Source organism: Falco rusticolus, chromosome 12 (genome assembly GCF_015220075.1).
Source record: "Falco rusticolus isolate bFalRus1 chromosome 12, bFalRus1.pri, whole genome shotgun sequence".
Lineage (NCBI taxonomy): Eukaryota > Metazoa > Chordata > Aves > Falconiformes > Falconidae > Falco > Falco rusticolus.
In genome coordinates this window covers 26,122,934-26,193,472 of record NC_051198.1, presented here as the reverse complement: position 1 = coordinate 26,193,472, position 70,539 = coordinate 26,122,934, and the positions used below count along the sequence as shown (strand labels likewise).

The window sequence follows — 70,539 nt, the reverse complement described above, 5'->3', positions numbered from 1 at the left end:
AAGCAAGTAACACTCCTGTATTCAAAAAAGGCAGGAAGGAAATGTGGGGAACTGCAGGCTGGTCAGCCATACCTCAGTCCCTGGGAAGGTGATGGAGATCTTCCTGGAAGGCATTTCCAAACACATGAATAACAAGTAAGTGATTGGGAGTTGTCAGTATGGGTTTACAAAGATGAAATCATGATTGAGCAACCATGTTGCCTTCTACAGCGAGATGACTAGCTTGGTGGACAAGAGGAAAGCAGTAAATGTATGGGGGTTTTCTTTATTGTGAGGGGAGTCAAACACTGGCACAGGTCGTCCAGAGGGGTTGTGAAGTCTCCATCCTTTGAGATACTCAAAACCCAACTGGACACGGTCTCAGGCAGCCTGCTGTAGCTGACCCTGCTTGAGCTGGGGCGTTGGACTAGATCATCTCAGGAGGTCTCTTTCAACCTAAACAATTCTGTGTGAATTTATACACCCTATGTAGATTTTGCTACTGAAGAACCTCTTAATCCATATTGCACCAGTCAGCAGCGACAACAAATTAAATAAAAAAGGTCATTTTCTAAAGCTTTGGTAGAAATTGCATTGAAGTCACTAAAAAGTCCCATTGATTTCAAAGGGCTTTGGCTTAGTCCCAATGCTCCTTATTTAAATAACTGTCTAAATGTCCTGATTTTCATGAATATAGGGAATGCAGCTGCTCCAGAGGGCTTCACTTGGCTTTGATCAGGCTCTAATTAGTTGTACTTGTTTAAAATGTTTCTAAAAAGTTTGAAAATTTTGTATTTTTTTCCCCCTCACAGTCAACAAACTCAGTAATTCCTGGAGGGGTATGGTTTAAACTTTCCCCAGAGCTCAACCTTTTATATAAAATAACTTTAGACAAAATATTGTTATAAAATACAACTCTGAGTATGAAAAATCAGCCGCATGGTAGAGAGATTGTTCTGTAATCACAGAAACTGGCCAAGAGGTTTGGTGTCTCTGGCTTGTAAGGGCAAAATTCTGCGGCAGAGTGTTGGAAGGTGTCATCCAGCAAACATGTACCAAGTCAGAAATCAGAGACAGGAATGACTGGAGATAGGGAGAGAAGCATTGGATCCCTCTTTCCTATAAGCAGCAGCTGTGTGGGACACAGTAATTCCAGTGATGGATGTTTTTGCCTTCTACTTAGTCAGTAGGTGCAGGTTGTGTGAATGATGATGTTTCTGAAAAAGACTGGTAATATAATATCCTAGGCTGCCTAGAGATTTGAGATTTGTTATTGAAAAACTCAAATGGGAATGCTGAAACTGTTTTCTGAACCCTGGAAAGCTAAGACGCCAGAGGGAAAGTGATAGCAGTGACATTCTGGTAAAATGTTCATCAGCTATTGTCATACTTTGTTAAAATCAATGAGTTAAATACCCTCAACAATTATGCCAGTTATTAACAGCTTAGGAATGTGTAAATCTAATTCGTAAAGAAGGTCATCTGGGCAGGGTTTCCTGTTCTGCTACCAAAAGGTGTGTAATTTCTGTATAAATTATTTGCCTTTTCTGCAACTGAAATTATCCATCAGTTAAATGATTATAATAAAAAACCCAGGCCTTTAGCTCACAGGGATAGATTGTTATTAGCCATACCTTGGTTCCTATTAAGAGCTCAACATTTTTCTTATGTAAGTACAAGATACTGTTACTTTTTTTTTTTTAATACTTCATAGACCTACATTCTGTTTCAAATTATTACCACATCTTAGGTTAATATAGCCAGAACACCTTGTGTGGTGTAGATTTCTTCCTTTGAAAGCACTGGTAAACATGGCTCCATCTATATTTCTTCCCTATCTGCTGCAAAAGCAAGAAAAAAGCTCTGATGGATGCATATGACTATGGGGAAAGACAAAGGAGAAATATCCAGCCTGGTTAAGTGCAAACAAGAATATCAAACCAGACAGCTAGCTAAGCAGACAGGCAGATCAGAAGGATAGGGATGACCACAGACAGACACTGAGAATTATACTTGTCCCTCCTGAGGATACCTGGATGTGTAAGAAGTGGCATGAGATAATGGATAGAAAGGTACACCTGCGCTCTGTCACCTGTTTTACTTTCCTAGTGAAAATTCAGGGTATAAAGATAACCTTAAAATAATACTTCTGAGTTTCTTTGTAACAGCAATAAATGGAAGTAATAACAAGTGCCAGAAGAGGAAATGTTGGTTCTTTAAATGGTCAAGCCAGACTCTGCTGTGATCAGAAGGGACCAGCCAGAAGGGTTGTGAGCGACACTGAATGCTTCCTTTCCCCACAGACCAGTTACTACAGAGCCGTGCCGTTAGCCCAGGGCAAATAAACTCGCCTGCAACCCACCCTGAAACCCATGCACAGCCGCACACTGAAACTTGGCGTAGTATGTTGGCACAGACTGAGAAACAACTTGTGAGCCTCCTCAAGTGAAAGCATATTATCCTGTGACACAATTCGTTCTGCTTGAATGAAAAAGACAAAATTCCAGCATTCATCATTTCCACCATTGTAAACTCCAACAAGGCTAGAGATGTTTCAAATTTACATTAATGTAAAAGAGGGAAAGATTCAGACCACGAACCTCACATTTTTGGCTCACAGACTCTAAGTTTGTTAAGAAGGCGCAGATGTAATGACTGATAAAACCAAAACCTACGCTTTCTTGCTTTGCTATGCAGGAGAGGAAGCGGTTTTTCATCTAAAATGCGATACCACAAAGAACTAACTTTTCCATGTCTGAGTTATACAATGTTCTTTGTAGCTAGATTCTTGGCACTCATCAAATATGACTAATAAAAAGACTGCGCTTGAAGAGATTGTACAGGATCCAGCTACTAAAATGAAGTCACCTTGATCTTAGTGTGGGCAATCCTTATCAGAGCGCTTCTGGGTTTCTTGATATGAAGTGTTATTCATCCTCTGTACCTGGCTTTTACTGCTGATGGGGTGCAGTAGCAAGATACTGCTACGTAAGGCAGCTGTCAGTACCTTCAGCTGCAATGAGGACCTGAATCCGTGGGGTACCTACCTGCTGCTGTAGGTGTTCATACTTCATTACACCCGTTCACTCCAGCGGAAGGGTTGGTTGTAACTGCTGGTCTGTCTTTTCACGAGCAATCGGGAAGTCTTGAGGGGTTAAGCTCTTGCATTTAAGCAGAAAGTGGATGCTGTACCAGATATTTCTGCTACGATCCTGTACCTGAAGATAGTAGCATACAGAGGAAAGTTTCCCAGGGAGGATGGACTCTGAGATGTGGGGCCAAGGCCTTCTTCTGCCCTTTGGCTTCAGGAAAGGGTTGGGGGTGCATATGATTTGGGGAAGGAAACCACAGAGCAGGACTGCTCAGGGGCTCTCTCCCAGCACCCAGAACTACTGTGTTTCACCTTGACTGCTTTTAGCAAGCCCCAGCTGCTGTGTATTCTTGCTTCTGATCCTCCTTGAGTGATGTCTTCTTGCCACGTACTGTGATAGACTGGAGGAATTGTGCTCTTTCAGCTTCTGGTCTGGCACAACCACTTCGAGGGGACTGCAAGCTAAGCCATGGGGCAGAGATGCTCTGCAGGTGGCCATGAACCTGGCTGGAGCATGCTGAAGCTGCCTTCTGGCCTACGTGACCGATTTTCTTTCACATACAAACTAGGCTGTTGAGAAAGGGAAGGAGAGAACGTCCTATACACCTGGGCCCCTTCTAGCGTGGAGGTGGGCCATGCATGGTCCTGCCAGCCCCCAGGTCCCACAGTTTAGATGAGGCCGAAGGGTAGCTAATATTTAAGTCTTTCATTTAGTTTTATTCAGTTACTGAAAACCGTTAGGCCTAGTTTTAATTGGAGTGAGGCCACGTTGCACTGATCTGAAGGGGTAAAGGTACCTCTTAATGGTATAAATTAGTTTCAATTTTAAAGCACTGCTTTAATTCGTTCTTCAGTGTGAAGAGTGAAGAATAATTGCATTGGCTTCTTGTTATCACTGCTTGATGTATTCAGACCATCGTGTGCACAGCTGGGTATCTTGGCAATGGCTGGAGAGCATTAATGCATGGGGCAGAGCTGGGGAGCCGACCTGAGGTTTACGGAGGGTACCAGAATTAGGGTTTTGTTTCTGAACATTGTCTAAATTATGTTTTAATTGATGTTTCAAAAGAGAAAGTTTTGAAATACGTGAATGGAAACTTCCTAAAAGCAGAAGTCCCTTGTTTCTCAGGTAGTTTCTTGCTCTTCACCAACCTGCTGAAACGGGCATTGTAAGAGCTCCCTCCCAGTTTCCCGTTGACTATCCCGCTCTTACAGGGGTCTGGTGAAATTGGTATTTCAGTGCGCTTTAAGATCCCTCATGAAAGGGTGCTGTATAATGCACCTTTTACACAGAAATAATACATCTGCTAGGGTTTGTGTGTGTATATAGAGAGATCTATCTTATTCCATGCCCGGGCTGCCCATCTAGGATGTAAAAAGATATATTTTGCCTCTGTGTCCTGGGCAAGGCTGGGAGAGTGGGTAGAGTCAAATTGCCACACCTACTTGTATGATGCAAAGAAGAAAAACCCTCTGTTAACAAACAGCACACAAACGCCCCCCCCTCTTCCAGGTGCAGGTTTGCGCAAATAGGGACTTCTCATGCTAGCGTCAGGTGAAAATGATGGATTGCTGGTGGCTGGATTGAAGCAGTCTGGTACCTGGCTATTCCTTAACGATGTGCTGGCGGTCTCCTTCAGCTTTTTCTTATGCTGGGGTGACTTTCCACCTTGAGTGGTGTCTCTCTGTGTCACCAGCTGGCACTGTAGCTGGTCTGCCATGTTATCAGGGGGCTCTTCCAGCTGTGCGGAATAAATATGTGGAAGTGCACATCTTCAAGACATACTGATGTACAAGATGTAGCTGAAAACAACTCAATGGAGCAACCGCTGCTGGCCACAGCCTGAGTGTGTGCATTAGCATTGGGCCTTCATGTGTCAGAGAATGGTCTTGAGGTGAGGGGAAAGGCAAAGCAGCAGGGGACAGGTTAATGTTTGGGTGCCTTTTTCAGTCCTGAGTTTTCTACAATCAAGAGACCTAAGGGTTCCTAAATGTCTGCTGGTACTTGGCTCTGAGGAAGTCGGGGTAGTGGGATGCAGAAACCGAGGGCTAGGTTCTTCCCATTGCTCTAGGGTGAGTGTGACCAGACGCCATGGAAAATGCATGCTCCGGGGCATAAGGGTGTAAAACACAGCTATTTACATGCAGGAGGTTTCCCATCAGACTGTTCTCTTCTGTCCCCCAGATTTCTGCTGACTATGTAGTAGATACGAGTGTAGGAAAGAAGCCATCAGATCTGGGTTATCTTCTTGCAGGAAAAGAGTGAGCACAGATTTAGGAGGCAGACTACACCCTGCCTACGATTAACCACATCAACGGCAAAAAGTCCACTTGCTTATATAACAGCTTAGCATCCTACTTGATAAAGCATGTTTCACTAACCATGTTTTCTGTTTCAGTCTTTACAAAGGACGCAGGGCCTTGAACGTGTTGCTAGAGAAGTCCCATCCTGCTGCTGCTGTAGTCCTTTGGCCCTTTCAAACTGGGATGGGAAGCACGGCATGGGTCTGAGTCTCCCAGGAGTGGGTCAGCTGCTGGATCACGGGTTCTCCAAAGTCCCTTGGCTTTGGGTGCTCTGATGATTTTGCTGTTTGCTAATTTTTGTGTCCTCAATCCTAAACCTAACAGCCTTTATAACATCTGGCATGTGTAATGTGCTGTACATAGAATGCAGGAATCATTTGCTTTTCTGCACTGGCAAGCAGCCTTCCCTTAGGATGAAGGGACTGTTATTTAACAGCCCATAGAAATACATACAGCAGCTGGAAAAGGAGTAAATAAGGAAACAGGAAGCAAAGCTTTTTCAAGAAGTGAAGAGGCAGGACTATTATTTAACACTGAGGGATGTTCTCTGTCCTTCAGGATGCTCCCATGGGGTCTTCTGAAACTGGGCTAGCTTTTCTGTTCATTTTAACAAAGGCTGGATGGGCTCCGGTGCAGTAAGTCCCCGAGAGAGCTGACAAAGGCTACCCAGGCTTGTCAAGGAGGACATTGCAAAATGGCATTTTTAGCTGTAGCTCCTGATTTCTTTCAAGCTGGCACCACACCTGTACGATGGAAAGAGAATCAGCCAGCAGCTAAACTTGTACTTCCTTCTGATATATCAATACATTTTGTTAGAAACAATCAGTCATTTATAATCCTTATACGACAGCTGCAGTTTCTCCTCTCAGACTCGCATACTGTGCCATTATAAATAGATTGTCATATTCCTTGCAGCACTAAATTGCTTTCTGCATTCCCAGTCCCTGGGCGGACTGATTGACTTGGGAAACCTGCCATTTTGGTAGCCCTCCAGAAAAAGTGATTACTTATTTTTGCATCTGTTGCCAAACCTGTGTAAGTGTGTTACCATTAAAAAGTCAGTATTTAACCACAATTACCATAAAGGGGTATTTGATATGACAGTTCTTTCCTGCTGTGTTATGTTTCTCTGTACACAAAGAGCAAACGGATGGTTTTAATTAGAGAAGGAGGGCCTTCCTAGCAATATCTGCACTGCTTCGAACACACAATGCATTCTTGTTTCTTTAACCAATACAGTGATTAAGGATTTAAAAGAGTAGCCCGCAAGAAAGAAAAAAAACCCAAAAAAACCAGGGAAGTATACCTGTTGTAGGGAGCCCACAAACACAGAGAAATATCAGGGTGTGCGGAATGACACCTCCTGCAAGTAAATGTTAAGCACCTAAGGGTGATGCTGGAAGAGGAGCAGCCGTGTGGCTGAGGGATACTTCACTGGAAGAATAACAATATTCATAGCATTCACCTGTCCTGTGGCCCAGTACAGTAATGTATGCATGGCAGTGTGCTGGGCACTCCAGAATCGGGGATCTGTCTCTGCACAGAACAGTATCGATTGCCACTATGACCTGATATAACCTTGGTGACTCAGTGGAAAACTCCCCATTGAGTGAATGGCTTTGGATCATACTGTAACCCTTTCAGAACCTTCCAAGACAAGACAAGGTGCCGCAAGCCTAGCCCTGAAACCCAGGGCACTTTGTGCCGTGGGGTTCTTAAGGAGGCAGTATCTGTTGCATGTTAATAGCATCCTCTTAGGCACTGGCCCAGATCAGAGCTCCTTCAGTGGCTTTTTATGCACTTAACATTGAGTGCTTGTCGATTAAAACCCAGTCACAACTTCTGAAGCAGGGACCAGTCCATCCTGACCAGGTCCCAGACTGATGTCCCCTCCACGCTCGTTCTCTCCCTCTTTCTGTCTAATCCCACAAACAATGCATTTTTTACTGCGTGGTGACAGAGCTCCAAGGGGAGAGGTGAAGAACTGCTCTCGTCCCTGTTCCCTTCTTCACCAGCTTTCTTCCTAATCTGGACTGCATACAGCAGTTAAATGCCCCATGAGAAGGTAGGAGAGGGGCTGAAAAAGGGTCTGAACCTCCCCTTCCCAGGCAGCTGCTGTAAAAATGCAGGTAATATACGAAGGCTCAGGGAGGAACTGACATCCTAAAGTTTTTGTTTGTGAGAGATGATGACCATAGAAGAAGGCCTGCTGGCTTCATGCCTTAAGGAGAGCAGAAGATGGAGGAAACATCTAGTTTATAGCTGAGGCTTAGGGTGGATATTATCAGGCACCCCTCGGGCAGCTGTCATCATGCAGACACTTTCTGAGGAACCTGATAAACTTGCAGTTCAACAGGGATCTCACGAACATATATATGTTCCTCCAGGTCTTGGTGGCAGGTAGAGACTCTTTCGGGGGCCATGGCTTTAAACTTGGATGCTTCTCCTCTGCTGAAATGCTTTATTAAAACGAAATCTAAACCCAGAGACCTCAAAGTGCTTTTTGGAAGGGGGTAAATATATTATTTCACAGCTTTGGATGAGGGCAGGATTTCTAAAGATAGCCATATGTCTAGCGTCAGGAAAGGAAGCCTGTGATATTCCCCCCCACCCTGCTCCCAGTAATTAAATGGGTAGGTGCTGAGGGTTTTCAGTGGAGATTAGCCTGAATCCCATTGAGTATTTATCTGTACCTTGAGGTATCCAAGTAATCTGAAAATACAGCTTTGGGGATTTGCCCAGAGCACAACAGAAGGCAGGTTTTGGATCTGATAACAGAATATGGCTTTCCTGATGTGCTGCTTGCTCCACAAGCACAGACTGGCTTCTGCTCTGCTGCTTCTCTTGTCCGCGCTTTCACGAGGGGTCCTGTTTGACATGTATTTTAGTATTGGATTATAAGCAACAGGCTTATACTTTGGGACTGAAGGTAGAGGAATAAGGGACAGAAATCATTCATAGTAGATACAAAAAGGTGTAGATATACAAAATTCTATTGCTTTGATATAAATAAGAACCTAAAGTTCCTTAATGGGCTGTCTAAGTACCATTTTACACCCGGCCTGTGTAGTGTTCTAGCAGACTCAGTCTATTTAGACTGAGCAGAGACTTACTGCATACTAATCAGAATACTTACTGATTTAGCACATTTAATGTTTTTCATCTAGCTAATAGGAATCTCTTTAGTTGTTCTTTTCCTCCAGAAATACTTTTCCTAACGTCCAGTGCTCTTTTTTAATATGCAGGTCCTCTCTCCTGCATCTGAAGAGCAAGATTAAATAGGATGCTTATGATACTGTGTATAAATAAATAGCTGTACACTATTAAAAGCAGCTGGCTAGTAAGTACTGTAAAATCAGCATCTTTTTGTACTTTCAACCTGAGCATAAATGAGCTTCATGGCTTGGCGTACCATCAAATCCAGGTCTTGGATAATGTAAGTGCACTGATCCTAGAGTTTGCTCCAAACCCAAGGAAAATAAGAGATCACAAACCATTACATATCTGCTGTATTTTTCCTGCACTACCTTACTGCTGAGCTGCAGTGCCTTATGAGCACTTCCTTCTGTCATTCCCTGTTGCCAGACACCTACAAAATGTCTGCAAAGCCTTCAACATGAAGTAGGAAATACGATGCCTGTCTCCAAGTTCTGAAGATTGTTTACAATCCAAATATTTGAAGATGTTGCTAGTTATATGGTAACTAGAACCTGTGTAACTCAGTGCTTTAATTAAAGGTTTCTGTTGACTGAAGCGTGGATGATAGCTGATTTGAAAGCTATTGCTGCAGCTCGGTTTTATCTATCTCTTAAAGCCAACACCAGAAAACATGTAATTCAGAGTAAATATAAATTTAAAAAAGCTAGTTGCTGGCTGGTTGCTGTGCAAATGCCATCAGCTATTGGTAGACTGGCATGACAGGAGGAATATCTCTGATGGAGAAAACTGCGCCCTCCAAGAAAACCCGCTTCTTGCATTTTCTTACGTTTTCTTTTATTTTGTGACTCTCGATGGTTTTCCCAGGACTCTCTGTCCACGAAAAATGCCATCTGACCAACTTTCTGTGGACTCTTCACAGCTTCTGACCTCCTCTGTGGTTTGGCCAACATTGTTGCTAGTGGCATTGGATTTGGAGACTTGATTATTTATGTTAGTGAGAATCAATGTGGGCAAGCAGGTAATGTAGGACTTGGGTTGGCAGTGCGAGGGAATGAGCTTGAGCCTTGCCGTCTTTCTTGCTCCAAATAAATGTGAGCAGAAATATTCTTTGAGGGGGATTTTACAAAGGCATCAGCTGCTCTGGAGATAATATCCAAACCTCTGGACCTTTTGAGGTTTGCCCATCACTTCTTACAATCAGGAAAGAAATGCATGACTCTGTGAGGAAGGTATTTTAAGCTTATTTTCTTTAATCTTCTGGGTTCTGTGGTTGTGACTCCCCTGAGGTCATACAGATATTTTTAAATGAATTCTCACTGCTTGAATAACAGGGAAATAATGTCTTGGTTTTCAACTTCTGTATTCTTCAGCTTCATAACTTTGGGCACTCCCCAAGTGAAGCTGAAGTCACTGGGCTGTTTCAAGAGTCCTTTTGTATTTACATTAATAACAAACCTTCCCCCTTGAAGAACATTTGCCATACTTCAAATGTTTATTGTTCAGCTGGGCTAGCTAACAGCTGTATTGAGCAAAGCCCCATGTGACAACCAGTGCATTCCTAGGTGATTATAGTATACTGCCAACGACTGTTTAATATGTACGTTGTGGTAGCATCTGCACGGTCTGGAGCACAGCTAAGGGGAAAAAAAAAGCGCCCTTGCAATCCGAGTATGAAATTGTCACATAGGGATATAAAAAGCAAGGAAGAGGTTGTTGCACCCCCGGTTAAATGTTTTCTGTCTCTCCTTGCACTGAATTTGTACCTGTTTTCTGACAGGCCAGTGCTCAGCCTGTGCTTGTGTGTACCTTGGCAAGGAGGCTTTGGAGCTGTTTTCCGCAAGAGATAGCTCAGAACTTTTCTCCGAACCACAGTTGCATCAGAAAATGGAGTTTGTCAAAATCGAAACATGTTATGGGAGCGCACCAGCACTCAGGGGGCGGCAGGAGGGGACACGTGGTCACTTTGACATCCTCGTTTTTTTCCAGTCGGTGCCAGACTGCGTTGGTTTGATGAGAGGGAAGCATTTTGTTTCAACCTGCAGCGATCCTATTACTTTTCACTTGGTGTGTTTACATTGAGGGGAATGTTAATATTAAAACTCATCAAAGGCAGCAGCGCTTTATATTGTCATATCGTTGTAGAAAATGGATCCAATTTATAGCCCTTTGTAGAATTTTTGTTGTAAGCCACACAGTGGAGCCCCCACAGAGGGTGCCGGGGCCTGCAAGAAGGAGGGGAGCATTTCCCCAGTACGGCAGAGCAGGAGCCTTCCACAGCCATCCTCATGCCCTGGGTGCTGCTGGCACCCCTGAGCAACACTGCACAACCACCTGCAGCTGGGGTCTCACTTTGGGCTTTTTAAAAAAATGCTTAGGTTTCTCCATATTTCTGCGTGCCCATTTCCCCTTCTTGCTCTCCCCCAGCGTGCAAGCAGAGGGGTGCAACGGCTGCATCTGAGCCCTGGGGAGGTACAGCCATACCTGGGTGCTTTTTGGACAGGACTGCTCCCACGGCAGGGCAAAGCTGGACAAGCCTAGGGGCTCAGCTGCGATCCCATAGCAGGCAGCAGAGGAGCATCAGCTGGGGTGGAGGAAAGTATGGTTTGTCTCCTCATTTCTTCCTCATTTGCCGCCTCTATCATGAAGATGAAGGCATCGAAGCAGACCAGGGTTTGGCTTTCCTAATAACGGAAATTCTTAAAATCATCCATAGTGGGATGGGATGGCAAGCACTGCCATGAGCGGGGTCTCACTAATGTCATCCTACAGGCAGACAGGGAAGAATGTATAACTGTGACTTGTTAATAAAAATAGTTTTTAGTGCTTGGAATTGTTTCAAACATGTTCCATTTGGATGGATTTTTGTGCTAAGAACAATGCTTCTTCCTTACCCCCAAAATCTTCCAAAATAAAAGAAAGGGCTGCGTAGCTATTGATTGTCTGTTAGCAGTTCCTGAATAAAGAAGGAAATTATATTCAGGCAGGCCTTTTAAATTGATGTGGAAATCTCATCTGGACTTGTCTTGCGTGAGAGCCCTCCGCTTTGCTAGCCCTCTGTGGCACACAAGCTGGCTGTTCTCTTCAGGTAGACAAATAATAATCTCAAACGTGAATTAAACTGACAGTCAGCTGCTTAAAAAAAAAAAAGCTTTTCTAAATCGCTGTGTAAGAATGAACATTTCCAGCAAGTCCGCAGAATGTTACAGGAAAATTGGATGAAATTAGCTCCTTCTGACTAACTTTCATGCAGCGGGCTATCACAGTGCCACCTAGATTCTTCCTGTTAATATGGTTTATTTAAGGGGGAGAATAATGATAGTCTTGCAAAATGCCTGCTTTTGCAAGATTTTCAGTGTAATTTTGATGACTCAGAATGATCAGATACGATTCTTTTTGAATTAAGCATGGTCAGTAACTGCTACCGTATCTTTGAAGGATATTAAAGATTTTAAACATTTTCATGGTAATGTTTTTGTTAGGAAATGGGAAATAAGACTTTTCAGGCTATCACACTGTGCAGAAGTTTGGTGCAGGTTTTGGTTTCCTTTTTCTCTGATGCTGCAAAACCAGAATACTCCTTAAAATAATGTTTTATTCATTTAACATTTTAAAAAGTTTCCATTTGGAGAGAATGATCTCTCCAAGGCCTAGATTACACCCTTCCTCATCAACTCAAAGAACTGTTTTTGTTTGGGGGCAGTTACCTCGGTAGGTTCTTTGGGACTTGTTTTCATGAGATGGAAAAAAATGGGAACCGAGCTCTTAACCACAATGCAGCCCAGCTCCCTGAACCCCAGGGGAAGAAAATAAATTCACTTTTTGTGTACAGTTCTTGGTCTCTGTCTGCTAGTACCTTGCTAAGAAAGGTCTCTGGATTTCTGGTTGCTACCTTGATGTAAGTGGAGGTCTGTTTGATGCCTCTCTACTTTTCTTCTTTACCTGTGGTGACTTTGGAGGACATCTTCTCTGGGACAGCGGAGAATGAGACAGTTTTCTCCTGAATTGCTTTCCTTTTCTGTTACTATCTAGGCTTAATTAGCCCAGCAGGATCAAAGGGAAGGCCATTTGTGTTTCCCAGTCGGGCAGGATGCAGCCCTTAATGGCAGGGACGTGGTTGCTGGTCTCACTGTGTTTCTGATGCAGGGCAGGGAGACAAGAGATGGAAACGGCCGTAAGCTGAAAATTAATGTATGAGCCCATTGAAAGCTTGGAAGAAAGACTTCAGGCCCTTTGCCGGCTGTGGGATGGTTTAGGTATAAGCAAATCCATCAGGCCTTTGGCTGAGTGAGAAAGTGCTGTTATTTGGAGAAAACACTCCATTGCAATGGACCCACGAGACTGTCGACCCTGGGGAAGGGAGCAGGGAGGCCTCTGCGAGTGCCTGATGCCCGCCGGGATGCCCCAGGCATCCTCCCGGAGGCTGCTGCAGGGGAGGCACAGCTGCGGCCAAGTCTCAGCTCGGTGCTGGACCTTGCCCCGCGGCTGCTGCAGCCTGTGTGTATTTTCTGTCTGTAATATTTAGGGGAAAGCGTGCATGCTGATGGAAGTGGCTAAAAATGAGCTGGCTAAATCTGCTTGGACCTGCAGTGTATTTCAACTCTGATCTTTGATAGCTCTTGCTGCCGCTATCTTGTGTCTTCCTTTATCAGAGACTTCCAGTCTCATGTCAATTTTAAGACGTGGGCTGTGGGCCTTGGGCAAATGTTCACTGGAGATTAGGAGGAGACTTTAATGAATGCAGCACAGCAGAAGCACTCGCACAACAGTGGCTTTTCAAAAACCTTTCCCAGGGCAGTTGCAGCAAATCTGGGGCACACCCTGATTTTGTTCACTTGAGATGCCAGCTGCAAGGCATGTTGTTCCATGTGAATTTTCTTTTGCATTTCTACCCGCTCAAAGTGTCTGCTCGGTGGCTGCTGGGGGCTTGAAATGAATTTGGGAAGGCATCCAAAAAATGGTGGGTGGGTGTGTTCTGTGGGTGAAGGCTAGTGGATGGAAATCCTTGTCAAATGAGGGGATACGAAGAAAAGATGATCCCAGAGCATACCCCGCAGGGCAGGGGGAGGGAGGGAGGATTTGTTTCCACGGGGTGCTTCAAGATGCTGACCCAGATTGATGCTGCGGTGGTGGGTGTTACACAGTGCCAACTGTGCATGCAGCAGCTCGGCAGAAAACAGCTTGTTCAGCACGAACGTTTCATCACATCCCTCTCAGGGTGGTGAACAGACTACCTGGAAGTCCCTGCAGCTTGACGGCTGGATTGGGAATTGCTTCCCACCTCTCACCCCTCTGTAATTACTAAAACTCTGTAGAAAAGCTGAGCAGGGGGGTCTGGCTCCAAGGTCAGCTGCATCTTTGAGGCAAGCCCTGCTGTGAGTGGGTGGCTGCACTGGGTAACCCCCAGAGATCCCACCTGAATCACTGAAATCAGGGGGGGTGCAGCGGTGTGAGGGTGGTGTCCGTGTCAGACCCCTGGGGACACACACATTAGTGCAGAGCTGGCTGCAGGTGTCTCCAACTGCCCATAAACTGCCTCCTTCAGAGTTTATCCCTTTTACCTGCATCCTAATCAGTTGCTAAACGACCCATAAATGATCTTAGTGTTTCCCCACCATCAGTCATGTAAAACTATTGATATTATTTCATGCCTGGTACGGTCCTTTAATGGAAATGATGCTGTTCAAGGACCCAGGTGATGCAGAATTTGGTCTGATCAAGAGCTTATTTAATAAAAGATTTGTCTGTCAAGCATTAGCTTCCTCTTTATGCTCAAGTTACAGGACCACAATGTCCTTTCAGTTTCGCATACCTTCAGAGATCCAAGCTCAGACCTGTGGGAAGCGCTGGAGAAAAGAGGAAGGCTGGACTTGGCTGCTAGGGCAAGCCTAAGGGCTAACTCAAGCCTGCTGAGACCCATTTCCACTGTCGTGGGCTTATGTTTCCCAGTTTTGTCCCCTTTTCTCTCTCTAGAAAGTGGGAACAATTGTACTGGCCTATCTTATCAAAGTATTAAATAGCTCAAGGATTTGAGGCTTAGAAGGAGCTTGGAGAGTGGCAAAGTACAAACTGTGACAGCATCCTGTAGTCCTCAAGGAGATTGCATTTGCTGTGTCACACAGCAAGGTCACCGGGAAGGTCACAGCAGTTTGGGTTTTTGCTCAGCTCTCCTCCCCAGGATTTGGGGGGAGACTCCCCGCCTGACCTCAGCAGTCTGCAAGCCCTTGGGTCTGTGGATGTAACTGCATGTGGCCATGAGGCTGCAATTCTTCAGCTATTTCAAGTTTTTTTAGGTTCTATTTCTGATGAGGTAGCACCAGAAGAGCCAGCGGTGTGGCTTCTTGCAGTGGACTGCAGAAGCATCACTGCTCCTCCAGTTTTGGCAAACGAGTCATGACAGATGTTGTCCTAAGTGAAAATTGCTTCTCCTTATGCCCCATTAGGAGCTGTGATGGAAAGCTTCCTGCGGATCCACTTCTGTGGCGACTTGGCCAAGGAGGAGTTGGGTCCCTTATGTGGGACAACTTCAGGCTGGCAGCAGTGACCAGGTTTTTGGCCCCATGCTGCCCCCCCCCCCCCCTCCATGCATGAGATCACATCACTTTAACCCTTTGTGAGGGGAGGGGGCAGCTCTCCTCGCTGCTGAAAGCCAACACATTAGTGCTGCGTAATGCCAGCCACGTGGCTGCCCTCAAACAGGCTCGTGGTGGCTGCCAGCATTGATTTCATTGAAGGGAAGCCCTCAGTTTATTGGGCCAAGCTCTTTTTTCTGCCAAGATCTGCTTGGCACAGGGGAGAGGGGCATTTGTCAGGGACTACAGCTATCTCTGAGGTTTGCTGGTAGTTTTTAAAGCTGCCACGGTCTGTGAATGGCCATGGCATTCACTTGGTGGTTGCAGCTACCAGGTCACCCAGGAGGGACTTGGTCACCCCAGGCCCTGGAGGGCAGCTGGGCTGCTCCTTCCAGCCAGCCCAGTGGGACGAGGGCATGATTCTGCCAGCACTGTGTAAGAGAGGCTGCCTCTCCACAGCGGGCACTTAGCGTGGTCCCCGTGGTCAGGATATATCCCCTTTGCCTGGCTCAGGCTGCAGAAGGGCTGGGAGCATGGAGAAGAGCTGCGTCTGATACATCATGCTTGCTGCCTCTTCAGTATGATCTTTCCCCTGCCCCTGGTAGGACAATAAATGCCGACCGAGGCACGTCTAATTCTTCCCTATCTTCATCACCCTGTACTTCTTTCCTTATCTGAGTGACCAGAAATAACCTCTGCCTCCCGTCCTTTCCAAACAGTGTTCATGCAAGACTGGCCTCGCGCTACCCACATAGAGTAAAGCGCACAGCTTGGATTTTGTCCATGGACAAAAGGGATTGAACTGCAGTGAGTGGGGGATTTCCAGAGGCAGGGTTCATCCGCAGCTACTGGGGATTTTCCGAGAAGGATGATCCAAAGCGGAAGCCTTGTGTAGACCTCATGGCATCTATTTGGGTAGGTTGCATTGCATGGCCCATGTATCACAAGGCGTTACAGGAAAAAGTTGGTGTTTTGGATTCAAGAGGGGTTTTTTTTCTTTTTTCTCTTCTTCAGTCGATTTCTTCCTTGTATTGCCTTCTTGTTTTGATGTGCTTCCTCATGTTTGCTAGATGCTGGCATGAAGAGGGTGACTGAAGCAATGGTGTAGAAATGCCCTGTGTGAAAACAGAGACCTTGATATGGATAAATAGAAAGGGGACAGATCCTCACTGGAAGATAAATGGGTGCAGAGCTTCTGCCTACAGATGCAGCCATCCCTGTTTATGGTGCTCTGAAGACCTGACTTGGAGAGAGTCAGCTGAGCTAGGGAGCTAACGTTCTTGCTAGGGAAAAGTGTGATGAGACATGCATTCGCATGTGCCTGCCACCTCCTACTTGCTTTCTTGACTAACTGGGCTGTTCTCCAGGGTGGAGGACATCTGATGGACTCAGAGGTTGTTCCCCTCCATAGGTGAACCTTCCCTGAGGTGACTGTTCAGGCCAGGGCGGCTCAGGCACGGGGTGTCCCATGACCATGAGCACATCAGGGAGGTGTTGCAGGAGTGGCAGGGGTTTTACGCCAGCCAGGGCTCTGGAATAGAAGGGAGGTGATGTGACAAGAGCCTGTGTGATGCAAGCTCCACAGATCTCCTGCACATCTGGTGTGTGAGGTATGAGGAAGCATGGGGAAAATTCTTGAGCTTTGTAGACAGCTTTATTCATATCTTCCAGATAAGGGTGGACTGTGGTGGTGGTTGCAGGTAAATCTCACTCCTCCAGGTGACTGGGAGTCCTTGTCACACCTTCTGATTCGCATTAGCTGTAGCTGAAAGCTTAGGTGGGACAGAGGTGCCACTTGGACCTTGCACTGGGTCTCTGCACAACAGGGAGTCTGATAAGTCTGCGTTGGCGTGCTGCGTGCAGGAGGTGGGGGGAGAATGTGAAATGAGTATTTGTCCAATTTGAGCTTTAAGCACTCAAGGAAACTTTGCAATTAAAAAAGAACTAAAGCCTCAGCCCTCCACCCTGTCAGTTTCTGTGCATCCGTATATTTATTGTATATAGAGATCTATTTTAGAAGGCGGTTCAGTCACCTCCCGTCCTCTATCTCATCCATTCAGTTGGGGGGTGCTTCTCTGGGCATACCGGTAAGTGGGAGAATGGTAATGCAGGCCACACCGTAGGGCTAACAAAAGCGTCACTTGAAAGTCAGGGTTATAGCCAGGCTTTTGACACAGTGATCTCCCAGCATGACACTTAGTAAAATTTTCTTTTTGCCTTGCTCCTGCATGATGTTCAGTTCTTCCATTCAGCTGGAGACCGGTGGAAAATCTGTGGTATCTTCACTAGGGCCAGCATGTTTATTTCACTGCCAGACCTGGAATACAGATTCTTGAATGCTGTGCACCACTAATGCACCATTGAATAATCCTTGTAATTATTTCCCAGGTCGTTTCTTCTCAGGATACACATAACCTGAACGTATATTAATGGCGCACGTAAGCTGGAGGCAATGGTTCTGTAATCAACTTCAGCAGGCAAGCCTGGATCAGCAGCTGGATAGACTGGTGCTGTTGTGCACATCACTGCTGGCTGCAGATCTGCCCCATCCGTGGCAGCTGGAGAGGGGGAAACTCTTCCCTAGGATCAGGGTCACCCGGCAAGCATCAGCACCTTGAGGGTAACAGGAGAGCTGAGCAATATTAGAGCTGGTCACTTGCTTCCCTGAGGCAACAAAATGTTAAATGTTTGGTCCATCAGAATGCTTGAGGCATGTGCTTATGTGGAGCAAAGCCTTCCATCGGTAGGTTGTTACTGCTGGCTCTGGTAGTAATGGCAACATACCTGCCCTTCTTTCGGATTAGTAAAGGGATTTCTTGAAGCTTCCACTATTTCTTTGTAATTAAGGGCATGACCCTCAAGTGGCATAAAAAGGCAAAACTCCGTTGGTGTCATTGGAGTTGTTCTGGCCAACGTGACAGGGACACTGGCCTCATTGTTACCGTTGGCCTCGGTTACTCAGTTTTTCAGGTTTCCACTCAGAATTACTCAGAGCAGTTTTTCAAATGGGATATGTGTGGTGACTAAGCTGGGTTAGATGAGTCTAACATAGTTCATTATATCTTATGCTAACATGAGTTGTTATTTTTAATGTACTGATTTATGAAAAATATATATAGGGGGAGGGTGAGTATTTCACTGTATATGGATATCTCTCCTTGTAATAGCACATCAACTTTCAGGCAACTGATGCTTACTATTTTGCATGCAGTTACATAGAATTGGATTTAGTGCTCTGCAGGGGTATGCAAAATGATGTGCCAAGGGAACTGGGAGGCAAAAAGGCTTTTTAATGCCCTGTAATATTTAGCTCCCAATGTCTGTGCAAAAAGGAGCAGTCTGAGATGTTTGGCAACACTTGCCCCCAGCCGTCCCAAGAAATACCGTCCCTGATCTTCCTCCTGTACGGTGGGTGTGCAGTACTGCATTACTGATGGGTTATTGCGCTCTGACTCTGCAGGACCTGGAATGCCAGTGCCTGGCTTTACACCCTTGGTGTAACTGCTCTCTGGTATCCATTCAATTCTGAGAGCCTGCAAACCTGGAAAAAAAAGTCCATTGGCATTAAAAAAAAGTGTACAAATCCTCTGTTTTTCTGCCAACAAAGAGGTATCTTCAGAGGAAAACAAAAATAAACCGGCTGATATGGTCTCAGATCTGAGCTGAAAAGTTGAGAGACCCGTATCCTGCCAGTGCTTTTATGTTTATGCATAGTGTGCGCTCAGATCCCTTCTCTAAGCAGTGGGCTCAAGGGGTACTGCACTGCACCAGGAAGGTGTTTGGCAGCCCAAGGAGTCTTGTCCTTTTAATGTCGCAAGTGCCAGGGGGGCCGCAGCGTCTGTATGCTATGGCCATGTCCTATAGCACATCCACCTGACTGCTGTTAAACTGTGGTACTGTGAAACCCTTGGGTACACGTTATATCCTCTCTTGGTGGCGGCATTTCAGCAAAACCTCTCTTCTCCCACCCAGCAAGGGTTACGTCCAATTCTCTTGGAAAAGAAAATCCTCCCTCTGCAGCCTGGCAGCGTGTGAGCAGCGTGCAGGTTGGACAGTAGTCACTGAAAGTATTCCCTTCTTTTTTAATATGCTGCACCACCTTTCCAGTGAATTGCCACCCCTGTGGCAGTTTTGATTTCTAAATGGTTAAAGCTCGTGAATCACCTTTTGTTTCCCTTTTCCATAGCTTGATAATGAATGTTTTTCCCTTAAAGTGTTTCCTGTACTGCAAATGTCTGACCGTGACTGATCAGCTCCAGTCATCACCACCCTGAATGACTGCAAATTGTGCAATATAGTCCCTTGATGAAGAAGACGAGTGAGGTCATCGTTTGGACCTCAATGTGACTGTTCTCACAGGCATTTTTTTCATTAGCAAGGGAAATAAAGTCATGGAGGAGTAGGAAGGCTCCAGTACTGGAAAGATCAAACCAAAAGACCAGGGAATGGCTCACTGAAACCACCTGAGTTTATCACTTTTTCAGTCAGCTAGCTAGCATGTGAACTGGGGAAGTTAGGTCGCCAAATGCTTGTGCTTCTTGCAGTGTGGGAGTGTCCCAGAAAAATTAGGAGACACCAAATGTGTGAGGAGTAATAACACTCTGGTTTATACAAGGCATAATTAACACATGGAAATTCCTTTCAGAGAGAGTCTCAAGGTCAAGAGGTAAACGGGATTAAGAGTGAATGGAACACTTAGAGGGCTAATGAGACTGCTCCTCACAATTCTGTTAGAAGGAATCAAAAGCACTAACGTGTCTTGCCTTCAGGATTTGCCAAGCCTTGGATACTGTAGCTGTTCCTTGGCTGTCCACTGAGGGGTTCATTCAATCTTTTGCTGAATCTTTTTGCTCTGAGAGGTTCAGTTTCAGAGTAGGTGGGTCACTGGCATTGCCTGCAATGCCAATTTGTATAGCACAGAGGGAATCACCAAAAGCATTTTGTGTCTGTGTCTGTGTGTGTAAATATACCTACACACGCTATGTAAATTGCAACTATTTAATATGCATTGTTGTTCAGACCTCACTAATTTTTATGACTGGAAAGTCTGTAGGCATGACATTGTCAAGGAGAAAACCTTCATTTTTCACCTTTTTGCTTGCAGTTTTATATACTGACCTCAGCAAAGGTAGCAAGGAAGACAGCAATATCAAGGAAAAAAATCAAAACAAAGCCTCCCAGCTGCTTACATATGCATGTTCCCAAATCCTGTACTGAGCTAACTTTGAATTTTGCAGAACCTTTTCTTTATAATGGGCTGAACAAGCAATCAGGGTAAAAACCCCTCCTTCTCCCTCCCTCTCCCTGCTCCCTCCCCAAATCTGCACTGTGTAAGATCCTCACACCAAAGTTTGCAGTTTAAACTAAAATTTCTGAGCTCTTCCTGATATCCATGATTCTTTGGAATACCTCAGTGGAATGTGCATGTCCCAGTCCTCTGAGTAGTGGCTCAAGGTCCCTGCCCTGGTGGGCAAGGCTGCAGGACGTTGATTCAGCCCAGATGACAGAATGCTTGGAAGCCCCCGTCACGCTCCTGAGCCCAAGCTGAAGTTCTATTTATGCAGAGTTTGCCAGAAAAAACATTAGTCATGAATGAAATATCCATAAAATCACACAACTGTCCTCCTAAGCTTTTATTTCATCTATTTTGAAAGTATCTGTAATGTTATTATACAACATATAATGCAGTCTTTTAAGAAATGTTGTGGATGAGAAACGACTTATATTTGCAGTGACAAATGGAACAGATGAAGAGACCTGTTGTTTGTTGTCCATAGCGGCAATTGCATACATCCTTCTCCCAAAGAAGCAATTCCTTCTTTGCATGTTGAGTGCTAATTGTCTGTGTTTTCTCTGTGTTTAACAGAAAGGACATCACTTACTCCCGTGGCATTTACAATTAGTGCTAATCGCAGGCAGTGTAGTCAGATGTAGGTGGTATCTAAATCAAAAGCCACAGGGGTGCTGATTTTGTTAAACCTATAGGTGGGAACATCACTTCCTTCCTTCACCAGGAGCAGCGTTTATCCCTGCCACAGGCGCCCTGCACTATCCCAGCCCCTCCTGGAAGTGAGAGTGTGATCCAAGTGTTGGAAGGGGGCCAGTCAGTGGACAGGACAAATAATAGGATGCCTGTGAGCTGTAGGACCCCTCTTCTTTTCTAGTCTTGATGTCCTGATGAGAGAGCAGTGGGAGGACAAGGGCAGAAAAGAAGCAGTGCTCAGGCTGTGCTTGGGATTAGAAATGTGTTCCCTGGCAGGGAAAGCTTTGGTGATTCATTATCAGAGCCTCCATGGGTCTGAAACAATTTTGCTGCACATTTCTCAATCCCTGTTCTGCTCGTCCTGCAGATAACTAGGCAACAGGCAAAGACTCTTCTGAGAAAAAAAAATAATGTTAGAAGTGAAACAGCATCACCGCAGCAGCTGGCAGAGCTGCTGCAGATAAGGGCTTGTGACGATTTCCATTACCCTGTTGTCTGAGTGCTTACGGTTCAGCCATTACAATTAGTTTGGAGCTAAAAACTGACGTTGAGTCGCTCATCTCTAACACTGAACACACACAAGGTATGTTTTATTTAGTGTAGGTTCCCCATTCCTGGCAAAATTTATAGTAAATAGATTTGCCCCCATCTGTTAGCTGCAGGCAGGCTTACACACGCAGTTTGCAGGTACGGGGCACAGAGGTACAGGGGAAATTACCCAGGTGTGGACCCAGAGCTTGTTCTCTGTCCTCAAAATGGGCACGCTTGCCTTATGGCCGGGCGTATAACACACCCCAGAGCTTCTCCATGTATGCCAGTGGCACACAAGCACACTGGCATGCTCAGCTGTGCTTACTGGTGCTTCTGGACAGGCAGCTGAGCTGAGTCGTGACATCTGCTGGCCCCTGTTTGGCTGTGATGCCAGAAAGAATTTTTATTCATTTATTTATTTTTTAAAGACAATGCAAACCGTAAGTTTCAACCCTTTACATTTTTAGTTTTTTAACCTGTTTAGTCAATGATCTGCGTCCTTAAAAAGGGTAATGAAACTCCAGTTCCCATCCCTTTCTGTCCTCCGACAGCCCCTTGGCAGTGCTGCTGCTGTTAATAGCTGCTGAATGGCGATGTGAGGCTGCCCATGTGGGCAGGGAAGTACATCTTCAGTAATGGAACGGGAAAAGTCCCTTTGGAGTGCTTATTTCTGAAGAGGTCATTCTGCACTGTAGGAAGTAAAGAAATAGAGAAGATAAATCTTCCTGAACGTGTGTTGTGCCTGTAGAGACACGCGGGGATCTGGTAGCCGCTTGTTGTTAACATGTATGTCTACTGCAATGCCTCTGGAAATACCTCTTGGAAAAATTATTCTTCCTTAGTGATTTTCTGTGGTGTTTCTGAAACACCGCGCTTGTCTGATCACTTGCCCTGGCCAAGCAGTGAAGCAGAGTGGGGCTGGGATGTGAAGGGGAACTGGGGTATCTTACACCAGATTCAGGGTGTAAGATACTTCTTTGGGAAGGGGAAGATCCAGAAGGGATCAGGGAGATGGTGGGAGAGAGTTTTCTTTTGCAGGAGTGCAGGGGTGGTAACTGCCCCTTGCTGAACATCGATCCCATCACGGCTGTAGGCTCAGCAGACCCACCTCTGTTGCCCCAGCTGAAGACCATAATCTCCTCACCACTCCCACTGTGTGACTTAACATTCATCAAGAAAGAATCTTTCACTTCATGATATCATCACTTTTTATTTTTACACTCCTTCAATTAAAACTGTGAGTAATTACTCGCACTGTTGACTTCGGCATCTCCTCTTCGATCTCGTGCGATAAGGAGTGGACAGGGGGGTGACTCAGAGCACTGGAGTGATCCGGGGGTGGTGTCTAATTTAAGCAGCAACAGCTGGGTGCCTCATCCGGGTGGTTTGGGTGCCTCGTCTGGATGGCATGGCTGCCTAGAAAGGAAGAGGACTAAAATCCTGAATGAAAGTCCCTTGACAAGATTCAGAGCGGACCCACATGATACCTGGAGTGACAGTGTTTACCACAGTATCGCTGCATCTGACAGGCAAAAAAAGCTGTTATTTATTTTCTTGCTAGCCAGATGGGATTAGTCATATTTGAAAACTACTTCAATCAGAGTAATAGTAAATGCACTCACTAGGACAGGAAAAATCCTTTTAATTTTTGAGGAAATCCACTTGATTTGCCTGGTGCAGCACAAATGATGGGCACAGCTCAGAAATATTTGCACAGTGCTCTGTCCTGGCCTACAGGTGACTGTTTTACTTGCCTTTGGTACTGAAACCATTCTCTTCTGCTAGCTTACAGCCACTTACACTGGCTTCTGCAGCATTTCAAGGCTGTGTCACCTCATAAATAACATACAAACTCATGCAAGTTTACTGTATCTTTATTATTAGATCTCTGTAATTAATGGCCTTATTTTGGAGAAGAGGGAGAGGAAGCAATGTTCTTTGAGTGTGTTTTAAAAGCAAAATTAGGCAAGGCTTTAGGAAGAACAGAATTTGGAACGAGTGGTGAGAAACACCCAGGCATTGTTTGTGCCATTGACCCATCTTAGTGTGTTGCTGCTGATGCAGGATTCACGTAGAGCTGAAATTCTGATGCGTGTCCTGGCATGCTCTTACTGCTTTTGTCTCAGAGCTGAGAGACGACCCTCGGGGTCTGCTCCTCACCCTTTTACGTCCTACACAGTCTGTTAAGTCACCTGGGATCTCCAAGCCACCAATGACCCCGCTTTGAATGGGATCTTATCTCTCTGGTTACTCTGGAGCCTGTAGGGCCATTTCTGGAGTATGGCACCATCTGACCGGTCCTCGTTTCCTCGTCTCATGTCGGCAGTGTGGAGGACTGGTCAACGTGTTGGCAATGCTCTGAGGACGTACAAGGTCCATTACTATGAGCTCACTCCAAACTGTTCCTCAATGCAGAAGAAGGAGGCTAACCTGGGGCTGGTGCAGTTGTTCTCATGTGGGTGGCGTGGGCAGAACTGACTCAGGTGTGGAGGACTGGCACTACCACCGTTTTCAGCTGTAGTGACTCAAAGGATGACCCATGAGTTACAGAGATCACCTACAAAAGGCCGTCATGCTGAACCCATGGAGCAGTATGCTGTTGCATGCTAATGATGCCTGTAGTAGGGACGGTCTGTCCCACACCTCCCTGAACACCACATGCACCAGGTGCTGCTTTGTGAAAGAGAAAGGGGCTGTGATTAAAGCTTGCCCGTATGGTTCCTAATATCTTCAGTTTGCTGCTGAACAGAGGAACAAGGGCTGAGCTGACCAAAACCACCAGCAGACGCTGAAGTGAAGCTACAGCTGCGCTCCTGCAGGGACGACCATAGGCAGGGCAGAGCTGCATAACCCAAAACTGTGGCATGACTGTCTTACTAAGAGATATCTTTCCAATACTTCGTACCTACTCCAGGGTGAAGTGCTTCAGGGATCTGGAACCAGGGCCACTGCTTGCTGGTAGGGATTTTATAGCCAGCTCAGGAGCAGCCATGTGGCTATCTAGTGAGAACGTGATACTCGTAAAGACGGAAGGAGCTCAATTAGAGGTTAGGAGAACTACAGGAATTGGACTGGAGTAAGAAAAAGGACTGGTCGGCTGTTGGCTGCATGCCGCGTTGCTTTCAGTGGGTGGCAGGGGGAAAAATTATTACTGGTCCAACAGACAAATTAATCTCTCAAAGAGGTATCTAAGTAGATGGTAGGTGTGGTGACAATCCTCAGTGGGCTGGGGAGGCAAGCCCGCAGCGTGTAATCTCCACTGCTGACATCTCTTGTGTGAGTCCCTGCACTGTGGTTTCACAATCCATCAGCTGCAGGATCATCAGCGTGGGAAAACAGAAGTCTTGAGAAATGCCTGGGACATTTATATTAACCCTAAATAAACTTGGGTTTATTTTTTCGTACCTTGCTATGTAAGAGAAGGGCACTGTGATTTCCTATTAGGAGCAGCCAGCCTAACCCGAGCGTGGGTAATCTACCTTCTAAGCAAGAACAGGCATTTTGCACAAGATCTATATTTACAGCCAAATCCCGCTTGCTGTACTCTCATAAGTGGGCACAAGGGAGCCAGCTTCCTCTTTTCTCTTGATTACATCACGTTGTTTTCCTTCTACCAAGAGTGGTAGAAGTCCCTTAGGAAGTCCCTCAATCTCATGAGTCAACTGAGCAGGATTTACCTTAAAATTTGTATCAGTTGCAAGCACTGATGATACTGATGAGCTGATTATACCATCCCACTGCTCTGTTACTGATTTAGGTGGGAAGAGTGTAGTCTGCCAGCTTAAATTAAGGTTGGCCTCAAGCATGAACCGCAGGCTCAGCTGGTAAGAGCCAAACTGATCTGTAGTTTTCTCCTACCATCTTTAACCCTCAGTGCCCTTCCCTCATCTCCTGGCGTCTATAATACATTAACCTCACAAAGGAAGAGGGGATGCCTTAACCATGGCAAGAGAATGTGCTGTTCCCCTTGGAACAACGTCCTCTGCAGAGGCGCAGCAAGGCCAGCACAGCGCGCTAAGCTGAAAGCTGTGGTGACCTCCCAGGGAAAGAACTGGGCACCAGCAACCTGCGAGCTGGTGTCCCCCATTGCCCTGCTCACCTGCAGGGCTTGGCAGGGGCTTGGCCTCCTGCACCCGCTCCGGGAAGTCCCAGCAGCCCCCGGCATCGTGGTCAGGCCGAAATTAAGGGGGATGCCAGGTGTGTTGCGGGACCCAGCTGGCAGCTGTGAAAGCAGAAGGAAGCAAGGAGTGGTTTTCTGGTGGAAGGGGGGCTCTGGAGGCAGGAGATGCTTTTAATTAAACTGTCATCCCTTTCAAAGGCAAAATCTCTTCAGTGAAGGGTACATAAACCCGCATGGGGCTCACTGGCCTTTGGTACAATAGACTGGCAAGAGAAGCACCCTCTGTACTTAAACTGGCTTGTTGTGTTAGTGTAAGGAAGATGGTGAGCGTAATTATTGCTCAGCGCCTCGGGGAAATGGAGGAGGAGAGAGGCAAGCTTGTCCTGTGACCCAGAGCACTTTGGTTGTTTACATGATGAAAATTTGGAGCCCATTAATACAAATTGCACTTTCCCCGTTGGCTGGCTTTGGCTGCACGGGGGTGACCACTGGTCGCCCGACCGTGGTGGGAGGCATGGGATCAGTGAACCAGGCGGAGGGTGCCCCGGAGCCTCTGCTATACCTGCTCGCCCCGCGCTGGTGGTAAAGCAAGCTGTGGCTTGCGCTGTGGTAATAGTCATAAGTAGAACAAGGTCAACTGCCTATTTCAGTCAACAAGACAGAAATAGAGTTGATCTCAGTAAGATCCCAGCTCTTTCTTCCTGTTAACTTCTCAGTTCCAATTTTAGGATTGCTGTAATCAAGCTGAGGAAGAGGCCATTTATCCCATGGAGGGGAAGTTGCTTGAAGTTCAGGCAGAAGGAGAGGAGCTGCCTGAAAATGTACGTTGAGAGATGAGTCTCTAGCCCATGGGGAGGGTCCGCGTAGTTCAGGAGTTGTTCCCATCCAGTCCTTGTTGTGGCCACACAGAAGGTACATGGGTCAGAGGAGGACCTGTTCTCCTTCCCTTCCGGAGGCAGCTGCACTGAGGGAGGAAGGTAGTTGGGCTGAACCATCTAGTCCGGCCGAGCAAAAGTTTCCAGGTTCACAGGTCTGCACATCCACTGAGCTGTTAAAACTCTGGCTTTGCGCAGAGCCTCCCCTGCCTGCTGCCAAGGAATATTGATGCTCATTTCATTGGAGGCGAGATGCTGACAGCTCTGTCTAATACAGACGGAAATGGGGTGGGGTGGAAGCTGGCACTGAATACTAATCTTAAATGAGCAGCAACTTACAATACAAAGCCTCCACTGTAAACAAATTAGTTAGGATGTTCTCTTAGGACAAGCATTCGGAGTGGTTTTATGATGGTTCAATTAGTTTCCTCCGAAACACCTGCGAATGCCAAAGCGCAGCGCTGCTGATGGCTGACTGATGCACTTCACTTGCAGCCTGTCTGTGCGCATCCTCTGTCCCCTCGTCTCCCCTGGGCTGGAGGGGGGGCTGGGAGCCTGGGGGCCTTCTCCCTGGTTAAGCAGGTGAGTGAGCAGTGTTGTTCATGCCCCTGAGGAAGGCTGGTGCAGGCTCAGGCAGTCTTCGAGTGAAGGAGCGGAGCCGGTGGTTTCCCTGCGTGGATGGTGCTTTGTCAGTGAAGCCCCTCTGCTCTGTGCCCCTGGGCAGGGGCAGGGGTGCCCAGCCCGGTGGCTGTTCACCGCGACCCCTCTGCTGTTTTGGCACAAGTGCTGGTGCAAACTCCAGAACTGATCTGGTGTGAGGAGAGGTGAAGGAAGGGGGATCTGTGCCTCTTCTGCTGGTTCCTATCTGCGTGGGATGAGCTCCCCACGCCACGTGTCGGCGCACGTGCAGGCCAGCACAGAGCAGGCAGCGAGGCAGGAGCAAGCAGCCGGAGGTGACACAGGCAGGCAATGCTGGGTTAAAAAGTTACTTATAAACCAGGACTGCTAGTGCCAGTTATCTGGGCTGTGATTTGACCCTGGTAGTCTGGTCACTCATGGTAGTGAGTGGGGCTGTAAGAGCTCAGATCTACTGTAGACAGACATCTGCTGTCTAGCAGGGTTCGTCTGGCCGTGCAGGGTTGCACTTTTTCACACCCCTGACCTTCAGAGCTGGGCTGGTGTTTGCAGCCAAGCAGAACCACAACTGCAGTCTCGGTGGAAGGTCTGATGTGGAAGCTTGCTCTGGAAGATGAGAACCTTCTCAAGTAAGACGGGAGCTGCCCTTCTTGAAGGCAGGCCGTACGGGGGCTGCTGCTGAAGCAGCTACAGCAGCAGTTGAAACAAGCATCTCTGAAGATGTGTTCTGGTACACTTCCAAGTATGGATAAGCCATAAAGGTCATACTCCCATCCTGCTTCCCCTTTTGTTTATGGGCGTGGAGGCAGAAATACGTAAAGACAGTATTCTCACTCTTGCGGCTCAGGACCGAGCAGCCTCATCAGCTGCGAAAGAAGAACCAGGAGGGAGAGCCCACAAGATCTGCCCCTTCAGGCGGCCAGGCAGCCATCCTCCCGAGCACAAGCAGGAAAGGGCTTGGCCTTACCCAGCTTTGCAGAGGGGCACCAAGGCTCAGGTTTGCCTGGAAGCATGTCTACAGCATCTCAGCTGGGGACCTGGCAGGACCCTCCAAAGGCCCTTGTCCTGTGGTGCCAGTTGCAGCGTGCCCTCGCCTGCCTGGTGCACGTCTGTCTGCAGTTCCCAGCCTGCTAGGACAGGACAATCGGATATTTGCCTCAGGGAAGGAGACCTTGTGCCAGTGCACTGAAAGGCAGCGTTCACTCCTGCTGAATCAATAGGTGGTTTGGGTGCGATGGAGAGCAGTGTTTGGCCCAGCAGCTGTCAATAGCACCGCAGCTTTCTCAGCTCACAGTTATTGTCAGGGCAGCAACTATTCATGCACTTATTTTCCGATGGAGCTGATTTGAATAATTCACCTTCTCTGATCTCTTTTTGAAGCCAGGAGAGACTAACCTTTATGACCCTGAGATGCTGAACAGAGCTGTAGGAGTGACTCCAGCTGGACTTTCTCCAGTCCTCTTGCTCTGCTCCCCATCACCCGTCTTTCTTTCTTTCTTTTTGGCTCTCTGAAGGAGAGACAGAGTGAGGGATCTCACCCAATCTCTAAGAAAAGGAAGTAAGACCATGTCCGGCCTGAATGCAGTTTATAAATAAAGATCTTCAGAAAGCAGTTCCCTTTTTCTTTTCATACTCTCTTACTCCTTCCCTCCCTGGTGCTCATGTCCCCTCCTGTGTGGCACAGATGTGCCGCCGGTCCCTTCCTGTTGCCGTGCTCCTGGCATTGCTTTGAGCTGGTGCTGTGTGGCTCCAGGAGCACCTGAACCCTTCTAGTGACTGGTGTCTGCTCTGCTCCCTATGGTACATGTACCCTGGGGAGGTCAGGAACTGTGTGCTGACCCAAACAGCCACTGCTGATAAAAGGACTGTGAAAAAAATAATCATCTTTGTCTGTCCTGCTGGGGTTCCTGGCCAGGCTGAAGCCAAAGATGGTTGGAGAAGCTTAAAGACAAATGGGCAAATTGGATCCAGGCAAGTTTGAAAAACTAGCTGACTTTACTGAAGCAAACTCCTATTTAATCATTCCTGTGTTGCTTCAAAGGTGGTATATACTGCCGGGCAAGTGGAAATATGTTTGTTTTGAAGCCTTGGGTAAATGTCCTGTAGGGGAATTAAAATGTCAATCTGTAGCTGCATTTGTTTAATGAAATTGTGTAAACAAGGTTGTGAGCACAGATCATCTTCTCACCCGAGCACCAGGTCTTGAAGGTGTTGAACCACTTCCCGCTCCTCCCAGCCCACAGCTGTCCCCACGCTTTACTGGCAGAAGGTTCACAGGGGTGCTCATGGGGCTCCTGGAGGCAAATTTGCCCAGGTTAGCTTGTCCCCTACATTAGCTGCTGTTCAACCTAACCCATCCCACCTGCACCCCACCTCAAGGCGGTTACAGGGTGGTCTCAGGCCGAGATCTGTCACCAAGCTCCAGGGAAGGCGAGGATGTCTGCAAGGGCTGCAGGGCGAGCGTCTGAGCACAGCCCCACAGTGGAGGCCAAAAGCTGAACTGGAGCAAGCATGGAGTTCAGCAGGTATGAGTTGACTTTGCCTGTCTGACCGCTTGCATTGTTGCTTTGTTTAAGCAACGCTGCTCACTCCTGTGCCCTCCTTGCCCAAACACTCCCGTGGCATGCCCTGGGGAAGGGACACGTGGCATCACCCGTGGCTTACCAAACCCATGCAGGCTGCTTACTGTGCAGCATAAGCATCCACGTGGAGTTACAATGCCATAGGTACTGCATTTTAATTTCTCACCTAGGTCATGTTATAGCAGCTTCCACAAGAGGGATAAACCATAAAAAGCAACCCGGAGTACAAGGATATGTCTTTGTGTTTACTACTGGCTCTCATTTTCCTTATAAATTGATTTTGTGCACAGTTTTAAAACCAACCCCTTCCTTGGAAGACAAACTGTTTGAAAAGGGTTATGTTTCGTCTCCTACTAGTTAATAGGGAAGTTTGTGTTTTACTGAGAAAGGTGCTTTTAAACAGACTTAAAAAACAACCAATCAATGAAACCTAAAAAGAAAGAGGGGGTATCCTTTTCTTGCAAAAGGCTAACAAAAACTAAATCAAGTGGTTTCTTAGCTTTGCCTGTGTGATGAACTGACATTTCTAATGAGGACAGACAAAGGCGATGCCACGGGGTACAATAAAACCCATCAAGAATCCAAGAGTGCTTAAAAAGTCAAATGGGCAAACTTAAGTAGTGAACAGATAGAAGTTCGGTCTGGCCCCAGGGGGATCTGCTTTTAGCAGTTCATGTGATACCCCTGAAGTGCAAGATCCTGGTTTGCAATTTAAATACTGCGCTGGTTAGCACCTTTGCTTTCCCCAGGTTACCCAGTTTTCTGCTCCACAGTGTAAGCTGTTGTGTAGCTTTGGGCAAGTCATTCAGCCTCTTGCTTGCCATTTCTGCTGGTAAAATTGGCAACTTTCTCTGCTCTGTTTAAATCCTAGTCTCGGGAGGGACAGACAACTGTCCTCTATTGTCTTTACACAGCCTGTTGTCGTGAACACCTAACTTTGGTTGTTACTCTCTTCCTAAAACTGACGTAATGCTACTACTGAGAGGGCAGCGCTGACAGCAGCGGGCACAGGGGTGCCCAGTCCTGCAGTCGTACGGACCGTGGAGTGTGCAGTGGTCGTGGCAAAGGCACGCACCGTCTCGTACATCAGGTCAAATCCTTTCTTCACACATCGCTTTGGAGGAGATTTGAATGTTCAGGGGGGGTCAGAACAGCAGACTTGTCTCCCTGCTTGGACAGCAGGGTGGGTGCTGTACATGGCTGTGTTGGCAAAGGTAATTGTATATATTTTTTAAATCCTAAACAAAAGAGAAAAGGTCCCTGATTGTGGAGTGGAAGATAAAAAAGGTTGATGTGGAAGAAATCTTTCAACAGCAAGGGACTCTTTAGTTTGAGAGCTCTTAAGGGATGCCTGTGTTATTGGTGAGAATCTTGATGGCTTCTTTTTCATATCTGTTAAATATTCAGTGTGTGTTTTTAGCAATCTTTACCCTTTTTGTGTGGTTGAACAGGTTTGATAGGATTTTATGCAGTTAGTATACTGTGAGAGTTTGTGAGGACTTGCTTCAATTCTGAAATGATTTCTCTTCGTCTGCTTGTGGTTTTCTACAAATATCTGAGCAAGTGCACTATGATGGCAAAAGCATTTGAGGAAAATTAATGTCAAAATCCCATGTGCTGCTACTGCTGGAAGTGGGAATTTAACTAAGATCTGCCAGCTTTCATAGTAAGGATTCTTGTGTGCTTTTCAGAAAATAGAAGTTTAGTTATTAGGGGGTAGATAAGTTGTGTCTCTTAAGGGCGTTAAATTACAGAAAGCAAAAGCATTTAGAAAGCTGTTCATTGAATACGCTCAGAAAAAAAGTCAGAGTGGGTTGTGGTTGCTGAGAGCCGGAAAAGGGCCAATCTTATGTCATGGGCTAATAAAAAGTATTAAGAGTGAAGTCAGTAAAAGTTCTGTAGGAAATCCTTCTAAAACTGGGAAGCATAGGAACTTATAGTCAGCATTCTTAGAAAAATACAAATTTAAGTCAAATATGAGACAAAATTACATTTGGCCTCCCTTTGTATTGTAAGAAAACTTGGCAAAGGCTGAGTATTGTTCAGAAGGGAGCACTGCTTGCCGTGGGTAAGCTCCGCATGGCTCTTCTGCGAGGTGAGCTCCTCCACAAACAAGTCACGAAGCATTTCCTTGGCGCACGTTGTTGGTACTGAGAAATTTGGTCAGAAAGTAAAAGATAGCTAAATCAATGATTCCAAGTGTTTTCCAGCAAATGTTTGCTTTAGGACACGACTAGCTTTGGGAGGACGCCCAAGCACAGAAACAGGGTTTCCAGCTCCCCTGGGTGGAAGGACCATTTCAGGCAGTGAATTGAACATAAGCCCGTGGAGAGCTCCTTCTCCAAGCCCCAGTGTGGCTTGAGAGGGCAGTTTTGAGGGAAGCATGAGCTAACCCTCCTCTCTGCAGCGAGCCCAGTGCCAACCTCAGTGAGCCACGGACAAAGAGGAATAGAGAGCTTGAAAACACTACAGTGGTGTCTCACACTGGCACCTCCGGGGAACTGAACCATGTTTGTGGAGAGAGTCCAAGACCGGTGCATTTCTCCATTCATCTGTTTGCTGTCTTGCTGGGGAGGGCGACTGTTAACGCAGCAATTGCATGCCGCTGTTAGAAGCCTGATTTGCCTTTGTGCTGGGCATCATAGTGACTTACAGTTTGTAAGCCTTCAGAAGGCACTGCCTCCAGAGTGTGGTCTTTGCCGGTGTGAAGATGAAGCCACTCCATGACTTCCTTGCTCAAAGTCTTTGCCCCCACGTTTGCTCTCAGTGGGAGCAGATCGCTGGAGCTGAAGCTGTTGCATGCGGGAGCCATCCCCTGGCTCCCCTTTCCTCTCCGGCGCGCAGGAGAGCTGGTGCCCACTGTGGCATCACAACACTGGAAGCCCAAAGCCTGAATTTGTGTTGGATGAGTCACTGTCCTGTGAGAAACATTTAGGGGAAAGCTGATTAAAGGATGGTTATGAGGAGAACTCGACTTGCTGTTTAGGTTAGAACTATTCATTAAAAAAAAGTAATTCAGTGCTGCTGAAATCTTGCTGCCTGTTTTCATGAGATTTTTTTTACTCTGAATTGCTGAATGCTGATATTGCAGCATTTGACACTATTTTTTGTAACAGTCCCAGTTGGATTGGTAGTCACAGCTTGAAAATCCCAGTCAAAAAATGGATTCACCACGTATACTCCAGAACCAAAATCTTTGGGGGCTGATTTAGATGCAATGTTATTGTACTGATGACATCGTATCTGCTCTAACTTCTCCCTTCCTCCTCCAGCTCCAAAGTTTGCATTCCTGGCTGTAGATGAAACGCTCCAGCACTCCCACCATCAGGGAGGACATGGTGGGGTGCGTTGTTCTGGCAATGCCACTTTCCCTGTCTCTGACTGGGTGGATTGATAGGTGATGAGGTGGGGCTGCTGAACGAGGAAATGCTACGGTGGGGAAGCAAGGGGTGCAAACATCTCGTGCTGCTGCCAGGTACCCTCCTGGTGTTTGATAAGCTGACCCATATGGCTCAAAAATCAGTTTGCACCTTTTTGCCTCGTAGCACACCCATAGCAAGGGTGAAAGCTCATTATTTCACCCATGTCGAGGCCTGACAGAAAGGGTGAAAGGGATTTACACTTGCCCTCTTCACTGGTCCCTAAAACCTTGTCCTCACACCTGTATTGTTTTCCTTTTCACACTGGGAGAGTCCAGGCTAATCCGAACGCTGACGATCTTTGCCGGACAAGGATGGACGGGCAGTATGCCAGAAGCTGGATTTGATCTCAATTTGCATAACGCCGAGCAACTGGATCCATCTTTAACATGGAGCTCAGGCAGGCGGAGACCCACTGAGCCTGGCCAGCCCCGAGCAGCATGCAGGGGGACATCTGCCCTCCCCGTGACTGATAGCTGCTGTGCACGGAAGTTACGGGTTTTCTACTCAAAGTATTATACTACTAAGTGGGCTTACTTTTGTTAGAGGAGGGTTGCTGGGAAAAGCAGCTGAAAAGCAGCCTTCCGTGTTTCGATGCTGCTTGGACATCATCAAACGGCTTGTGGCAGGGGCTGGGGAGGACACGCAGGACTGCCCCGCTGCCTCCCCGGGAGTGGGGGGCTTTGCTCCTCGGTGGCCTCACCGGCCCTTTCCCGTGGGCTGTACAAACAGCCCTGCACGTGGAAGTGATGTGCGGGGCTACGGGCGCCAGTGCTCGCTGTCAGCTTGCTTTGGCAGGCAGTCTGGGGGTGCTGCTGGCGGGGGGCGGCGCGGCCCCCCGGCGTGCAGCTCCCTGGCGCGGTGCTGTGGCCCCGGAGGCGGCGGGCCCGGGGCCACCGGGACGTGTGTGGCTTTGTCCGAGGAAGGGGCTGCTCTGGGGACGTTTAGCACGTTTTGTCGGGTTTGGGGTTTTTCTGTGTGTGCGGCTTTCCTCCGCGGGTGCGCAGGTGGGCAGCAGCGGCCAGCCCAGCCCCTGGCCCCGCAGGTGCACACCCCGTCCTGCAGGGGGCGCTGCCGTGGGGGGCGCGCGGCCCGGCCGCCTCCGCCTGTCAACGGGGAGCAGCTGCTGCCCCGGGGCGCGGGCCGGCGCCGCGCCCTCCCCATTGGCTGCCGATGACATCACCGCCCCGGCGCCCGGCGGGCCGACCCCGCCTTCGGCCCCGCCCCGCCGCCGGCCGCCGCGCGGTCATTGGCCAACGGGGCCGCCCGTCACCGCCTGCCCCGCCCCCGGCGAGCCGTACATTTACGCGGTAGCAAAAGAGAAAGTAACGAGGATGGTGCGGACGGCGCGCGGAGCGCGGGGCTGGTGGCGCGCGGGGCAGCGGGCGCGAGGCGCGACGGCGGCCGCCACCAGCAGCAGCACCAACAGGGGCAGCAACACCAACACCAACAGCGGCAGCAACAGCACGCACCGCGGGGCACCGGGCCGGAGCGCACCGCGCCGGTGAGTGCGGGGAAGTGGGACGCGGCGGCTGCGGGAGCCCGGGCACGGCTGCCGCGGCGGGGAGCACCGGCCCGGCCCGCTGCGCGGGGGGCGGCCGTCCCGGGTCCCCGCGCTCCGGGGCGCAGCTGGAGGTTCCGCTTCTCCTGCGCTTCGCTCCGTGTCCCCGCCGCAGCCCGGGGCAGCCGGCCGCGCTCCCCCGTTATTCAATGGATTTTAGGCGCGTTGGGCGAAGGCGCACGGGGCTCGTTTGTCCTTTTCCCGAGCAGCGGGGAGGGGTGGGGGGGTGGCGCTTGGGAGGGCGAGGACAGCTGGGACGCCCCCCCGTCCCCCCTCGCCGGCCGGGACCTCCGCCTGCACCGGTGCGCTGCACTCCGCCGCTGCCCGCGGGTTTGCTCCGTGCAGCAGCGGCTGCCGGGTGCTGGCAGCGCCTCCCGGGCGGGGGTCTGCGCTCCTCGGGCTGGGGCATCCCCGCACCCCTTCCCGACGGGCCCGGTGCGGGGCTGGGTGGGGAGGCGAGCCGGTGGCACGGGCAGCCGCCCGCCCCGGGGCAGCCGCTGGAGTTGGTGAAGTCGCTGCTGGGATGCGCTCCCCGGCGAGAGCCGAGCCGCCCCCCGAGAGGCGGGGGAGGGGGCGGCGTGGCCGGGCTGCCTCCGGCCGCTTCGCTCTCGGTGGCTCCTTCCCCCGCTAGTGGAGCGGGGGGTCGCGGATCCCGTGCGCTGCCCCTTCGCCAGCGGCAGGGCCAGGGCTGGGCGGGCACTGACCTTGGCTGGGGCGAGGGGCCCCCCCTTTCTAGAAGCTGTGAAGTGTGCTGGGCAGGGGGGAGCCCGCTGCCTCCGGGACTGCGGGGGGACAGCAGCCCTCCCGGGGCTGGGGCTGGAGTCACCTCCCTAACCGGGTGATGGAAGTGCAGGGTGCGTGCTTGCTTTTCGTGAAGTTCTCCAGAACCTCATTTTCCTGTTTTCTCCCAGGTTTTTTGTTTGTTTTTTTTTAATTTAGCTTTTTGTGTTCAAGTTTGTAACCTCTCAGAGAATTTACTCACAAGCTAATTTTGTTCCAGCTTGCTGGAAAAGTTGCACATCACCACTGACACATTCAGCTCTTGTACATTCCTCCCAGTAGTAGAGTCAGCCCGGTAGTTGCTTCCCTTGCAGTAAGTGATGGGAACAAGAGAACGTGCCTCTCTGTCATTATCAGTTGCGTGCCTTGCAGCCTGGGGTTTCAGAATAGCTCAGCACCATCTGCATGTAGACAAATGCCTCCTCCTGGGTGTAGCTGCACAGTCCAGGCTAGTCGTGTGTATTCTGCGTGCCATGTGCACACGTGCAGATAGCTGAAGTATTTGCTGTGGGATTGGAAAAGGTTTTTTGGCAGCTACTGTCAGAAGGGGTTGTTGGGTTGTTACCCGTGGGTACTGGATGTTGGCAAAGTAAGTTGCTCTTTCTACGAGCTTATGTGATTTCATGATCTGTTCTCATCATCTTTTTCTTCTTCCCGTTCCCCCCCCCTTTTTGTTTTTTTGTTTGTTTGTTGTTGTTTTTTTGCAGGGTGATCTTGAGTTCTTCTTAACTTGCTAGTGCTCAGCCTCCTCATGCCTCCATCTCCTTTAGACGACAGGGTAGTAGTGGCACTTTCAAGGCCAGTGAGACCTCAGGATCTCAACCTTTGTTTAGACTCTAGCTATCTTGAATCTGCCTCTTCTGCCGGTGAGAGCCACTCCAGTCTGCTCGGCACAGCTGTCGTGTCCCTAAAGACTGCTAATCTCACGTATATGCCCTCATCTAACGGCTCTGCACGCTCCCTGAGTTGTGGATGCAGCAGTGCCAGTTGCTGCACTGTGGCAACGTACGACAAAGACACTCAGGCCCAAACTCAAGCGAGCACCAGCGGCGCCGGAGCCTCCACCACCTGCCCTGCCAACCAAATGGTCAACAGCAATGAGAACGCTGGCAGCTTGAGCCCACTGGGTGGGGTGGGGAGCCCAGTCTCGGGCACCACCAAGCAACTCACTAGCATCAAAATCATTTACCCCAATGATCTGGCGAAGAAGATGACCAAATGCAGCAAGAGCCACCAACAGAACCAAGGGCCTGTCATCATTGACTGCAGGCCGTTCATGGAGTATAATAAGAGCCACATTCAAGGGGCTGTCCACATTAACTGTTCTGACAAGATCAGCCGGAGAAGGCTCCAGCAGGGCAAGATCACAGTCTTGGACTTGATCTCCTGTCGGGAAGGCAAGGACTCCTTCAAGAGGATCTTTTCCAAAGAAATCATAGTTTATGATGAGAATACCAATGAGCCAAGCAGAGTAATGCCTTCCCAGCCACTCCACATAGTGCTGGAGTCACTCAAGCGAGAGGGCAAGGAACCCCTAGTCCTAAAAGGTAATTCTCCTCTCTGCCCACGCCTAGTCTCATGGTTTGCTTTGCCGCGCGAGTACTCTGGCGTCAGCCTTGCTGATGGTTGAACTGTGAAAGTGTCTGCTTATCTCTGGGAAGGCCTGTGTGCTTCGAGTGACCGGTGGCAAAGCACATGCCTTCCATGGACAAGTCATGGAGCTGGTAGCAGGGAGATGCTTGCTTTTCTCTGACTGTTGTCCTTGAGTAGCAGAGGGGGTGGGAACTGGAAGGAGGAGAAAACGTGCTTCCTGGTGTCTGTCTGTGCAGACAAAGAATTTCCCCCAGTGCTTGCTCTGTGTATTTATAACCCAAGGGGCGGAGGTCCAGGAGGGTGTACTTCTCTCTTAGCTTGTTAGACTGACCTTTACTTAGCAGCCTTATTTTAGTCTGTATAGAACTGAACTCATGGGTGCTGGAGATGAGCAGTGGGTGAGTAGAAGGGAGGAAGAAAGACGAGGGAGGCCGCTTGGCCTGAGGCGTTGCATCATGGACCAGTGAGCAGACCCTGAGGAGCGATCAAGCCTTGTTATGGTGGTATGGGGTCAGAATAATGGACAGAGGGAGCTACTTTGTCTAAAAAGTGATCTGAAATTTGTTGTGTTTACATGTATGCATGCTTGTATATATATATATGGTTTTCTGTTAAAGGCTCCTGGTTTAATGTGGTGTTTGGCCTATCCCTTAATGCTTAGGGGTAGACGAGCCCCACCAATTAAGGCAGCATCCAAGGACACTTCCCTTTCTTCACTTTATTCTGCACCTCCTATTTATAACAATGCTGCCCTCTAGATTGAGTCTCCTTTCCCCTGGGTGTTCACGCCAGTCAGAGGCATGGCTGGCAGAGACTGGCTGTGGCCCTGGGGAGCTGTGGAAGGATTTGTTGCTTAGCTTATACTTACTGTATGTCTATAATTCACTTAATTTTTCTGTACAGCTTACTACTTCCAGCCTGCACAATGTGGACTGGGCAGCTAGTTTATCCCCTTCTGTTAGTTTCATAGCTTTAGAGGAGTTAAGGGTCCTGTGAGATACTCCTCTGTGGGTATATCATGTGGAAGCTTAAAATTGCACTGAACTTTCTCCTTGCTCCCAGCAAGTGTATGGTCATTTTGGGCTTGCTTTGATACTTGCTGCAGGTTTCCAGTATGCTTTTATTGAGTCTCTCTGGTCATGATGGTGCTCTTCATCTGTAAAAGAGGGAGAGGAGGTGCTTGGCAGAGTGAGGTTACTACTTAAGTCCTGCTTTTCTGGTGGTAATCATACTGTTGTACAGCCTTTGCAATGAGATACATGGTTGTAGTCTGCAAATCTTCGTATCCTTGGGAAAGTGGGATGCTGAAGGCGGTTTTCCACTGTGTTACTCTGAAAACATTGAAGCTCCTCTGGGCCTCAAACTGGCAGTTTTTCAGTACCTGTAGCAGGATCCTGGCTGGGACAGAGCTGCAGAGCCATAGTTGGGCAGCAGTGAGCTGTCGGGCCCCGTGGGCAGTACCTGTTCTCATCTTCCAATGCTGGTAGCTGCCCCTGGGCACGGTGCTGGGTTTAACAGAGTGCTTGTGGGATTGCTTGGGCTGTTTTTTGTTTTCAACTACTGACAAATATCAGCATCTGCCTGGAAGACCTGCTTAGCAGAAATCCCCTCCCCAGACTGTTCTTCCAACATACCTGGAAGCATGCTAGAAGACATCCTTTGCTTTTGGGGCTTTTGGGAAATGTGTAGCAAAGAGCATCCCCCGTCATCTTAACTCTCCTCCCCCCTCTTTGAAGTGGAGCTCAAACTGGGGCCGATTGGAGTCAAGCATAGGATAAAGCAGCGTTTAGGAAGGCTGTGGTTAAGTTTCCCGGCCGGAGGAGTGGTGCTGGAAGGGCTCGTTATTTAGTTCCACTTGTCAGATAGTGGTTTTTCCATCATGCTTCAGCAGCCCTGGAGCTGGCGTGTGTGCATCCCTGGGTTCAGGCACTGAAATGAAATGGGGGTTAGCTGGGGAGCCCTCTTTGCCTCCATCTATTTCCAGTAATTTCTTTTGCTCACTGCAATCCGGTCCTAATTTATTGCCAGCCCATCTGATCCCCGGTGTTGTGTTTGCAAACACTGGTTGCTAGCCTGGCTGTCCAAGTTCATGTCCCCCTGATCCGGTGCCACCTTCTCCATGTTTGGTGCTGCCTGTCAGCCGGCGGCCCCGTTGCCATTTTCGTGGCGTGGTGTCGCGTTGTGGGGCGAATCCGATCGGCAGCGCTGAGGGTTGAGTTACAGCTCTGGCTTACAGTGTGCTGGGGTAGCAACGTGGCCCTGCCTGCATTTTGGTTTTAGGTGCCCGAGTCTTTTTAAGCAGCAGAGAAACTCTGCTGTTTCCAAAGGCCAGGCCATGCTCTGTTGGATAAATGTATGTATGGGGCACCTTTTTAGGCTCAAGTTAAAAAGAGGTGGTCTGATTTATTTTTAATGTAGCAGACCAATATATAAACTAGCACTGTGGCGAGGGTGTTGGGGTCTTATGTATGCCGTGGTATGGGGGGATTTGAAGACCGCTGTTCCTATCCAAGCCTCTCTTTGCTGCTTCCTTTAACACAGCCTTCCTTTTTGTCATAAATAGAACATTTGCATAATTTTGATTTAAGCTCTTTAGAAGCAAAGATTTGCTTATTTCTTTGTTCGCAAGGCGCAACAGCAATTGAGACAGGCATAAACCCTGTATTTAAAAAAAATAAAATAAAAATCATGTACTTCACAGTGCTGCTACATGGGCTCTAGGCAGCCGAAGCTGTCAGGGCTGAAGCTGCTGCTTGGTCTGTTTTGTATACAAAATAGGAAGAAGTCACGTTTTCCCCTGCACCCACACACCTTTGTACTAGACCATGGTATTGCATGCTTACTGAAACCTAAAGGCCTTTCTTTTTGTGTGTGTTTGTTTTTTTTTTTCCTTTTGCTTAGCAATGGGAAGGAGAGGAGGAAAACCCAGTGTCAGTTCTGCTTGAGGCCAATGGCAAAGCTTTTGCTGAATTTGGGGAGGAAGAGCGTGGTTAGTGTGGCCCCATGCTGGCTCGGTAGCTGCAGTCTTCCTTGGCAGGGTTGTGCCCCTTTCTACCCTGCAAACCCAACGGTGAGGCATCTCTGCCTTCCCTGAGCACCTCCGCTCATAGCAAAAGTGACCTGGAGCCTTGGGGGGTTTGTGTGCTTGAGTTTGCTACTGGGACCTAAAATTAGGAAGTGGGAAATTCATTTGCATTCAGATGGAAAGTATTATTTTACACAGAATGAAATGTTTTAAGTTTGCAGTTGAGCGTCTCTTCTTCCAAGTTAAATTAAATCTATACATGAAAAATTGAAATATTTGTGCCAACACATTTCAACAGCTTTTAGCGTAAGAGGAGCTGCCTCTGTCTCCCTGGCTGGTGCCTGGTAGAATTGTCTTCATCCTGCCCTTCCTTCTCTGCCTTTGAGCCTCAATAGCAGGAGTTTTGTGAACCTGCTGAAGTCTTGTGTTCCGTTTTTTTTTAAAAGGCTTCTGTGTTTGACTGCAGGTAAACACCAAACTCGAAAGCAGAGGTGAAAAATTTGGCAAATAATCAGGGTTTTTTTTTTCCCCCATGTGCTATGAACTGGTGGCTGGACTGCAGCAAGGAGGATGGGGAGGAACCGGCTGGTGGTGATAACAGCTGGTTGCTTCTCTGTTCTTGTTCCTGGTCTGAGGAGCTTATTTATGCTCTGGCTTTCAGTCGTCTTGTTGCTCATCTAACAGGGAAATAAATGAAGTGACTTGCTGTCATTGTAGTGGGGAGTGTAAGACCTGCCAGCAAACCACTTCGTGCTTTCTGCCACAGTCTAAGAATAGCTTCGGTTCTCTTGCCACGCTGAAGTCACTGATCAGCAAAGTTGAAACAACTACAGAGGATAGAGACACCTATAAAGGGAATAAGTACCTGTTTTATGCTGTCCCATGTTCATGTAAAGCACTATGATCAGCTGCCTTTGGAATACTTGACCTGGTCATAATCTGTTGCAAATACATTATTTATTATTATTAATAGCATAATTTAACAGTGTTGGTGTTACTTTAAACCCTAATTGGATTACACTGCACAAGTGTGAGAGTAAAACTTGACGTGATCTTCAACAACTCCAGCTGACCGACAAAACACGTGCCTGGCACTCACTTCCACCAGAGATCTGCACTGAATAATTATTAAGTCATGGTTGTAATAGGGAAATGTGTATTTTTAAGTGTGAAGTACTGTGTGTGAAGTGTCCAGTGTGTTTAAAACTGAAAGCATGTTCCTGCTGCGCTGCTGAGGAAATCTGACCCTATCAGTCACGCGGGGGGGAAAACTTCGGCTGGCTCTGGTGGGGCTGAGATTTCACCTTCAGTTTTCAGACTGATTGCTGGAGCTTAAAAGCATCTCCTCCTCCACTGGAATGAATAATCTTACTGGCCACAACACCTGAAAACTGGTTGTGTGTGTCTATACCTTTTGCATATAGATAATAGGGGCAATAGTGTGGTTGGAGGCCAGTCTTTTCTGGACTTTGAGGAGATGCAGCTGCAGGAGTGTGCCTCTAAATTTTGATTGTCCAGCAGTGATGGAAAGTGTAGCACCCCCTCCCAGACGATGGCATCTGAGAGTTCCAAGTGTTGGCTCGCACAGTGCCTGTCACATTTTAACTGGCCTTGAAGGGGAAGAGGGCAGCGACACTGCCTTGGAAAGAGGGGAACAAGAAGGGGATTTTTTTTTTCCTGTTTGTGTTTTTTTTTTAAGCTCTCCAGCTTTGCTTCTTGACTCTTGGTTTGGCTTCCAAGGGTATGCAAACTGTTACATTAGGCAAATGCCTCTGCTTGTAAAGAAGAATGTGGCTCCAGTTCTCTTTAAACTGGGGGCGACATCCCTTGCAGCGTTGCTGGTAGGCAGGAGGCACTGGGTTATAATTAGCTGAGTGCCTCGTGTGCTGCCCTTACCCTGCTGGAGGTGAGACATGACTAGTAGAACCTTTATAGAGTTCCTTGCTGGTGTCTTCTGGCTTCTCATCCTTAAGGTGAGCACAGCCTTTTTGAGAGGTGGAAGAGTAGCTCTCTTTGAGGTTTCAGTGGTCTTAACTGATAAAGGTGGACCTTCTGGGGTTTTGGGTTTGTGTGTGTTTTTTGGTTGTTTTTCTTCTTCAAAGCTATACGTGGGTTGTTTGCCTTCCAAAGCAGCAGCCAATGTTTTTCCTAGGCTTAGGAGCACAAAAGTTTTCAGTGAGATCACCTTGTCTTTACAAAACATCTGAAGTGGGGGATCAGCCGCTTGTCTTGAGGCTATGATTCTTTCTTTACTTGGTAAAAAGCCATATTATAATTAATTCTTTTTATTTATGAAAGTAACTCTGAAGTGAAGAAATGCCATAAATAGGAGCAGCAGGCACACAGTCTTAACATTTGTCTGTTTTGCATGTTTACTGGCCAACCAGGAGGGAAGTGTTATTTTTCAAATATTCAGCATGGGCTTGCAGGGCTATAGAATTCATGCAGTTTAAAGAAATAACTTATGGTAATCTGTGAAGATGACCTAATGCGTTATCCTTTTGCACAAAAGATAAGAATATGTGTGGTGCTTTGGCTTTGTCTGGGAAGTCTGTGGTGGGCTTGGGAGAGTCCTGGCTACAGGAATTGCAAGGCTGACCTGAATTACCACAAGCTGTTTTCTACCCGGAGCTCTGTTTCTAGGCAGTCACCTGAATCTGTCTTCAGCAGTTTTTAAACACCTCTGCTGTAAAAGTTAAACTTTTTTGAGGTTCTTGGTACCATGAAGGTGTTTGGTAAACTGGGGCTTGAAGAAGAGCAGTTGATGTCATGGATGTCACCTTTCCCCACCTTACCTGAAAGTCAGAGCTGGAAGAGTCCCATTGAGAGGAGGCTGGATAAGGTGCTGTCCTGGGCGCTGCGCTTGCTGTGGCTGGCTGGCCTCTCCTCTGGCCTTGGTCCCGTGGATGCTGACGGCTGTGGTGGTGAAGCTCACATGTGCACCAGTGCCTTCGGGTTTGGCCAGCAGTCCTGGCTGTGCCCCTCAGCGGGGGGGGGGTGTGGTGGGGGTGGTCAGCGGGGTTATTTCTGCAGCTGGGAAGTCCTGGGGTGCTTGTGGTCTCTGTGCAGGGTGGCTGATCAATGCCCCACGCTTTAGTGAAGCTGTGGGGGCTTGTTGCGGTTTGGTTTTTTTAATGCTCTGTGAGGTTTTTAGTACAGGAAACTCTTTGCTTCAGTTACTGTCTCTGATTAAGGCAGCCTCATGTCCCGAAACAACCGGAGGTTGGATGTGGTGTGTCCTCACCATCTCTGAAAGGTGCTGGTTCCCCAGGAGCACGTGTCCCTCCAGAAGGTGGTCTCTGACCTGCTTCTGGAACTGTTAAGCAGCATTTTGGGGCTTGAAGGAGGCGAGGGGAGATGGGAGAAGTAAGCCTCTCTCCCGTGGGCTGCAGGAGGGGAGTAACCTGGCCAGAGGTATCTGTACCGTGCCTAGGTAGCAGGGCAGTCTCGGGGCCTGGGAGCTCTGGCTAAGGCTGTGCAATAGTTATTCTCTTGCTCTGTGACTAAGCACACACAGCAGACTCGCTGCGAGGCCTTGGATAAGTCATTTTAATCTGCCTGGGTTTTCTTTTTCTATCCTTTGCGCGGTTTCTAACACTAGGCTCCTCTCGCTGCCGTCAGTGCCAAGCATGGCCGACCCAGGTTCATCCACCGTCACGGCGGTGCCCTGGGACAACGCAGCTGCCTGCTGCAGAAAGTGGGAGACAGACTTGGCAGCACCCCCTTCCCCTCTTCCCTTAACAGCGCGTTTTAGCTGAAGTGATAAACTGTAGGCTCTGATTTGCCTCTAGGTGGTTTTTGTTCTTTTAGAAATTCAAGGTTTGTTTTCATGTCTTTCTCCGCTTGGCTGAGCAGGTTACCTCCTTTGGAAAGGAAAGGTCCATTCCCAGTGAAGAGACCAAGGTCCAGGGGGGGTGCAAGCTTCTGATCTCCTGGCACTTTATTATTTTTTTTTTAGTGGTGCCCCTAAGAACATGTCTCTGCACACACACCCCTGGGACACCTGAACCAGCAAGTCTGCGCGGAGCAACTGGGACCCTGTAGGTCTGGGTGCCACCAAGTCCCTCTTGTCCTGAAGGAATGAGCCTCCAATTCCCGCTGCCTGGGGCAACGCTAGCCTTGTCTAGCTCCCTTGGCTGGGGTCCAGCCAGCCCATGTGTCCCCCGCCTGGGGCTGTCCCCACTGGAGGGCTCTGGGGTTAGTGCAGTCCGAGTGGCTGTAAATCTGTCATCACCTGCTGCGGGGGACACACAGCATGAATGCGGTCAGTGGGTGGGAGGGCTTGGGAGCCGCTGCTCCCACTACGGTTAGATGCTGCTTTGCACATATGCATCACTCTGTTTCCAAGATAATGGCTTTGAAGGAGGAAATTGGAAAAAATAAATTAAGAGAATAGTAATAATACAGTGATTTGAACACATTAGTTCCAACTCATTTACTATGCTCTAGTTTTAAAAAGTCTACGGCACGCCTGGGTTAATTCCCACTAGATTTGCTGCAACAGAGAAGAACTGCTTCTAATTAAAGGTAATAAAAAAAAAAGAACAAATGTTATTCCTTGTCCACACATGAATTACCATATTTATTTTTTTACAATGGCTGAAAGAGATTTGGAAAATAGAAGATAACTTGCAGGCTTCTGTCATCAGCTGAATTGGTTGTCTCCAGTTTATTACGCCAAAGCATGATATTAAGCCTTACATAAGTGCTATGCCAGTAGTGTTTTACATATAGTGTTACATATGCCAATAGTCTTTTAAAGCAAAAGATGTTGTTAGAGCAGTTGGCCTGTACCCTGTCAGTGGTAGGCTCTAATTCTTCTTGGTCTCTGCTAATATAATGGGAGTCTGTTCAGCTGATGGAAAGAGTAAACATTTTGCTGCTGCTTAGAACTTGCAGGCCTATTTTAGGTGCAAACCCACTTAATGTGATGGTTTATCTTAGGTTCATAGGTGTTTGTGTTAGTCCTGCAAGGCAGCATGACATCTCTGTTAATGGGATAACACAATACTTATGATTCCTGGGAAACGTTAGTGTTAACTCACCTGTGGAGACAAGGAGACACAGGTTAGTTTTGACCTGGCTGAAGAGATTTCTTGTTTGATTGCTATTTAGCTCTGGATTCTGTAAATATGCCTCTCCCCCACCTTTTTTTTTTTCCCCCTTCCCCTTGACTGTGGAGTATGTAGATGCAAACTGGGTCAATTTTCTCTCGCCTTTTGGGGTTTTTTAGGGACCAGCCTTGCCTCCCTGATCATGAGGAATGGGATTTAAGTGCTGCCAGGGCTGGCCCTGAAGTTCGTGTCAGAGTGGAGGCTGGCTTGCACCCTGATAGTTTCAGTAATTTGTTGCTTTTATTTTTGGACAGTGTGGGACTAGGATATGTTGAGACAGCACCCTTTATTTTCTCTGGGTTTTCTTCATGTGCTTTGAAATAACTTGCTGGAAAGCGTCAAATCAGAGCCAGATGTTGCTATTATTTCTAGCCAAAAACTCTAGAACTCTGAGTTTAGATCCAACAGGAACGGATGGCACTCCCAGATGCTGGCGTGGTGTATCAGCACCCTGTTTTCATTGCATATTAATGCAAATAGTGCTGCTGTTCGTGATGGGGAGGAACAGTAGCTTGGGCTGGAAAAGAGCGCCTGTGTTCATCCTCAGGAGAAAGAAAGCAGCCTGTTCTGTCGTTGGAAAGAAGCTGTCCTGAAGAGGTTGCCCTTAAAAGGGTAAAGTGAATAAATGGATGGCTGAACCATGAAAATGTCAGTGTTCTCTAAAACATGCAAATTAAACAGAAACGTCCACTCCTATGCATCCAGGATTACAGATGTCCGACACAGTGTCGGGACCCCTCTCCCTTTTCAGATACACTGAGTCAAAGCCCCTCTTCATTGTGCTCGTGTGCTATCACACCGGCCGCTGGCCATCTCCTGGGCAAACGGGCCACTTGCTTGAGGGATGCATGTGGTGATTGATGGGCAGGGGGAGAATTGGTGGTAGGTTAGAAACCAAAACAAAATAAACCTAGTGGTTTGGACAAATCTGGTCTTTTCTACCTCTGTCTGTGAAAACAAACTCCTAGCTTTTTGTCAATATAAAACCATTTGTGGTATCTTTACTGCATTAAAATAGTTTCTGTTCCCTCCCCCCTCGCTTCCCCTGCCTCCTTTGTACATAGCTTCAGCGTTTCTTGATGACCTTTTTGTTAATACGATTTCCAGTGGGAGCATTTCACAGTAGAAGTATGTATTCCTTCAGGGTTTATGCCGACATTTCCAGTGATTATTTAATTGGACTTTATGTTAGCCTGCATCCCCATGGGAATGCATACTTTTGCTATGAGAAGTTGTAATGTGTCTAATTTTGAGTTTCTGCTATAAATGCTTGCCCTCCAGGGAGGGTAAGTCCAATCTTTGTGGCTGCGGAATCGTCACCATAGTCTGTTTGGGACGTAGGGTTTCTTGTCTTGTTCCTATTTACATTCTTGTATAGCTTAATCCTTGTACCAGTCACTTTCCTGACTGCTCCCCAAGGATGATGCAGCGCTTTGAAGGATGCTGTCCTGTGAATGCTCCTTCCCTTGCCCCTCGGTCTCCCCCTTTCTTTGAAAGGGGCAGATGCGGTACTCGCTCAGCAAAGGGAGATTTCCAGTTACAAGCTGGAACCGGTGTCTTGAAATGAGAGATGTGGTACAGAGGTATTCACAGCAGCTTCTGGACAGGCTGCTGAGGAGTCCAGAAGTTAATGGCATCTCTTGGAAAAGCTGGTGAGTTGGGTAGGGAAGGGACATGTGGGATTTGTGTGGGTGTCCTGGGCCAAAAACTTAGGGTCCAAGGAAAAACAAAGTTGAAGGAAGAGAAAATTTAAAAATCTCAAACTGAAATACCCAGAAAGTTTCCCTAGTGTGGCAGGTTAAAAAACAAATAATAAGTTATTGATTGTTTCTAATCGGAACTAATTTGGATGACGTAGTGGTCCTCAGAAGAAGAAAAGCGAAGGCGTGAGAGTTGATGGTGACAAGCAGCAAGGCGTGTGTTAAGTGTGGCAGTGTGGCTGAGAGCAGGTGGTGGTGGGACAGGAGGAGCTGGGAGTGGAGCTGGGCAGAGCCGGCATCGCTGGCACAGCGCGGAAGGGGCTTTCCAAGACCTCTCCCTGCTTCCCTGGATGTGTCCCTCGGACAGAGCCGGCTGTGCTGTGCCTGGTGTCAAAGTACAAAATAAAAGCAGATGAGGCCGGGGACCGCAAAGGCCAGCAGGAGAGGATGTGCCGTGGCAAGGGGTGTGAGCTGTAGTGAGATGGAATTAGAAGGAATGTGTAAACGTGCGCACATGTGCCTTGGTGCTGAGACCTTTCCTCCTTATCCAGCATCACGCTCGTGACTTCTAAAGGGACCTCAAAGCAGTTGTCAAGGATGTGCTTGTAACTCTTCTAGGCCAGAATCTGTGTACAAACTGACCTCTCAGGGTAGTTCCCACATGGAAAAAACCTGACCTTGCAAGTTATCCGGAATGCAGGAGGTTGTTTTGGTTTTTTTTTTAAGTGCTGTTGGCAGCTTGATTAGAGGGAGTGACTAGATTAGACTGAGTGTATCTAGGTGGAAGCTGTTCTTTTGTGAATTATGTTTACTTTTACTTTTTATGTTTGCTTAAAGCTTAATCTTTTGCAGCAAGGCTGATGCTCTGTGGACAACAGGGAAAGAAACCCTATGATGGGTCTTCTGAACCTCCTGCAGACAGGTGAGAAATACACTCGCAGGACCGGGAAGTTAGACCTATTCTGCTTGCTGGTAGCAAGAGAAATAGAAAAACTTTCAGTTATGCCTTTGATTTTGGAAGCCAAGGCAGCATGGGTTGTTGAGGACAATATGGATACTTACATTGTAAAAAGGATGGAATTTTAATTTTTTTAAAATTTCTCCTCCCCTTTCTTTAACAGCTGGAATGGTAATGTGTAAAGCAGTCCTGGTGTCACTGTGGTCTCCTTGTACTGCAGGAGGATGGGCTGTGCTCTCTTGGGGGCTTGACCTCACATAAATCTCCTTCCAGTGTTATAGACACAACCAACCAACCCCCCTGCCCAATTTCCTTGAAATCAAAGGAGCAACTCCTACCATCACCTGGGTGAGTGTGGTCTGATCAGTCCCCACCCCTTTTGACAGAAGGGAGTTGCCCTTCTCATCTCAGCTTCCCACGGTATGGTCAAGTACAGTATTTTCAACCACGTTGAGCTTTCTGCAGTGGTAAGGGCAAGCCCTGAGCATTGCTCAGCAGCAGCAGCTGTGGTGAGAAGGACATCTGTCTTGGAGAGTAGGAGTGCTCCTACAATGACCTGCTTGGATTAGCCCTCTTACTCTAGAAGAGGTGTGGGAAGGACAGTTCTTCACCACAGTGAGTGGAGCCCTGCTTGGACAAGGAGAGTGGCTGTCTTGTGTTCAGGAAATTTGAGCATCCCTTCTTTGTGGTCCCCAGTATTCACCACAAACCATCTTTGCTATGGTTAAAACGGTGCCAGCAAACAGCTGTGGGACAGTGTGGTGGCTAGCTCTTCCGCTGCAAGGTGGGCTTAGCTCTCGTGCTCTGGGGGTGCAGCCGCAGTGCCTCCACGCCCTCCCTGCTGGTGCCTTTGGTTTGCAGTAGACCTACCCCTTCTCAAGGCTAAGGGAGTGCTGCAGAAGAAATATGGAGAGTTAGGTGCTTTTCTCCTGCTTTTACTCTTTCCATGTCATCTGGTGGTATTGGAGATAAGGTAGTGAGCCTTTGGTTTGGTTATGGCCCAGATATAAGATCCTTTGTGTACAGCCATAAACTTCTGCAGACGTGGCTGTGTTCGTTGGTGGTATGAAGAGGTGGCCTGGGCAGTTGTCCACATCCTGGGAGTGGATTTGGCTTATACTGGCTGAATTCTGCTTCAGACTGTACAGTTCTTTTTTTCCTTGGTGGAAGGAAGCAAGCTGTAGTGGATTTGCTACTAAAAACGTACCTGTGTCGGAGGGGAGCGATGTCGCATGGGGTGTCCCTGCGCTGCTGGCTCACGTGGCGTGGGAAGGCACTTCTACCAGAGACGTGTGATCTGGGGACAAGAGGTTGCCTCCAAGTGAGCTCCGCCAGCCTCAGCCCTCTGTAAACCTGTCATGTGAAGGTCAGCACAAGGAAAGCAAAACTACCTGCTGAAGCCTGAGCCAAAGGTGAGGAATATGTGACAGTAAGGAAAAAACAAAACCAGAAGCATAGTGCTCAAAGGTGAGTGCATCTCACTCAAGTATGGTGCTACAGTCCATAGTTTCCTGCCCGTGCTATGGGACCAGCCGGAATGCTGGCACTAAAGTGGGGGTGGCTTAGCACCAGTGTGCCACCCTGCAGCAGGACCTCTGGGCACTGACGGGGCCTGGAGCCTCCTGCCAAGCTGAGGAAAGGCGCAGCACCAGGTGTGGAAGTGGCTGGGTAGTACCTGGCCTCTGTTTTTACATGCTGGAGTCATGTTTGCTTAACCTTGAGGCATCCTGCACTTTGAATCAACTTGACACAAAGTCATCTGTTCATTAATAACACAGGAGCAGTTTAATTGTTGTCTTAGTGGAAAAATACATGAGACTGTCATCAGCTGTTGCTTCTGGCAGTGCTTTTCTGCAGTAATGTAAATAAATGAGGTCACAGGTTTAAAGGAACAGGCTGTACTTGCACAAATTCAAAGCGTCATCTTAAACAGATATGCACCAATTGTCTGAATATCTGTCTCAAACGCTGGCTGTAACACTGACCTTAAACACACTCAAACGCAGCTGCAGGGGCTCAGTGTGGTGTGTCGGTCCTGATGGGGCACATGCTGAGTGTGGGTGTTCTAAAACTTGGAGTTGTTCCTGAGGGAGTGAAGCCTTTGGTGGCCAGAACCCCAGTATTGTGGAATTCTTTGCTGCTCCCCCTGCAAAAGCCCAGCAGTTCGAGGGGAGGGGAAGTTACAGACCAAATGTATTTTCTGCTGATACTTCACAGCATCCTGGGATCTGTGTTCTTATTGCGTGTGTGTTGGTTTTATTTTATTTTTTTTTTTTTGAGATGGCTTTGTGGTATTGTAATCGAGGATGAGCAGATCCAGAAATTTGCCTGGACAGCTTTGAAAGCTGTATAAAAGGTCTATTTGTCTCCCAGGACCACGTGTTCTGTCTAAATGCGGATCCTGCATGGGCAGTCTGTCATGTATAAAAATGTTCCTGTTTGTAATTGTAGTGGGAACACCCAGTACCTGCCATGCTCAGAACAAAGTATGGCCACGCCAGTGAGGTAATGCAAGGTATGGCTTTATGGCGAGGGTATTTCATGGTAACTGCCTCTCTGTAAGCCCTCACTGGAGGGAACAAGGTCACTTCACTCCCTTTACTGTGGGGTAAGAGCCTGTTTCCAGATCGGAAACATATTGCAAATCAACCAAAACGTATTGTAAACCCACATCCTAGTTTGCATATAGTCACACAGCACAGAGCAGCAGCGATGGTTGAAAGAGGTGCCAAAGAAGACACAGAAAAGGAGGGCAGGTGTTGCTGTACTCCTTGTGCTTTAATTTTCAATCTTAAAAAAAAAAAAAAAATAATAAAAAAAAACCCACACACCAAAAAACCAACCACAACAACAAAGCAGTTGTATGAAACGTGTGCCGGTAAGGTCTGGTTTTGTCCTTGCTTGCTTTGAAGATGGTCACTTCTAGTGCAAGGTCACGGTCTCTTGTATGGCAGGCACTGAGCAACCTGCTTTTACCTTTGTGCCTGCCTTGCCTTCTATTTGCCATCTTCTGGTGGCACATGACAGACACCATGATTGGCACGATTCTTATGAAAGCACCATGCTGCTTGTGGGTGGTGTTGGTTGTGTTTTTTTTTTTATTATTTGTTCAGAGGTGCTTTGGCTCCCATCCAGCTGCTCACCTGGCCTCATAGTGCTGGTGCAAGCCCTGGGCTCCTGGGGGGCTTCTGTGCTGGGCAATCTGGGTGCAGCTGCTGCCTGGGGCCTGCTTGGTGGGGGACTTTGAGCAGCATTGAGATATTTACGGTTAGATGGCTCCAAAGAACTTGAGCAAACAAATGTGAATAGCTGGAGCATGTTACAGTGCTGACTTGAAACTTCCTAAAAGTTTTGAGGTCTTGGACAATCCAAAGTCTGTTGTGTCTCAGTAATTGTTACGGCAGGGCAGGACGCTGGAAGATGTGATGCAGTAATAAGTGCAAAAATATCTGGCTCTTGCATCAATGGCAGGCAAGAGCCCTTGGTCTTTTACCCTGTTCCACTAGATAGCAGGCAAGGCCATCTGCCACAAAGCGTCCTGCTTTATTGATTCTTTTCCTTATGGAAGAAATACCTTGGGCTCCCCAGTGTGCTGGGCATCCTTCATGTCCATCTCCGTGTAGACTCGGGTAGGTTCAGCCCCTGTGAAAGCTTGCCTGGCCGCCGTTTCGGAGCACTGTGTGCACAAAAGCGCTTGGCATGTTCTCTGCATCCACGTGTGGGCAGCGTCAGACTGGCTGGGTGGTTCAGGCTTTTCTGCTGTACTTCGGTTATTAAAGCAATGTGTTAATGTTTAAAGCAAGAAGAGACAGGTTACAGGCATGACATTCTGGGGAAGTGAAGATCGAAGATTTGCTTATCAGGCTGCTGGTGTCTTGGTGTGTCACCAAAGGTGGCTGCACAGCTGAGTCTAGGCTCCGTGGCTGTTCAAACAGCACTGCTGTGCGTGCTGGTGGTCTTTCCTGGGGGCTATATTATATTGCCTCTCTGCTTAGGCTGCCTGTAAACAGCGAATGTATGTATGTATACAATGACTATGCTTTTTGCATATTGCAAATAGCAGCTGAAAAACTGCTTTTAAAATGCATCTTACTTTTGTGCTAGGGAGAGGCTTCGGCCAGGTTATGCTGCTCTTCCATACTCCCTGTTTCTGCCCTCTGTCACACTTCCTTCGTGCCCCAGGTTTGGGAAGGCTTGATCAGCTTCTGTTACACCATGAGTGGAGTCTGCATCCATGCCTTGAGCTTTCTTGTGGGCTGGTGTTGCTGTTAGTAGCAGTGATACATCTTGGTCCTTGTGGAATTTTGTGATCAACTCTTAGATGACCAGGCTTGTAGTAGCTATGTGTTGGCCCCTTCTCTGGGTATGGCCTCTTCTCTCCCACCTCCTCTCCCACTGCATGAAGGCTTTAAATCAGGGGTCCTCAAACTATGGCCTGTGGGCCAGATACGCGCCCTCCCCCCCCGCCCCCCCCCGGGTCCTCAGTCCAGCCCCTGGTATTTACAGACACACACACACCCTGCCGGGGGTTGGGGAGGGAAACCAAGCAGCCGCAGATGACCTCCTGCCACTTCATCTGCGTGCCGGCCCCCTGGTTAAAAAGTTTGAGGACCCCTGCTTTAAGTGCTGAAATAGCAGTTGCTTGACAAAGGGATACAGATGTAAATACAATGCACAGGGTGTTCAAGCACCTTCATGTGGAAAGTCTGTCCCTCTGATTCTTTCTGTTCGTAATGAATGGCTGGACCTTTTTTGGGAAGTAGTCTCAAAATTTCAGAAAAACCTGAGCGTTGTGCATGCATGAGCTCCATTTAAATTACACTAGTGCCTCATAAATCAGCTAGGAGCAAGGATTGTGTGTGGTGAGCATGCTGAGACTGGATTAAGGGAACAGCACTCATGAGGTGTCTGGATCCTGTTCTGGGACCTGCATGACTCGTATGGCAGTGCAGATCCAAGTGAAGCTCCTGCAGTTGGCTTTAGAGTTCAGTTTCCTTCTGTGACTGCATCGTGCTGCATTCTTTCTGGGTACCTGTCCAGTCCCCCCCTTGCTCACATGTCTCGGCCAGTTCAGGTTAGTAATCCTCTCCCCAGGAACGTGTTGTTTCGGGGATGTTTGCTCTGAGAGTTGCTTGGGGTATGGTACTTTAAACATTGCTTGAACTGACATTTTAACTCCCTCCTCATATGAGGGAGAACAAGGGGGGGGGGATGTGGGCTGACATTAGGAAAGGTGACATCTTCACTGGCAGACGTCAGGAGAAAAATTGTTGGTGGAGTTATTGTGTGTTTGGCTGCTCCGCTCGTTCAGCATCTTCCACGTGGCACACCTGGGGTTGCCTTCCCATCCTTTAGCGTGATGCTCCTGCTGGAGTGGTGGTGATTGCCCTGTACCTCTTGATGTCTCCTGGGTACAGTAATAACACTGAGCTCTGCACAGTGTTATGGTCTCTTGTCCTCTCCTCCCTGTTCTCATCTGCTGGACTAAAGCTCACGCTGAGGAGGAGTTGGTAGCAGGAGTAATAGTGTCTCTTGGCTAGCAGGGCAGGCAGAGGCCCCAAAAGGAGAACACAGGTGGTGAAAAATCTTGCTTCTAGACTCTCTAGCTGTATCTTACAAGGTGGCTGGTGATGCAGGATGGTGTCTGACACACCATCTATGTGTCCACACCTGAGTGACGAAGCAATGGGATCCTACCTCTGCCTATGGCCACTTACTCCCAGAAGGCTGCGGGAGAGATGGAAAATGAGTGTGAGATCTGGAGTCACTGAAGCCACTTATTTTTCAGGGCTTTTCCTGAAAATCCCAGCATGCTCTGGTTATTGTTTAAACAGCAATATTTAAGCTGAAAGGATTGCTTGCCTATGCAGAAGGACAGGAACGTGGATTAGGGCATTAGCCTTTAACCCAGACTCCAGGCTGGGGCTGTTGCTTTGGATGAGACTTCATATGTCTTTGGCTTGGGGACCATAGTCTTGTTTGCTTTTCTTGAGCAAACTGAGAAGACTTTTCGACCCCATCAAGGCCGGGTGGTGTGGTTGGCACTTGAGCTCAGATTTTTGTCCTTGCTCTTCCTTCTATCCTGGTCCTCTGTTGTAACAGCTTTGCGAGTACAGATCTTTAAGGCAGATCTGTTTGCGCTGTGTCCTGTGAACAGCAGGAGCAGCTGAAGACAAGCATGCTGTTGAGGCAGGGGGAATACTCTGTGTTTTGTGGGCAATTCAAGGATTCCTGGGAAAATGAGTTCCTAGCAGCATGTGAAGGACAAAAGCCTGGACAATAAAAAGCGCACTTGTATTAGAGGGGCTTGGGTGGCTGTACCTAGGCTGGGTGCCTCATGTGCATAGAGTACTGCGTGGGGCACAGAGGTGGTCCCTGGGTGGGTGCTGCACTGTGGGCACCCACGTGGACATCTGGGGTTGCAGCGCTCCACGTAGCATTGAAACCCTTTGGTGTGCCTGATCCAGAGCCCGTGTGACAGCGTGTTTTGCTCTGTTTTAAAGTCTTTCTGTACTAGGTCACTGTGAAAGAGCATGGAAAAGACAAATAACCTTTCTCACTTTTTTTTTTTAAAATAACATTATCGGGATGATGACATTCAGCATTTATTTTGGCTAGTGTAGCTCTTTCTAGTAATTTCAGCGTAGTTCTCCCCCCTCCTGTTTTTGGTTTGGTTTTTTGGGGTTTGTTTTTTTTTTGGCTTGCATTTAACCAAGTGCAATTGAGTCTGAGCACTTGGCCTGTCTCAACGTGGTGCATGACTCCAAGTATCCTAGTACAACATCAACGTGTGCTTTTGCAGGCGAGGTGGGGGGGATATATCGTTGCATTTCTCCTCTTTCCGCCTTTTTCTTGTGGAGGAGCCACCTGTTAGCATTACATCAGTGGCTCCCAGGAACGCAGCCTCCTACCAAAGGCCTTACACAAAGTAGTTCTTCTTGTATTGTTTGTGCTCAAAGAGCTGATGTCATGCCAGCTGATGTCATTGTGTGCTTTGTGTAATCGCTATGGAAACCGGGCAGGTGGGGAGCCTGGGGCTGATGTAATTGCCGAATGAGGTGTAGAAAGAAGGTCTGCTTTTCTTGCTCCAGTTCTGTGGAGCCACCCTCCTGAAGGAGGAAAAAAAAAAAAAAAAAAAAGACAGCGCGGGGGGGGGGGGGGGGGAATGCTGCTTGAAAAAGCCAACAAGATGTGCAATAGAGCCAGGGGACGCACAAGCCAAAAAAGTGACTTTTCCCTCCCTCCTCGGATCCATTTCCCAATCCATATTAATGTCCTAAAAATAACTCTTGGTAGATATTTTCAGGCAACTGGGGCAGAAAAAGGAGAGCTGTTTGCCACATGTTAAGCAAGCCCCTCAGTCGCTGTTAGGTTTTCCTTTGTTTGACTGCACAAATGCCTAGGTCCAGTTCCGTTCCCTGCAGCGATGCTGGTGGGAGCTGTACCCACCCCTCCCTGGGGGTGTTGGATGGGGGGGTTGCTCCTGGCAGGCAAATCTGCTGTGGACAGGTAAAGCTAAAGGACTGTTCCAGCTGCTCTGCTTTGGTGTGCTGCTAGCCCATTTGCTCGTAGTTTTCTTCCTGGAAAAATGCCTTTTGTCCCATCCCGTCCTTCCCCTCCCCCCGTTTTTGCCTTTTCTCAGGGGCTCATAGGTGAGGCAGCCCCAACACACTGGTGTCGCACAGAGGCGTGTTTGTGAGCATGTTCCTTGGCAGTCGGCCTCGTGGAAGGGAGGACAATGTGTGCCGCTGATTCATGCCACCGTGCTGTTGATGGCCTTGCCCAGCATCAGTCACCATGACAGTGGTGGGGACATTAGAGCTAGCTCCAGTCCTGGTGGCCCCAGTGTGTTCTCTTGAGAAAGGTGGGTCCAAAGCATCGCCGACTTCTGGGTGTCTAACCAAAATACCTGCTTGGTCTCTTTTCCCAGGAGGACTCAGCGGTTTCAAGCAGAACCACGAAAACCTCTGCGATAACTCCCTCCAGCTGCAAGAATGCCCGGAGGGGGGAGGAGGGGGCGGTGCGTCTGCCGTGCCCCCCACGCTACCTCAGTCAATCCCCACCACACCAGACATCGAGAACGCTGAGCTCACCCCCATCCTGCCCTTCCTCTTCCTCGGAAATGAGCACGATGCTCAGGACTTGGAGAAAATGCAGAGGATGAACATAGGCTACGTAATCAACGTGACCACCCACCTGCCCCTGTACCATTACGAGAAAGGCATGTTCAACTACAAGCGGCTCCCGGCCACTGACAGCAACAAGCAGAATCTCAGGCAGTATTTTGAAGAGGCTTTTGAGTTCATTGGTAATTACCCTTGACTGGAAATACGCCTGTTTTCTGGTTGTCTGGGTCTTTTTTTTTTTTTTTTTTTAACTTTCTTACCTGTTACAAGAATCTAGAATGAATTTTACACTTCACTAACTACCCTGAAGGCTGCAAAAGGCCGTATTTACTTTGGTTTAGCTTGTCAGAAATGCTGAGCACCTCTTGTTTCTGCTCATTCTCATCTCTGGCATACCCAGTTAAGTAGCCCGGGGATACAGTTTTTATCCAGCGATAGTGATGCCTGCTTCCAAATTCAGGAAACCCCAGAAAACCTGAGACATTTTTCATCCCCTCTTCTTGATTCCTTTGCATTCCTAGTTTCCACAGTGGCTTCCAGCTGATTTTTTTCATAGTAACTATTCTTAATGATGGCTGAGTCTTTCCTAACTTAATGTCAGAGAAAGCTAACAAACTTTCACACTTCACTTGTTCCACCCTTAGATTTGTAACTTCAGAGTGTGCGTGTGGATGGGTGGATTGCGATGAGAGCTTGTATTAATGAGCCTCTAAACCCTGTAGGCTGGGTGAGAGCTTGCACCGCAGGCATGCAGCTGGTTGGGGAGGTTGCAGAAGAAATGACCCAGCAACGTTACCCACGTTGCTCTGACCCTGGCTATGATCCACAACCCGAAGCCAAGTTCAGGGCTGTGTTCGGCTCTGGCTGGTCGTCTAGGCTAAGGCCAGATGGCCTCTTTAAGCGAGGCTGGTCAGTGAGGACATCAGCACATGATACTGGAAGCTTTTGAGGATCTTCCCTTCCTTGGCCTTTTCTATATGTTTGTGGGCCCAGGTTTTGCAGTACAGTGAATGTCCCCTCGTGCTTCCCCTGTCCTGAGAGATTTTTTGAAATACGCTGGGGGAACCACTGACATAATTATATTTTCTTGTGCTGAGGCTGGGCTAATCTCTTCACCAACATCTTTTGATCGCTCCGAAGTCTCTTCAGGCTTGATGGTGGAGGGCTAGACAAAGGAAGCGTGCTTCTGTGCTGTGGCACAGCTCAGGGCCTTAGCTGACGCTGTGATGAAGGGGGTGCAGAGCCATCTTCCCCCAGACCATCACTGTTCATGGCCCTTGAGTCAGGGTGTGGGTACCCAGCTCCTGAAACTCAAGCCTGCTTGTGCTGGCTCTGTGGAGGTGCCCTCTGGCTCAGCAGGGATCGGGCCTCCCCTTGTGCGACTGGGTCCCAGGGCACAACGTCCGAGCTTGGCATGTTCTTCTGAGCCCACCTGCTCCTGCCGGGGGGCAGGGTCTGGCTGCTCTGGAGCAGACGGCTGGTCGGCCCAGCCTGGCTGTGGCAGTTGGCAGGGGGTCCTTGTGCGCTGGTGCGTGCGGTCTGTGCCCATGCTGCTGCAGTGACGGGGAACGGGTAGGGCACTGCTTATGCTGTGGTTCAGATGGAGGGTACGTTAAGGTTTGAGTCTTACCTCTGGGAGCTTCTACCCAGAGCCCCTGAGCTTGTCCTCTACGCTGTAGAGCACCAAAGGATCTATAATTAAAACAAAATTTTCTGTAGTGTGCCTAACCCATCCTCTGGCTTTACCAGCAGTGCTGTCAGCTCCCCAAACCGCTGATTCTTTTGTGCGCGGGAAGGTGAGTGCCCCTTTCTGGGTGAAGGGAAGGGAACCTTGCTTTGATCCTTTGGGAAGAAAAGCTGCGTCAAGAAATCCAGTAAAACCTTAAACTTTACTGAGATGGGGAGGTGCAATAGTTTTAGCTTACGTAAAGAAACGGCAAAGCTCCGTCGAGGCCCTTTGGGGGTGGGAGGGAGATTTCTGCACCCAGCACCCCTGTGAGATGCAGGATCAGGGCTCCCAAAGGTGGTGTTTGGCTTCTGACCGTACCAAGGGCAGAGGAAGCAGTCTTGCTCTGAAAAGGTTTAGAAAGGGTTTCCAACCCCATTTTACTTTCCTTTGTAATAATTATGGCTTGAGGGTCTGTCTTTGTTTTTAATAAACAAACTCTCAATGGAGAAATACTTTTCTCCATAGCAAACCCAGCCAGCTGGGGAGGTAACAAGTCAAAGCTTTCCCTTCCTCAGGGTAAGCTTTAAATTGCATTTGAGAAGATTTGGAAATGTTTAAACAGCAGATCATTGGCCTATGTTTCTTTAAATATGTCTTGAAAAAAACACAACTGAACCCAGGGTTAGCTAAGACTAAAGCCATAGGAAGTGAAATCATCAAAAACTCTTTGGGAAAGTGTGTCAAAATGCGTTAGAGCGTTTCAGCTTTCTGAAATATTAACTGGCAAAAATGTCTAGAGGGAAGTTGGCTTCGTTTGTGCTTTCACAATACAGGTTGAACATGTGGGGTAGGATTGGTGGATTCATGCCAAAACTCGCAAACTAAATTTGTGCTCCTCCTGTGGATTGAAACAAAAGAAATAGGTTGAAGTGTCGCATCTTGGAAGTTTAACCTCCTGTTATAAAAGCGTGCTGTGGGAGAAGAGGATGATATAGTAGTGACTCTTCTCTTTCTCGTGTCCTGTTAGTATGTGGCTGGAGGGGCTCTGTCCTCCCTAAATCCTGCCCAGGTGCATCTTGGTGGAGAGCGTGTGTGCGTGTCACCCAGCTCCTGCAGTTGCAGACACGCAGCAGAGTGCCCCATTGAAGCTCGTTTCAAGAGTAGCTTTGCAAAAGCCTCAAAGCATCGGGCTTTGAAACAGACGTATTGTTATGGATTGAATCTGAAAATACCTGTTTTTTGAAAAGGTGGTGCCCTGCTTTGAAAAACAGGGAGGTCGAGATGCCAAGGTAACACAGCGGTGTTGCGACAGAGGTGGAGATGGAGTCTGAGCTGCCTTGTCACGGGCCTTGACCTCTAAATAACTGCTGCCTGGCAGCACGCATGGGCAGCATGGCAGGGGGTCTCAGAGAAAGGTGAATGGGAGGGTTTTTGGTGTTACCGCCCTGCGTGTTTCACATTCAGTTACTCTGAAACCCCGAAGGAAGTCAGGCTGGAGGGGAGGGGGAGAAAACGCTGCTGTGCTTGTAATCAGATACAGGGACTTCTCACATACAGTTTTACTCTTAATTGCACTGAGCTTTTTCTTATTTACAAACTGGCAAAACCCTTACTTTCTTCTGCCTTTCTCGTTTCCAGAAGAAGCTCATCAGTGTGGAAAAGGTCTCCTCATCCACTGCCAGGCTGGTGTCTCCCGATCTGCCACCATAGTTATTGCATACTTAATGAAGCACACGCGCATGACCATGACGGATGCCTATAAATTTGTAAAAGGCAAACGACCAATCATTTCCCCTAACCTTAACTTTATGGGGCAGTTACTGGAGTTTGAAGAAGATCTAAACAACGGTGTTACACCACGAATCCTCACACCAAAGTTGATCGGCGTAGAGACCGTCGTGTGACGGCGAAGCTGTGAGGAGGCGGTCAATGAAGGGGTTAACCTATTCTTCCTCTGATTTGGGGCAGTGATGGGTGGGTTGTGGGTTTTTCTTTTTAGCTTTCAAGGGGGGGGTTTTGTGGCAAACTTTTTGTGAGTAAAAACCTTTTTTGTAAGGAAAGGTTTTTAAAAGATCCAAGAACTTCGCCGTGTTTGGGATGCTGTTGTGATTTCTTCCCAGATGCCGGCAGAGCAGGGAGGCTTCGGAGCAAAAGGAGTAGTTTTTAAAATCAAAACAAGAAGAAATATTGGGCTTTTCTTTTTATTTTTCCCCCCTCTCCAGCTACTTGTAGAGTTTATGGCTAAGTAGTCTGTGCAGGTTCATAGACTGAAGAAACCTAAGTTGAAGACAAAACACAAACAGCCAACACAAAGCAGAAAAAAACCTCCCCTAAACCTATGGGCCTTCGTTTTGCAAAGGCTTTGCTAAAGATAACCTAGCAAAATGCTCACTGATGCAAAGGAAATCGGAGCAGCTAAAAAATTCTGCAAGGCACTTTTCACACTCCTGACTCAAACTAAAGAAGAAGGAAAAAAAAAGTTTATTTGGCGTGTTTCATGTTCCAGTTCTATTTTTCTATTTCAGGATGTAAGGTTTTAACAGTAAGGGACTTTGATCATTCTATGCCATATGCCTTCACTGGCTTCTTGTGCAATAATAATATGGGGTTTGTTTTGAGTGTTCAAACCAATTAGAGTTGGCTGCCCACTAATAAGAAGTTAATTTTTAAAGTCTAATAGTGTAACGGCAGCCGGCTTGGTTCAGAAAGGATAAATGAGAGCAATTATTTTGTTCCTTTATATGATTTTGATCCTGGTTACAGTGCCATAAACCTTGTTACATATGTATATCAGAATGTACAAAAATTGAGAACGAGCAAAGTTTATTTAAAAATATTTTTCGCACAAAATTATTGGTGTGCTTCAGTTGTCTGTAAAAAAAAAAATTGATTATAAAACAAAAATCTTTTGGAAAATGTGCGTCCTTTTATTTCTTTAACAATTTTCATTTTCTTTCTCTGGGATGGGTTTTTGTTCTGTTCTTCCTGTTTTGCTTTTTGTTGCAATGTACATCTCCCTCTGATAAAACTGATATCTCTTGTTTGGCATCTCCTCTTCAGTGTTTCGTTCCTGTCCTCTGCTGGTGGAATGTGTTTTCTTTATTTTTCTACTGTATTCTTGCATCCTTCAGTTTCTGTAACTGGATTATTTTTTTCCTGTCCTGGAAGTGCATCAGTTTTGGAACTGTTCAGCTGAATTGGCACTACTGGTGAGGGCTCTTTTGGACAGACCTGCTACTTCTACCGCTCAGTAGCCATTTGGAAAAATAAGAAATAAACATTCTCCACTGATTCCTTTTCATCTTCCTGCAATTAGCTTATCTTCTATGTTGCAAAATTGTCCAGTTTCTAGAAATATGTTGGTCTTGTGTGTGCTTTTCCCTAGCCTCCCTATAGCCCCCCCCTCCTTTAGCAGTTTCACAGTTCCTGGGATTTTCCTCTCTCTTGTCCATCTCTCCTTCATCCCTCTCCTTTCCCAGCTGTGTCAGTGTTAAGTGTGGTGCGTATTCTAGGGCTGATGTCCCTTAGGCGGCTGACTCTTGCTTGCTTTGTTTGTATTTACTTTTTTTTTTTAATGATATAACCTGATCTCTTCTGGACTGTTACACTCTTAAGTTTATTTGTATGAGCCTAAAATGAGTTAGAAAACATTTCCCGTATGATTCTGTTGTGCAAACTGATATATCCCAGGATGTCTGATAGCAGTGAAGGATTTTCCTAGCTGAAAACCTAGATGGACTGAACCAAGTTTAAAACAGGACCTGTCAGAAAACTTCTGTATAATCACATTAGACGTGTATATTTTTGTGGACATTTTACTTAAAATGTTGTTACTATACAGATATTTCTTGAAACTTATCCCTTTATTAAATTATTTTTCTACCGGAATTGATTTTTTTAAATTTTTTTTTCTTTTCTATGATGAATATTGGTCCTTCTGCTGAGACGCCCTTGGCAGCAAGCACTGGCCGGGCCGCATAAACATCTTGGGCTGTGACCACTCCTGGGGCTATGGAGAGAGTGGCTGGATGGGAAAGGTATTGTTTGCTGGTTGGGAGCTCTCATGCTCCAGGAGGAAGGGGGTCCCTTCGCAAAGGTGCTCTCCCCCTCCCTGCCCTTGCCCCCTTGCCTTGCGTTTGAGCCCAACCCCTTCTAGGTGTTCTCTATGAGGTGCAGGTCATTTGGTAGCAGGGAGGAGGTTAGGAGACCTCTGTTTCTTGCCGGAGAAGCTAAAGCTGCTGCAGCAGGGCTGAGGGCTGGCTGGAAGGTTGGTCCTGGCAGCCTGTGCTCGTGCCCACAAGCGCTGCGTAATAGTGCTGATGCTCTGCCGGGGGGAGTGTGCGAGAGACCTGCCTGGGAACAGCTCTCCTGGGTGTGATGGGAAGGAGAACTTGGTTTGAAATTGGTTTTCCTTGTTACTACCGGTTCCTCGTTCCCATGTTGAATGGCCTGATGCAAACATCTCCAGTGTGAGGAAGGGCCCTGCCATGCCAATGTGACTCACGGCATCCTCTGGTTCAGCCTCAGCCACCACACGCTGCCTTGGATCAGGATCAGGTTTGCCACCAGGTAAGTGCTTGTGCTTTGGTTCTTATTTAAGCCAAAGAATGGCCCTTGCAGCCTTGGGTAAGTTACTGGCTGAGGAGGATCCGATGGATTTGCCGTAGTAAGGCTGAGCAGCGGTGCTGCTGCGTGCAGGAACGGACATGTGGAGGGCTTGCTGCCTGCTGCAGGAACCCCGTCAGCCTCTGCTCCTCATGGTGGGAAGTGGTGCCTGATTCTGCTTTCCAATGCGATGAACTTGGACGTGGTGGGGCAGGGCAGTGAGGTTGTAAGTGAGCAGTTTGCTGTGGCTCTGTTGGTAGCAGATGGGCTGGATCAAACCCTTTGTGCAGACCTGTTCCCTTGGAAGGGACGGGAGCTGGGCCGGAGGAGAGGAGCTCGGGAGGGTGATGTCCCACTGAAGGCAATGCTGGGAAATGCCACCCTGGGGATCACTTCACTGGGGGACAGGCTGGGGAGGAATGCTGATTGTTTGGGGGCAGAATTTATTGAAGCTAGTGAATGATCGCTTGACATCTTTGTGCCTAAGGGCAGCAGAAATTCGGTTAAGGTTTCTACGGGTGTCAGACCACCTGGGAGCCCTGTCTGAGTGCACAGGTGTTGGAGATGCCTCGTTTTGTGGCACCTGATACAATGCACTGCAAATACATGCCTGAGTATCAGTAGTAAGCCCCTGTCTTCTGAGCATCACATGCTACTAGCCAGAAAGAAAAAAAAAACCTAAAAATCCCTCATTTCTAGGAGGAAGGAAGGCTGCAGGGCTGGGGGCCCCATTTGTGAAGGAGTTTGAGCAGGTATTGGTGTTGCTTTGCCACAGAACCTCCAGAAAGGTTATTTCTGACTTTAAGGTCAGAACTGGCTGCAACACACTCCCCGCCTTTCTGAGATGAGGTTTGGTTAAAACACAAATCAGGACAACCATTCAGTAGCCTTTGATGTGCGTGTGGTCGTCAGCGAGGACGGGAGCTGCTTTTCCCCACTCAGCATCAGTGTTGTGTGCTTGCGTGCGAGGTATGCTAAAATAGGTACGGTCCTGGAAAACTGGTTACCTCATAACTTATTTTCCATTTCTGCCCTTTGTGAGTTTGGGGTGGACCTGAGGGCTTGTTTCTGAGACCGTTACCCTCGAGGCCGGGTCTCGTGGGCAGACCCCTGAGACCCAACCTGTGAAGCAAGGCAGGGTGTTCGGCCGTGAGTTTACTTGCTCTTTACAAGCTGGGAGCCCTACTGAATGGTGAACTGTCATGTCTGTGAGTGTTAGGACCTGCTGTAAATCCCTGTTAAAGCTAAAACTGTTCGATTCCTAATCTTGCAAGCTGTCCTTAACTGTAAGGTTAGACTTGCAGAGCTAAAAGATTGTTTAACTTTCCATATCTCATAAGCTTTGTTCTTCTGGGTCACACCAGGGGCTGAACCAAATCCCACTTTTTGTCTTGGCAGTCGATTTTTGGAGGCTTCCTATGACTTTACCTCTCACAAATGTGCTGACGTCCTTTGGGGAAAGAGGAATCAAAGGTCCCTCTCCTACCCACTTGACAGATACAGGCTGGGAGCGTTTCAAGATGAAGCAATCGTGTAGGAAGCGCGTTGTTACCTTATGGTCACAAGATCTGCCAACCACTCCTTGCAGGGAGGTGTGTTCATGCAGGAGCTGAGGAGATGGAGACAGGAGTTACAAGGGGTGTGGGAAAGTGCCGAGCAGACTGGGAGCGTTTCGGCCTCCGGTCCCGCTCGGTCGCGGTGGAGCTGGCTTCCGCGTGTGGGCTACCAGCAGCAGGAAAGCCTCTGGGAACTGAGGATGCTGACTCAGGAGGCAGGACAAAAAGCCTCTGGGAACAGAAGATGCTGATTCAGTAGGGAGGACAAAAATAAAGCGTGCTATCTCTTGACTGAGTCAAGAAGGTAATCAAAGAGAGATAACAAGTGGTTGATGACTGTCTCATTAGCAGGTATCTGCTTTCCCGAGGCATGCTTGCCTGCTGCTCCTGTAGGTACCACGGGGGAGGTTACTGGTGAGCAGGTTCCAAATGGTTTGGGCACAGCCTGACATCAGTAGAGGATAATTAGAGCCGTTGGTTTTGCCCGGAGCATGCTGCTGCTGGCAGCAAAGGGGGGTGGTTCAGGCCATGCTGTGTCCCCTGGAGCAGTCCTGGGTGCTGCCAGCCCCCGACATCCTCCCACTGCTGGGTGCAATGTTAATCTTTCTGCTTAATCGGGTGCTCCTTTTGCTGAGGGGTTTATTTCGTCTGCTGTCTCCACTCCCTCTGTTGGACTCTAGCCCCAGTGGAGTGTGAGATGGAGGAGCTGGCTCACTTCTTGTCTTGCTTTAGCTGCCTCCTGCATCTTTTCCAACCCTATCGTTCCCCAGACTAGATGAAAGAAATTTAAAGCCAAGCTGTGCTGCAATGGGATTAATGCTTTCAGTGACCATATAGGCTCCTGGTTTGATTTGCTTATCCAGGCAGCATCTCTCCTAGGGAGGCCAGAGCCCGCAGACTCCACCTGCAGCAATTCCTGTTCGCAGGCTTTGCAGCCACCTCATTACTAGAAACAAGAGGCACGCTTGGGATGACAAAATTGCATGTTGCCATCACCTGCTGAATAGCACATGGGTCTGTAGCTGGTGCTGCCCAGGGTGGGGAGGTCTGTTGGGGTGCAATGTGCTGTAGCAGGACTTACCCAGTGCGCAGCCAGAAATCCTGCTGGTGACTGGATGACTGACCTGCTCTTTGCATCTTTATGGAGCCAGAATCCTGGAGTATGTAGAGATACGGTCCCTTGCCTCAGAACCTGTCTGAGCTCCTGTTGAATTTGGCCCGATCCAGTCTGGCTTAAATCCTGCACTGTGAGATGCCCATCTGTTCAGCGTGTTCCTGGACTGTGACGTGAGTTTGTCAGGGTGAGCACGGAGCCTGTGAGCTGCTGCCTCAGGGCTGGCTTCATCTCAGTGATGAGCAAAAATAACCTAAAGGCTTAGTCCTGGGGATAAGAATTGCTGTATCTAGGAGGGGGAGATTTCAGCGCAGTACAGAAACACTTAAAAAAACCTGAACATGAGTCAGGGAGTAAAGTTAAAACACATAAAAAACCTATTTCTGATAGATAAAAGCACTCAACCAGAGGTTAAATGTAATTTGACTCATATGCCTTGTCTTCACACTTCTGTACCTTAGCTTCTTTGATTGTCTATATTTAAGAGGTGACATTGGAGAGCATGGATTTATCACGAAGATTTATTTGTCATGGAGAGATGAAGGAGCTATCTGGCACTTGGGGATTTTGTATCAAGTTGCGCTTCTGGCAGACACCAGTGGAGTGTTTAAAGAAGATCACATTGTAGAGCAGAGTAGTAAGTTGCTATAAGGATGGACAAAGGCTTGTCTGTGGTCTGTGATGCAGGGACTCTGACTAGAGAGCCCCTGGACTTGTAAGATGTCTCTCTGGTCCAGGATGCATGCAAATACAAAATGTGTAGCCAGAGGCACAGGCAGTGGCTTCCCCAAAGGCCCATTCTAGTCATTTGTCAAAATCCATTGGGGTGATGGAAGAGGTTGCCGGTGTGAAGAACTGTGAGATACTGGCAGCTGAGGAGCTTGCCTGGAGCCATTTATGTTTTCAGAGGTCTGAACAAGGTCTGAGAGTCCTGAACCAAGCTTTGCCCCACCAGCATCTATTTGAAAGCCCTTTTCAAGGCATCCAGTTTTCGATGATGTGCTGTTTGTGCTCCTTCTCCAAACCCTCCTCAGCTTTCAGCTGTGCTCCTGGAGTGGCGTGGTCTGCGGTGGCCATCGGATCATGGCATGGATTCCAGCTGTGTTTCAGCTGTCGGCCTGCTGGAGTGTGACCCATGGAGAAACTCCTCTGGGCCTGGATCTTCTGGCCTGGGGTCTGTGATGGTGCCTGAAAGGGTAACTCAAGTGCGCTGGGAGGGCTGCTGCTGCCAGCTGGCTCAGCTGAGCTCATGCCCATGTAGCATCAGTAAAAATCTCAGAAAGCTTGAAATGAGAGCCCAGTTCCTACCCTGACTTTTTTTTATGTATTGGGGATTTGGTGCACAGTCATGAATACATAACCTTTGTGAGGGAATCCAGGAGGTAAGATGTTTACAGCTTTATAGGATCTGTATGAAATACAGTATGTTGGCAATAAGACAGGATTGGGTTTCTTGGGGAGCTCTCTCTGTCCCTTTGTCACCCATGCTTGTAAATAACACTTTGAAGCAGGAGGCAAGACTTCATCCTTGGATGGGTGTTGTCCCCCCCATTTTGCAGCTGGGGCAGAGGAGAGGGGTGCCTGTGGTCGCAGGGCAGAGTGAGGAACAGAGCCTGGGAGCTAGAAACTCATCTGTCTTTTCTAATGTCACAGCACCATCCCTTAAAACTTGAGCTGATGGCTGGTAAGTGTGGTGATTAGCTACAGCTTCAGATACTGAAGATACTCCTTGAAATGGGAACAAATTAGGTCCTCGTTGTGTCCAGCTGTCCTATAGGCACCGAAAATGCCAGAGCAATTTTAGCTTCCCCGAAGTGACACTGAAGTTTTATTAGTGCCATTCACTGAACCCCTTTCTGCTGCTGTATAAGCGTTAGCAAAAGGTCCCCTGCACCTCAGCTCTAACTGACGAGCAATGCGTACATATGGCACTTCTCCATCCTATATTTAACAAAGCCACAATTACATGGAGATATAGAGGCAGATAAGCCATTTGAGTGCTCTGCAGAGAAATGGCACCAAAATAGTTGTAGTGTTGTTTCTAATTGCAACGGACGAGCAGCCTGGCTCATTAATCCTCCCTATCAGCAGCACATAGCCTGTCTGCACCAGAATAGCCCTGATCTCAGCAAACCTGCATCCAGCCCTGGCCTTCTGTTTTCAACGTATTTGGAAAAGACAAGCTTCCAGCACAGTCCCAAAGGGACTTCCACTTGGCTGGGCTGCCTTTCCACAGCAGAGATGACCCAGGGCATGAGGGGCTTTGCAGCATTTCAGGGGGCTACCAGGGTACTTGCAGATGTCCATGCAACCCCAACTTTAGGCTGAGCAAGAGCTCCAGTTGGGCAGGTCCTGCACTGTGGGTGGTTGTGCTGGTGAGCAGTGAACCACCACACCAGCATCTCCTGTTGCTCAGGGGGTGGTGGGGCTGCTGCCCATTACCTGGCGACCACCAGCCGTGCAGCACAAGCAGCTGTGTGGTGGGAATGGTGCTCCCTTGCCCCACCAGCCCTGGCCATGGCTGCCGTGGCTTTGCACTGCTGCAGCCTTGGCTTTAAGGCCAGAGGATGTAATTCAGACAGCGCTGCTGAGCAGAGGGCCCGTGCTGTTGTGCTTCTCCCTTCTCTTTTCCCCCCTTTCTTCTTGGACACCTGCATGAATCTGTTCCAGGGGCTATAATGAGCGCTGTTAACAAACCTAGTCTGTGTTTTCTTGCCGTCCTCGGTGACTTCGGTCTAAGCTGTGTTTGCAGAAATTTTCTCTCAAGAGATGGTAAAAGCTACTCTTCAAAACTAAACCTGAGCCTTTAAGAGCACTCAGTGCTGTTGCAATCATCCTGGAATCCTCATGGTAGGAGCCTGAAGTCAGGGACTACGTGGACAAGGAAGCCAAAGCTGGGGTCTGACGGTGGCTCGGTTCCTGCTTAGGGCAGAGGCTGCGCAGTGCATGTGTGAGGTGTGGAGTGCTGCCTGCCTGGCGTTACGGGGTGGAGGAAGGTCATGCAGAGGCAGGGACCGTAGTGACAGGGCAAGCAGGGGTGCAATGGTATCACTCTTTCGGCTGCTAAATGGTGGTTTAGTCCGCTGCACCCACGTGGTATGCAGGTCATCAAGTATTGTGCAGGCAGGAGATTTGGGTTTGGGACGGGCTAATGCGTGTTGAAAGCTAGGAATGTTTTCCATCTATTTTCTTCATTTTAATTGTGCGTATCCTCTCTTTGAAGACCAAATGGCTAGACAGCAGCATCTTATAGCACACTCCGACGTGGTGGGAATGTCAGCTGAATCCTAGCAGCCAGCTGCAGCTGCTTGGTCGATACCAGCCTGGTTCAAGGCTGGCTTCTGCAGAGCCGAGCCCTTTCCCACTCACCACCTTGCGAAGAGCTGCTTCATGCAAGCTGTTGGATCCAGGGCATGCTGTGGACTTAATGTCCCTCCCAGCTGAACTCCTGGGATGACTGGGATGGATATAGCTAGATACACCACTTGGGAATTCAGTACATAAAGTTCTGCTCCCTTTGCCTTGCTTTCACTGGGATGAGGGCACATTGTACATGAGGAAGTGGAGGAACCATAACTTGGTGCAATCTGTCGGAGTAAGGGTCATGTATGGAGAAACTGGGCAAAAGGACTTCTGGATCATCCTAAGATCCCAAGGAAATATACTACACTGTTTTTGCTTCTTTAACCTCTTCTTTTCTATGTTTTTGTCTGCCAAATGCCTTCAGTAGCACTCCAGACACATGATCTGCACCCATAGAATAACGATGTTTTGCCTATTAAAATTCTCTTTTCCATTTCAGCTAAAGATGGCATTTCTCTTTGCTTCCTTTTTTCACCTTTAAGGTGAAAAAAAATCAGGCTTTTAATGATTGAAGGGTGAAAAAGGCATAACCAACTTGCTGAAAAGTACCACGTGTGGGAGATGCTAAGAAGCAGAGGATGGCGCACACAGGGGAAACTGGGCACAGAAGCAAGAGTCCCTCCTCACCTGGGTTTGAGGGACAAGGCCAGATCTCTGCTGAGTGGTGGGGAATCAGGAACACCACCCCTGGCAGTCGGTAGCTGGACCTCTTGAGATAAGCTGCTGCCCAGGGAAAGAAATGGGACCTGGCTGGAGCAAAACAGTAGTTCACGTATTCCTTTATGATACTGTTGGGTTGGTTCAGAGAGATGGAAACGGTGACCCAGATAGCAAGGGAGTTTCTACATGGCTAAAAGTCCACCTTAGACCCCGCTCTGGGCGGCGAGGAGAGCTGGGTTGAGATAGGATACCTGCAGAAGGTAATGGAGACTGTGTACCTGTCCAAGGGTGTGAGATCCTCCTGGAGTCCACAGCTTCCCAGGGAGTGTCTGGGGCTGGCTGCGTCCTGCTGACTGAAAGCTGGTTGGGTCCAACTGGCATCCTGAAGCTGGGAGGCAAGGCTGGACATCCAGCCGTGGGCAGCTCTGCTCACCTGAGAACCGTCTTCGCTTCCCTGCAACCCTTTCACCGTGAAGGTAAAATTCTGTTGCCTTATGGAGGGGACTTGCTGTCACCCTGCTGGCTCTCTGTCCCATTGCAAAGGCTCAGGTTTCGGTGCCTTACAACTTTGCTGAACTTGAGCTACTTGGGGCTAAAATTTTCCATGCTGTCTGGGTGTCAAGTCTAAGCACCCCTTTGCACTCTCCTGAAGCTGATTTACTCTATTTCCATTGTGTTCTTAGGTAGTTCTCTTTTAAGTTGAACTAAAGAGAATTTTTGGAATGATGTTTTGTTTTTATTCATTAGGACAATGAAAATAATTTAATTTTCATCAGGAAAATGATTAATTCCATTAACAGCAAGGCATTGCATGGAATGCGTGAGTCTAATAAGGTTTTTGTTTAGAAAATAATTGGAAAGAAATCTTTTTGATAAGGACAGAAGTGTGTCACTTCAACCTTTTTAGCAATGAAACTGTTCTATTGCTCACCCCCCCCCCCCCCCCCCCCCCCCCAAAAAAAAAAAGACTTAATCTTCTGAATGTGTGTCTAAAATGAAATAAAGTTGCTATTGGAAAGAAGTGCTTTGACTTCTGTCAAAACTTTCAGGCCATCTGTAAATGAACAGTTTTTTAAATGTCTCGGTGCAGGCAGTTTCTGAAATGATAGTGTTCCTTCCAATAGGGAATGTCAATATTTCCCAGTGGATAATAACCCCAAATAGTAAATGTGAGCAGAGAGAGGAGCTTTGCCTGCCTCCTTTGACAGACTTTGAAGCACCTTGAGCAGCTTTCTGCTCCTCTTTCTGGGCAGGCAGACATTCAGGTGCTGAAATGTGAGCTTGATGCTCATCCTCAGCGTTCTTGCTTGTAAAACGAGGGGAGGGAATTGCTTACAAGACATAAGGCTCAGTGCTCCTAGCAGAAAGTGTGGCTGGAAGAAGTTAGGTTGGAGGTGCTCCAAGAGGAGCCATGGCTTAATGAGGAAATGCCGGTGTGCTTCTCTGGATTCACCCTGAAAGCACTTA

General features: G+C 48.0%; 1 protein-coding gene across 1 annotated transcript; it reads left to right on the top strand.

Moving 5' to 3' along the window:
• Window positions 1–33,687: 33,687 nt before the first annotated feature.
• Window positions 33,688–61,662, top strand: DUSP10 (dual specificity phosphatase 10). The gene is made up of 4 exons (XM_037405630.1): window positions 33,688–34,752; window positions 36,297–37,136; window positions 55,910–56,287; window positions 59,413–61,662. Exons 2-4 carry the CDS (start codon window positions 36,341–36,343, stop codon window positions 59,676–59,678), a joined length of 1,440 nt encoding a protein of 479 aa, XP_037261527.1. The 5' UTR covers window positions 33,688–34,752; window positions 36,297–36,340; the 3' UTR covers window positions 59,679–61,662.
• The last annotated feature ends 8,877 nt before the right edge of the window (window positions 61,663–70,539 follow it).

Coding starts and splice junctions, on each gene's coding strand:
- DUSP10 (XM_037405630.1), top strand. CDS start 36,341: ATGCCTCCATCTCCTTTAGACGACAGGGTAGTAGTGGCACTTTCAAGG. Junction 37,137..55,909: donor GGAACCCCTAGTCCTAAAAG/GTAATTCTCCTC, acceptor CTCTTTTCCCAG/GAGGACTCAGCGGTTTCAAG. Junction 56,288..59,412: donor AGAGGCTTTTGAGTTCATTG/GTAATTACCCTT, acceptor TCTCGTTTCCAG/AAGAAGCTCATCAGTGTGGA.